Source organism: Mytilus edulis, chromosome 9 (assembly GCF_963676685.1).
Source record: "Mytilus edulis chromosome 9, xbMytEdul2.2, whole genome shotgun sequence".
NCBI lineage: Eukaryota > Metazoa > Mollusca > Bivalvia > Mytilida > Mytilidae > Mytilus > Mytilus edulis.
In genome coordinates, this window is record NC_092352.1 from 39313371 (window position 1) to 39371087 (window position 57717).

Genomic DNA, 57717 nt, shown 5'->3' on the forward strand with positions numbered 1-57717 from the left:
TGTTACTTGTTCTACATTTATGACTTTCATATTCATTGAGTTCACCAATGTACCAAGATCAAGTTTATTTAACCTTGTTTAGATATGACTTACATTTGTGAAAAAATCATCCACCGGCCACATTGGTCTCCGGGACAACATGGAAGGAGAAGAATTTGGTGGAGGATGTACAATGTTTGAAGTAGAACCAAAGGGGGTTGGACCATTTGTTGGTTGGAACGGCTTAACGATAGCATGTGTTGCATGTGCATATTGTAGTGGCGGATTCATAATTGATACATAAATAAATTGACCATGCATGTAGTCACAATGACCAGATGGGTAGTCATATATGCTGTTGACTACCTTTCTGCTAATATTTGACTAACTGAATAGTCATAGTGACTAATTTAAATTTTCAGTGTAAGAAACCCTGACCCAACGAGCAACTCATACACAAATGTTGATTCCTTGTTATTTCCAGTACTAATCTTCGTGATGCATTTTCTTTTAATGTTCATTAACACGGCATTAGGTGTTTTACATCTAGTTTGGATTGCAGGATAACACCTTTCATTTTAGGCTTTTGCGTCGACTTCAGAGGTACTGTGCTGTATATTGTTAAGCAGTACATTTCCAATTTATGAATGCACGTTTTAGGGGGAATCGATAAATAACAGATAGCAAAGTATTTTCGCATTTCCTTGATCAAAAGTTTAAGTTTCGAAATTTAATTAATGTGAAATGCGATGGCTTGACGAGCATTTTAAATCAGTAAATTCAACTACGCAGAATTGCTATTTTATAATTAATGTGAATATCTAATAATACATTGCTCGAGTATGATATTCCTAATACATTGGTGGAGGATCAATAGCGATAATCTGAGATAACTTATTATGGGTTACTTACTTAGTTGATTTCCAGTGCACGATCCACTTCACCCGACTTATAATTTAAATTGATTTGTATACTATTTTATCCGTGATTTGCCCCGATTTCTGCTCATTGTCATTGTCATAGAACTCTTCGGAAGAACCACAGACCGATATTTGTCTAGTCGATATCATAGTTTACCAGCATTTATGGATGGGATTTTGGAAATTGGCAATTTGTGTCAGGTTTTAGCCTTTCTAACAGAGAATGAGTGTTTTCGGATATTGAATTTAAAATCTTTGATGGACTACTTTGTTACTATTTGTCTTGCTACTGGTTCTTTGTTCTGTAATCTCTGCCAATTCTCAAAAAGGGAGCTTGCTTCCATTTCATAGTGTAAATACACCTAGAATTCGAGAAATCATCATACACACCAATGTCACGTTCATAATGGTTACAACTTTACTATAAGTAACTTGACCAAGGACAATATTGTTATCGGTTAATTTTCAAAGGTAAACGAGTATATTTAGAGTATGTAGTACTGACAATTAAGTGATATTTTTTATCATAATTACTTTAGCTTCGATCCTCCTCAGTGGCTCTTTATAAGTACTTTTGTAAATGAAGATCATGAAAGGAGATGTTGGATAAAAGTTAATGAAAATGAAACCCAACAGCACAACTTTGAAAAATTTAGCAATCTGGAGGTCTGCTTCATTTCAAGATCCCCAAAAGTAAAAGTGTGGCAATTTAGCAAATATTGTCAACTTTTCGTGTAATCCCCCTCTAAGTTTAACAGTACATACTTCTTCCGTGTACCAAGTAACTATGCAGATGGAATACTGTGTTCCAAATCAAAGAAAATGTATGTACTAGTAATTAATTTTCAGAATAATTTCTATATAACTAACTTATTAACTTATTTTATTTAGTATATAACCCAGTACAAAAGGATCATCACTGAAACACATAAACACATATAAAAAAAAACACAAAAAAACATAACAGCCAACAATTTTGACACTTATAACAAGCAAGAGACAAAACATATCCTGCTATAAAAATCCTTGTTCCGACATGAAACATTTTTTTTTAAAAGACAAGTTACTATCATCTAAATAAAGATTGAACACATATGGTTCTGAATACCTTGATCTGAGTAAATTGAAATCGTAATATTGTTACGGGTCCATCCAACATAAATGCAGTTATTTTGTACACAAAAAAGTATGTCCTATGAAACCTTGTGAAAGGAAATTCAGTGGCAAAATCAGTAGTTTTCTGTGTAATATTGGCTGTTGTTCGGACATCTTATGCGTTCAGGTATTTCACATTCAATCGTTATGGTAATATTCTTTATATTTTATTGCACAAAAATGTTGGCATTGATCTCAAAAGCAAGCCAAACATTTTAACAGACTTATTTAAAAGGGATTTTGTTACGATGCCGTTGTCAGGTCATTATAAATGGCATATCTCGATATTTATATTGATTCACTCATCCGGTCTTTGCATCGGAAATAAACACATTTATTTTAAAACTAGTTGGCATGATACGGTAAATGTTCTTCTCATATACATGTATGTACGATGATGATATGATACTAAATCCCTAACTGGAGAGGTGGTGCTTGAATTTCATTTGATGAAGGCATAATCTTTCAATCAATTTGATTGAGGTCTTCATGATAGAGAAGGCACGTTAGAAACTGTTAGTAGTCCTTTGTTGATATATGTATCTTCGTCATTATGTTTAGTTTCTTTTGTTACCTTTTCTGACATCGGACTCGGACTTCGCCTCGGTCACACCTTACCGGATAGCTCCAACGGACGCCTAACGGATAACTTTTTTTCAATCCGTTGATGTCCGTTAGACGTCCGTTCTTATCCGTTAGGCGTCCGTCCATATCCGTTGCGTGTCCGTTAAGCGTCCGTTTTATCCGTTGACGTCCGTTCTGTCCGTGGAAAATTTTGAGCATGTTCAAAACTTTGAACGGACGTCCAACGGATAAAATGTCCGTTGAACGTCCGTTAGGCGTCCGTTAGGCGTCCGTTTTGTACGGTACTCGTCCGTTTTGTATCCGTTATGCATCCGTTGGAGATCCGGTAGACCAATTCACCAACGAACGTCTACCGGACGCCTAACGGACGCCGAACGGATAAAACGGATGTGAAACAGACATTAACGGAAGGATAACGGTTAAAACGGATGCCTACTGATAGTTTATTCTCTTAAAACCATGCAAGTACAAAGGTTACAGAGAAGTTGAAAAATAATATACATAAAAAACAAAATATGCATTAGAAATGCATAAAATTAAAAAATACTAGATGTAAAACGGACAAATGTCAATTGAAATTTCGCGTCAGAAATGCCAATGTATGGTATGTTAGATTTTCTTGAGTGTCATGATTATTTATTATTCGTGATGGATCTTGGAGTAAGAGCACGTCTTCGCTACCAAGCAGCTCTTATTCAGGCCAGACTCAACTTAAATGTAGCAAATATAAACCTTATAGCTGTCGAAAGGAGAAGAAGGAGAAGACAAAGGAGATGGTGGACACGACCATGGCTCAGTCCTGAAAGACGACGCAGCTCATGACCGAACTTAGGCGGGAGGATCGGCATTCCTTTGTACACTTCCTTGAAATGCCCACAGAGATGTTCGACGAGATGGTGCAGCGGGTTAGGCCTCGCAAAGCCAAGCAGAATACCTTTTACAGAAATCCGCTGGAACCAGGACTCAAGTAAGCAATTACACTTAGACACCTTGCTTCTGGAGCAAAATATCGTACCATGCAGTACGGATGGAGAGTTCCGCATAACACCACATCCGTTTTCATACCAGAGGTACATAATATAAACAAATTCAGAAAATCAACTTAAACTCTATAAGACTGAAATACCACACTACTTCTACCTTGATTTTTTTTAATCAGAGGAGCTTTATATTTGCACACATATCATGCTAAACAAGACGTAATACAAAATAAAATCAACTAAACCAGTTAACTCAAAAAGTGACCCTCGTGTGAAGAAACGTAAAACAAAATCGGATAAATTGTTCAATTTGTTTGGTACGTGTGACCTTGATAACTGTCCTACTGACCAGATTTTTCCAGAAGCAAATATTATAACATATATACTAGATACCATGTCCATCTGACGCGCCTTAAATTTTCAGATGGTTTATTTCTTTTAATTTTCAGATGGTTTATTGCCTTTAATTTTTAGATGATTTATTGCCTTTAATTTTCAGATTATTTTGTTCATCCGTTTTATCCGTTACGCTTCCGTTAGGTGTCCGTTGTATCCGGTACTCGTCCGTTGGATGTACGTTCGACGTCCGTTCTGTCCGGTATGTATCCGTTTCACGTACGTTCAATGTCCGTTGTGTGTCCGTTAGGCATTCGTTACATGTCCGTTAGTACACCAACGGACTCCCAACGGATAACTTTTTTTTTAACCGTTAGTCGTCCGTTCGAGCTATCCGGTAAGGTGTGACCGATGCTTTAAACTGAGTTATCATGTCTGTAAATGCTGTGTGTGTTTTTGCTAGATGTATTGGGGGAAAGTTGAGATCTCACAAAACATGTTTAGGCAGCAACCATTTGATTTTCTAGGGAGGGGGGGAGCTATGGATTTTTTTTGGAAAAAAAAGTTTGTTTCCAGTTTTTGGAGAAAAAAAAAAATTGTTTTTGACCCTGCGAAAATAAACTGTTTGTTTTACCCTCAGCTGCCACTATATGTTATGCTAAAGTTGAAATAAAAAAAATGTTTTCGACTTGTTGCCAAAAAAATTTGTCCAGAAAAAAACAAAAAAAAACAACATAGCCCCCCCCCCCCCCCCCCCCCAGGAAATCAAATGGTTGCTGCCTTAACCCCGGCGTATTTTTGCACCCGTCTCAAGTCTCTGACCTTTCTTAGTTTGATTTTTACTTTTAGTTCATTTATATATTTAGGAGTTTATTTAGTATGATGTCCGTTATCACTGAAGTAGTGCCATATTTGTTTTTGGGTCAAGTTCACCGAGTGGTCAAGACCTAGACTTTTATTATCATTTTCAATGTCTAAACTGCCTCCATTTCATTGCCATATATATTGTTTACTCTTTGTCCTCTTTCCAGACTTATATATATATCAAATATCAACATTAAAGCACAACAAGCATTGCTGACGTTTTATAAAAAAAACCATCTCTACTATTATTTTTAACTTTTACTTTGCAGGATCTAAAGGCTCATCGAAATTCCTTGATGTAGATGATTTTTACATTGGCAGTTAATAACACATAAAGTTCCACTAAGTTGATAGATTGAAGTTTAAGATGGGCTGCAAAGTGAAGCCTACATTGTATGTGATGACACCAGTGTCAAGGAAGTAACTGTCGTACAGAAACTGTTGTTAAAAAACTACTACTTAATAAGACCGTTAGTTTGCTCGTTTGAATTGTTTTATATTGTCATATAGGGGCCTTTATAGCTGACTGTGCGATATGGACTTTGCTCATTGTTAAAGGTCGTACGGTGACCTGTAGTTGTTAATTGCTGCGTCTTTTAGGGTCTCTTGTGGAGAGTTGTCTCATTGGCAATCATACCACATCTTTCTTTTTTATATTAATATAGACAAACAATTAAATTAATATCATCTTTTATTAACCAATAATTTGAATTAAGGAAAAAATGTCCTGACAAATGAGTAATATGAACAATTTGAAGCTATAACATCCAATGTATTTATGTCAGTAGCCTATTCTACATGATCCCATGTATATAAATATATATAAACTGCACATTTAATTGTTCGAAATGTGCATATAAATATTCTATATATAGTATTATTTAATTACTGCATAATTTCTAATTGTATGGACCGTTGCCAATTACTGTAATTGAGTTTGTGCCAATAAAATGATTGCATTTGTATTTGTCATTTTCGTTTTTTTTTACAACTTTTGTTGAGACGAATAAACTGTCTACTTATCATATTGTCATATATTTTAGGGGTTATTCTATATAGTATACAGAGGATGTAGTAACTATCTAGTCATGTAGAAAAAAATCATTATTCGTGATATATTTAAGTCAGTTTTTAAATAAAAAATATGTATGTTATTTCACTGATGTATATACTGTAAACTTACTTAACTTGTGATTTCACATCGTGTCGGATGTATTTTCTATTCATATATGTTCATTTGATTACCTAAAGAATTACTTATTCATAGAGGTATTCATTGTTATTTTGCCTGAAATGAATAAAGATTTTGTTTGAACAGTTTGAGTTGAAACAGAATACTTATAGAAAATTATGTACGCTTGAAACAGAACATGTTCCTCTTTTTAACACCATCCGTTTGAACACTTCAACTGTTCTGGATCTGAACATCTTGTGTTTATATAAATCTTTATACTTTTTATTTTAATCACGTTCTATATGTTCAAAATGTGCATGTTACAGAGCTGTTGAACGCGTCGACGCGTTAAAATTTTGAACATTCGGACACGTTTAATCGTAAAACGCTTGAGTGTTAAAAGAACTCCAACATCAAAAATGAAACCAAATGGCTTAAAAACTAAACATCACACATTTGATTGATGAGCACTAGTGTAAACATTTGGAAAACCATAACACGTTCAAAAAGTGTTATAATTAAAAAGCGTTCAATTTGTGTTTTTTTTTTTTATTAAACACTTATATTTACAGTAAGTTTATTGACAAAACTTTGCATGAAAGTTTGTCCTTTTCTTTACATTAGTAAAAATAAAATCATGAAACAAAGTCATAAAATATTGTTTCTTCGGGAAACAATATTTCATAGAACACTATTTTGCTTTGTCTTTTTTCTTATACACTCGTGGCTTTCAAATATTTGGGTTTGAGCGTTCCTGATGAAGGCAAATTTAAAAGGACGTTTTTAAAAGAATAAAATGTTGTTTCCATTTTGTTCGAAGTCTGCAATGGAAAAACTTTTTACCCGTTTAAATGGAAATTGTCTATAATTGCCTTCTATTGAAAGATTCTAAAGTTTGATCTTTGCCAAACGAGCATCGTATTTCTGTCTTAGATATATGCCCTATGCTGTCTTATTTAAATCCAAACTGCAAAACTCCTCAGTAAAAAATATGTCACTTTTAAAAAAATGATAATATTATAAAACAGATGATGTTGTATTATTGTCAATGAGACAACTATCCACAAAAGACCAAAATGACACAAACATTAACAACTATAGGTCACCGTACGGCCTTCAACAATGAGAAAAGCCCATACCGAATAGTCAGCTATAAAAGGCCCCGATAGGACAATGTAAAACAATTCAAACGAGAAAACTAACGGCCTTATTTATGTAGAAAAATGAACGAAAAACAAATATGTAACACATCAGTAAACAAACGGCAACCACTGAATTACAGGCCCCTGACTTGGGACAGGCAGTTTAAAGAGGGAAAAGACAAGATGGTATGGATAGACCGGAAGAAATACAAGGTACATGGTGGAATTAAACAAACTGTTTTAGAAAGAAAAAAAACATATCCAATAAAATCAAAAGACAGATGGGAACAACAAATTTACATGTAGCTAATTTTAACAATTTCAAACCAGCTCTACAAGTGAAACGTGCATTTTCTTCGAAAAGAATCTCAAAGTCCCCTTTTCCATTAGATATAGTAGTAATCACTTGTTTAAAACTGTAATACCACAAAGAAAAACGAAACATGCTTTTAACTAAATATTAAAATGTAAAGATCCGTTGAATGAATGTAAATTATATATTTGGAAAACAACCACATATATATATTTAAAGAAAATTTCTCCGAATGTTCATGTATTTGCAAGACAAAGCAACAATCCTATATTCACTGATTGCCTGAGATGATGTTTAACCATTAGTTAGAGATTTTAGGAAATGAGTTTAATGCCTAACAGTTTCGGACAATAACGTAATGCCTAGGCATTATTTCACTTGTTGCCGCTAATATATATTTCCTTCGATCACGATGTGCCAGAATAACCTTTTTAGTGTGAAACATCATAAATGCACTCACATATTTTTTCACTCTTGCCCTTCCATGAATAAACATGCCGATATTATTCAGAAACGAACTTAATAATTAGTTCCAAACTTCAGCTATTGATAATAATGTATCTTGATCTTTATAAAAAAAATATTTAACATAAAAAGTAAACGTGCATCAAGCTATCACAAGAGTACCTATCACCTCTCGTACTCAGGATTGGACGAAAATTTTAATGGAAACAGCGTTATTATAGTTATTGGTAATTTAAAACAAATATCCACAACATACAAATCCCGGCTCTAATATTATAAATGACAACAAAAGAATTGAGAAATATCGAGACAAAAATGGAATAATCCCTGACTTAACTGAAGAGATAAGGCAGCCAATAAATAGATAGATAAACAATGAGATCACTATTACATCTTCATTCCCAAACCGACTTGTAAGGTCAACGCATGGGATAGCAAAGGTACTATACACTAATTTTAGATTTTCTTCATAAGAGGTAATATAATAATAATGTAACTGTTATAACAAGTCATAATTATTTCTTCTGCAGAATGCTAATGGATGTAGAGCAAAACAACCAAAGTTTTCCTTAAACAATGTTAAAGCACTAAAACAATTATTTATTAAATCCAATTTACCATATGCAGCTGATAAGACATGAAATAAAGATATTACTGACGAGATTCCTAATTTTTTGTTTAAATTTCCACCCTTTTTTAGTTGCGATCAGTGGCCAGTGGATATGCACACCTCATAACGTTCAATAAAAATCAGTACAGGAAAAGCTTCTACTTTATTGTTATAGCACAATTTCAACGCATTAAAACCCGATATTACAGCTTAAATGATGCATATCCCCCAAAAAATTAATCGTAACAGTACAATATAACAATTTTTAAAAAGTCTTAAGAGCAAAACATTATTTTATAGGACAGATCCTATCCTTGTTAGCTTTATGAATTACATTACCGATACGAATCGTAATTACCACATAAATGTCGATATTTGTGATAAGCTGAAGTAAAGTATTAATAAATTGATGATATCTATATTCTTGTTGTAAAAACTGTTTCAGCTTAGAAATATGACGTTCATTGAAATTCAACTTGACGTCACATTAACTCAAAATTTAAAGATGTACACACAGTATATCAAACTGAGCTTAGAAACATAAAGTGGAAGGTAGATTCATGGTATACCGCCATCTTGGATTGCACAATCGCAGTACAAAATCGGTCTAATTATTTGCCTAAATCTGCAAATTTGGAGACAGATTTGCAATTCAATGGTTGGACTGTTTTTTCTATTTGAAGACAAATTGTTAATTAATTGTATTATTCAAAATATTTTAACAAATATCAATTTTTTTGGTATAAAATGTTTTTTTCTTCAAATGAGCCATTTAAGGGGAAATAACTCTTTTGGTACAAAATTTATACTGGGCTAATAGGGAAATTTTTTATTTTTACTTGTAGCAAGAAAACAAGTTCGGTGACACCATGTTTTCTTTTTATTTTCTTAAAACATATTATGAAACCTTTCTTGTCACAATTTATTTCAAAATTCTATCTCATAGAATTTTTTTTATGCACACTAATGTGTTTTTTCATGAACAAACTGACCAAATTTTGGCAATTTTCAACGACCCATAGCTTGAAAAATAGCACGGTGACCCATACTTTTTATTAAATTTTTGAAAAGAGCATAATAAAATCTTCATTTTGGCAAATTATGAAAAAATTCTGTCTCAAAAAATATATACTTGTGATCTACCTTAAAACGTCCGATCTTTTAGACATGGCGCGAGAATACTAAATAAACAAACAGATTCTGAGAGCAATTGTATATTTCATATTTGAAGAGAGATGATCAAGTGTCAACAAGAGGAAATAGATGCTCGAAAAATAAAATCCCTGGTTTATTTTGGATTTATTTACGAGGTGCGGCCTTTTACAAGCCAGATACCGCATTCTTTGTAGAATATTTTTGAGGAATTATTAAAAATAGATAAAAAAATAAATATATATATATAATCTTGGGGAATCAGATCTGGAGTAAGCGAAGTTTGTAATTAGTATGTCAAATCTATTTATATGTCCATTGCTGTAAGAAAGTTTTAATGTCATCGGAGAAAACCAAAGAACAAATTAATGTGTATCAACTAAAAATTTTGAAAGTACTTAGGAATTTTTTAAGAATTTAAAAAAAAAGAAGATGTGGTATGATTTCCAATGAGACAACTGTCCACTCGAGACCAAAATGACACAGACATTAACAACTATAGATCACCGTTCGGCCTTCAACAATAAGCAAAGCCCATACCGCATGGTCAGCTACAAAAGGCCCTCAATAAGACAATGTAAAACAATTCAAGCGAGAAAACTAACGGCCTTATTTATATAAAAAAAAATGAACGAAAAACAAATATGTAACACATAAACATACGACAACCACTGAATTACAGGCTCCTGACTTGGAACAGACACAACCTTAAATAATATGGCGGGGTTAAATTTGGCTATATCAGTAGACAGCTAAAGAAGGGTATTGGTCAAGGAAAACTCTTATTCCTTAAAAAACAAAACCATTTCTATATAGACAATAGCTGTTTACCTATGTGTTGCAACAGGTCTTTTAGTGCAATATTTCAGTTTAGGAAACCTGGTTTAATTATTAGTTGAAATTTGACTTTGTACTAGTCTGAATCGGTTCTTTGTGTCTTTTATCTTTTTGTTAGTAGTGTTTGGGCATTATGTCAATTATTATTTTTTATCAATCTTATTTTTCTCTAAAGTATTGATGAAACTGAGGTTGACTTGACTTGGATATTGTCAACAATATAAAGGTAAAATATGTGGTATGATTGCCAAATACCCAAAGTTCAAATGTTGCGGATTTAAGCATTGGCAATTGTACAGTCTTCAACAATAACATAAACCAATACTGGATAATTGGCTAATAGGACCCAATATGAATAATATTAATCAATTCAATCGAGAAAACTAAAGACAGAATTTGAAGTAAAACAATTCACAAAAATAAAATATGACGTACATGTACAAACGACAACACCTACACTTCTAGCTCCAGCCTTAGGAAGGCAACACACAACATTTTTATTTATCTAATAACAGATGTGGAGTAATAATATGAGATAGTACAATGCCATAGATACAACACAAAATAAAACATGTTTTCATAGAAACCACATATTAGCTTGGCATGGTAATTTTGAGGGTGGACTCATGTAACACATTTAAAGTGACAAAGAAAATAATAAGTCATTTTTTTTTAAACATATGTACCCAAATGTTCTATATTTTCGGAACCTGTTGAGATATCATCATAAAATTTTGTATTCATGGTTAGCACATTAGTAGCATTGAAAAATTGCAAAAAAAAACTGAAAATAGAATGAAATTCAAAACAGTGTGGCTGTGGCTATTGAGTGACAGATTAAATTCATCCATTGACTGGGACAATTTAGGTGAACGTTTGTCTGTAACGACTACTGTTCACGACGTACCTACGATAGACATTTAAACTGTGGGGTCACCAAAGGTTTCTAAACGCCTTTGATTAAAAAATATAATTCGAAAAAATAATCAGGAATAATCTTTATGTTTTGATTTATATAATTGATATAAATCAAAACATCGTGTTATTTCTGATTAATTTTTCGAATTACTTTATTTAGGTTTTGAGAACCTTTGGTGATCCCATAGTTTAAGAGTCTTTTAAAAGTGCATAGGGAGCAGTGGTCGTTACATACAAACGTTCACCTAAATTGTCCTTTTCAATGGATGAATTTAATGTGTCAATCAATGGCCACAGCCACACTGAATTTCATTCTATGTATATATCTCATCTGGACCCATTTTCTCAGTCACGGTCACATATCAGCATCGGGACCTTTACTACTTACCCTACGTTTGAAGCCTAATATGATAGTCCCTAGTGTTGACAGTGGGTTACTTGCCATTAATTTTTATACCCCTTTCAAATTTATTTCTCCATGTTTAATGCTTCGAATTGCGAGTAGGGGGATGAAATTACACTGTAAAAAAATTTGGGTCCAGAATTTTAAAGGAAAGTAGTGATTTGGTCCAGCTGAAAAAGGTTTAAAATTAGCACTCTGGAAGCTGTCAAAAGATTTCAAGACGCCCTAAACATAAAATTGTTCATATTTTGTGTTAGAGGCGATGAGGTTTTCTATGATTTTGATATAATTTGTCCCAAAAGTAGTACAATTCACTGTAAAAGTTTCTTTGAGAAAGCGCAGATGGGATTTTTTTTTATTTTCATTTATGTTCTAAACTGAGAAATGCACTACGAAATAATTGTGGTCTCGGACCATGTGTTTTAATTTTTGTTTATCTGATGAGATAAAATAAATAATGTGATTGGTCTGAGTTTTTTTAGTAAAAATTAATATAAAATTGTGGACCGATTTCTGAAAACAAATGGGAAAAATGTTTGGGAGAAATGTAAGTTTATATGTTTCCATTACCTGTTCTTTTGCTCTTGAATACAAACCTTTTTATTGCAAAAGGTACAAAGATTTCAGATATATATATATAAATGACCGACTTGTTAATTTTTTTTTACCGTTATGGTTACAAGCTTTATACAAGATTTAATAATAGCGCAACATATCAATCTAGTAAAAGCAAATACAAAACAAACGATTTACGGGAATTGAAAATCGGTAAACTACGGTTGCCTTACATATACAAAGAGTGCTGAGCAGACGATAGCGAACAAGTTTTCTTGTGTTCTATTTATGTGTCTTGTATTTATCATTTTTGATGTTTTGATGTTTTGATGTTTTGATGTTATTGCATCTTAAAAATTACGTACTTCACTGGCCTACAGAAGGGGTCACAAACCTTAAGACTATCTAACCGATATCATAGTCTATGCATAATCGTAATTAAAGATAGTATCGCTTTAATCACATAACCTCCGAACTATCTTTTTTCCTTTACTTCTATAAATGCCACCAACTTTGCATTTGTTATCATAAAATTTTATGCATATATAGCTTAGTTAAATGTGAACAATTGAACGAATAGAACGATTTATAAATTTCAGATGAATTTCCTTCGAGTAACTCTGGTGGTTATTGCAGCTGTTAGCGTAGCTTCGGGTAAGTTACAATGGTTATATTTATTTTAGCGGGAAAATAAATAGATAGTAAAGAGATAATGGAGTACCTTCCCCAAATTAGTAATATAATATACACCCACTCCTTCAAATTTTGCTGAATTGTAACTCTGCTGAAGCCTCACTATAGAATATTGTGTGTGTTTTATATAGTTTTGTAGTTTTGTTGGTGTTGTTTTCTTTTTACTATTTTTGTGGGGGCGGGGAGGGTGGTAGTGAATACGTTGTATTTACTCTTGTTATGGATATAAGAAAGCATTTGACCAAAAAAATGAGCATGACCCGGGGGGCCTGTATTTTGTTTTTGTTTCGTCTGTAAAGCCGCGGAAAGCTACATATATATAGGGATTGCTTTCCCGGCGACCGCATTTTCTGATAAGTTAGTTTGATAGGAACGATTAGGGATAGAACATTGATATTTGATAAAAAGTTGCAGTACTATCAGTACATATAAGACTGACGACTATTTCGATAGGAGCTACTTGTGATATATATATATATATATATATATATATATATATATATATATATATATATATATATATATATATATATTAATGATATTTTGTATAAAGTCGCAAATACTAACAGTGGATATCGTATTTAGAATCTTCAATACAAAATAGCGTAAAAGCTCTGAGATCAAGGACCACTACAGTTACGTAGAAGTTATACCATAGAAAGAAATGTTAAATGAAATGATTTATGTCTCAGTTTATTTATTTTTTTAATTTCAAAATGGATATTTGTAACAATTGCAATCTCATGATAAATTTTGAATAATTTGGCGTGCCACATTTCTGCATATAACCATCAAAACAGAAACCTCTTTTTCAATATTAACTAAAAAAATGTTTCAATCATGTGGAATTATTTAGACATATTCGAAAAAATTGTAATTTGGTGGAACATTTTTCATATACGCCGAATATACAGAACATAGAACTGAATAATATGTATCTCACAATAATATCCAATAACATTCATTCATATGACACTTTTGAACTTTATAGCGTACCGAAGAGTGTGCTACTACACTAATTGGGCACAATACAGAAACGGAGCAGGAAAGTTTTTTCCTGAGAATGTAGACCCTACACTTTGCACACATATCATCTACTCATTCGCCAAAATGGTTGGAAATAAATTAACCGCTTATGAATGGAATGACGAAAGTACTCCTTGGAAGAAGGGGATGTAAGTTACTTTAACATGTTCAACTCCTAGAATTACAAAATATATCTATATTCTAGAATGGAATCTGTCCAAAAATTGAGTTTGTCCACTAACTCGACTTAATATATTCTATTGTAGGGATTATTTTTACATTTAGAATCACGGGTCTAACCCCTCTGTTTCAAAATATATGAATCCGCCCCAAAATATAAAACAGTAGCAGGTATATCTCAAAATACTTTACAATTCATTTGAATATTGATAAACACATTATTTGTCTATATAAATTGAGGAAGATACCGTCGAATTTTCTTTTTAGTCTCATATGTATATACTTACTTGACCATGTTGACGTATATATGCAGAATTAGTAGATTTTTTAAAATTATAGTCACAAAGGATGAACAGGGCCTATATATATTCACCTGAACTTCTCTTTTCCGTCAACTACACACATGTCCGCTTGGCTATGCTGGGTATATAAATATTCAGCCGCGGTACATGTGTTCAGAATGATGCACTTTTTTAATAAGCCAATAGATGGCTTATTGTCAGGCAATCATGTTTTTCCCTATCCATAATATCCTATCATCTAGTGTTTAGCCCTAACTACCCGAATTTATGAATGACCGTCTACATAATTATACTATTTGAAAGGTATGAGAGATTTACTGACTTAAAGAAAACTAACCCAGCCTTGAAACTATCACTTGCAGTTGGTGGATGGAACATGGGAACTGCACCCTTCACAAAAATGGTTGCCACTGCTGCAAGTCGTCAAGAATTTGCCACATCCACTGTGAAATTCTTAAGGGATCACGGATTTGATGGCCTCGATCTCGATTGGGAGTACCCAGGAAGCCGAGGAAGTCCTGCAGGAGATAAGCAAAAATTCGTCGAATTGTTAAAGGTGAGTCATACCCATTTTCACTCTTACAGTTAACTCGAGTGTGGCTAATGAGGTTAAATGTGTGTATATCTAAAGAGATTTTTTATGACACAGGAAGAATGACTTTGAAAATTTGAAATTCGCCCTTTATTTGAAAATTTGTTAATATTTACATTTATATTAAATTTAATTATTTATCTCTGTGAGCAGGATCTGCGTACTCTGCCAGAGCACCTAAGATCAACCGAAGTCACGTTTTGGTGGGGTTCGTGTTGCTTTGTCTTTTAGTCTGTAGTTTTGTATGTTGTTTTGTGTGTTGTCTTTTTTTTTGTCTTTACCTTTTTAGCCATGACATTTATTTTCGATCTATGAATTTGACTGTACCGTTGGAATCTTGAGTCCCTCCTTTATTGTCCATGTCATGAATATTTAATATAATCTTCCATTAAGAGTAGGTTTTTTGTATCACAGTCTTTGAGATAAACTCTCATTTACCTTTTCAGACTTTAAGAAGCGTGTTTGACGCCGAAGCCCAAACCAGTGGCAAACCAGCACTTCTAATATCAGCTGCTACATCTGCAGGCAAGAAAAACATTGATCCCGGATACAACTTTCCAGAGATGGTCAAGTATGTTAGATCTAAAAAAATAATCTATGTCATTTATATGTTAACTCATTTTGCAAAACAAAATTTCAAACTATGTCATTTGCACAATGAATTACAGATAATAGCATGCATATCTTATAAACCAAAAGACCACCATATGATATATATTTGTATTTGTAATAAAATCAAAACTCATCAATCTAACTGCAATTTCTCTGCATTTGTAATTCTATTTCTTTACAAATGGTTATATTCATATTATATGCTTGTCCTCTGTCCTAATATCTTCTTTGACACGACATCTATATTCTTTGCATTTAACTACCTTACAATGCAACTCCTAGAGATATATATTTTTTCCTCAGAATTTTAAAATAGATTTTGCATTTATACAATTTTCCACTATCATATAACTGAAATACTTTCATTGTTTTACAGGTACTTGGATATGATTAATTTGATGACATATGACATGCACGGAAGCTGGGAAGCTAAAACTGGACACAACGCTCCACTTTACAGTCACCCATCTGAAACAGGAGATGATGCAACCCTTAATATTGTAAGTCCATAGTACCTTTATATTGTAAGTACATTTAGTATCTTAATATAAGTCAGTATATAGTGCCTTAATATTGTTAGTACATTGAGTATCTTAATATAAGTCAGTACATTTTTACCTTAATATATTCAGTACATTAAGAACCTTAAAAAGTTAATGGCACCTTAAAAAGTTAGAATATACTGCCATGATATAGTTAATTCTCTAGTGCTAATTTCAAATAAGTGTGTGGATAGTACCTTAATATATTCAGTACAAAGTACCTTTATATAGTCAGTAATAGTACCTTAATGAAGTAGGTACTTATACACTGCATAAATATAGTTAGGACATCGTACTTTTATATACTGAGTACATAGTTCAATAATAGTTTGCATATAGTACATTTATATAGTTAGTAAATGTTGTAAAATAATATTATATAGTTAGTGCGAAGTACATTAATAAAGTTAGTACATTGCTTTAAAGCACTACAAGGCAAAACCTTTTTAATTAGACAGCAAGCATTTTGTTTACAAGGTCGAGATTTTTTTATTTTACTATTTCGAACAAACATAACAGATAACAAGCTTCGACATCTTGATCTATTTCTTATGCATTAAAACCTCCTTAATCAAAACGGTTTATGTTTTGATATAAGAAGGTCATGCTGCATAGTATTATAATGTTCGTCATACAAGTGTGGACACAGATCAGTGTGGATAGTATGTTTGGATATTTGACAGTGTTTTCTGATAAAAGGAGTTCATCGTTTTGCCAATAGGGTTCTATAGTATACTGTGTTGCATAATGACTAGTAATGACCTCAAACTAACCATTAGGAGTATTATTTATTCAATATTTAGTTTATTTTTAAGACTGTCATGGAGGAGACATTAATAGCATTTATTACATTATGAATAATTATGTTCCATATCTTTGATTTTGAATAGTTAGGGGAGGAAGACATAACGTTTATTTCTGCATGATATGATTTTAATATAGGAGATGGTATCTGTAAACATACATGCTTGTGCTATGTGTATAGTTTTACTTATTTCGTCATTTAATCTTACCGGTATGAGACAAAAAGAACAGTGTTTGCCTTTATTGAAAATTATCGGTGACTGGAATCAATAAATTAAAAACGAAAAAGAAAAGTTGAAGATCAATTAAGTTTACTTCTAGAACACACATTAGTTTATTCAATTAGTATTAGTTAAGTTTGATTCGTCATATTTGTAAAAAAATAAATATAGAAGAGTCTTGTTTTCTTTTCCAATTGATGATTTTTACCTTAATGTCAAGTATGGCTTTGTAGGACTGGGTCACTAAGTATTATGTAAGTAAAGGAGTACCTCCTTCAATGATGAATGTCGGACTAGGACTGTATGGTAGAAGTTTTACACTGGCAAATCCTAGCAATTCAGGTCTTGGTGCCCCTGCAAGGGGAGCTGGACCTGCTGGTTCCTTCACTGCGGAGAAAGGATTCAAAGCTTATTATGAGGTATATAGACCGTTTAAATCGATCTACAAGTATTGTGTACACACATATTGATCGAAAATGTTTATACTAATTCTTCATATTCATTTATGACATCACTGTGCTTATTTAAATTAACTTTATTCAACACAAATGTCATGTTACACATTTATTTTTTTAAATTAAAATTTAAAAAATCCAAAAAAAATCACATGTTTTAGACAGTCCTAAGTTAGGAACCTTCGTTCGTCTTGTACATTTCTTTAATTTTAGTTCAATTATGTTTTTCGGAGTTTATTGTGATGTCCATTTTCACTGAACTTGTACACATATGTATTAAGGGGGAAACTGAAGCACTCCTCCAGGTGCCGGAGTTTCTCTCGATGTTGACGACGGGTTTGAGGACTTGAGATGTTTTCTGCTCTTGTGTCGGATTGTTGTTAACTTTATTTGACATATTCCTTATTTCCATTCTCAATTTTCCCAAAAAATATTTTTTCTTGCAACAATTTCATTTTATGAAACATTTTTGGCGATATATTTTTTTACTTAAAACATATTTTACCCAAAATAACATCATTATAGAAGACCTCTAATTGCATTTTATTTTCATATGTAAGCTATCAAATTTAAAACACTTATTAATCATTGAATTCACGTCACTTTGAAAAAAAAAAACACAATTGAAATATAGTGTTTTTCTTATACTGATTGAATGTTATTCTAAAAAAAAATTGAAAACCTATATGATAGAAAACGAAATAAGAAGACTATTATCCTATACATTTGTTTTATTTTCTAAAAGGTAAAATATTTGAAGTAAATTGTAGAATGGTATCAAAACAAAAAAGGCACTGAATTTACTATAAATATCATGCACAAATCTAAATGAATAAACAACTTTTTTCTAACTTATGTATTATGCAGCTTGGTTACCTTACAGGCGTTATTAAATCATTTCAACCAACTAAATTTTGTTCTTTTATCATGCGTTGTTTAGTGTTTGCATTTTATTTGTTAGTTGCAGATAGCTGCACTTGAAAATATTTCTAATGCTGTTTTCGTCCTCATTTTTAGATTTGTCAAATGTTAAAATCTGGTGGCGTGAAGCATTACATTCCTGAACAAAAAAGTCCATACGCAGTAAAAGGAACAGAATGGATTGGATACGACGATCGTGATAGCTTAAAAGAAAAAGTAAGCATTGTTTTATAGGAAAAGAATTATGAAATACTTACGAAAGAGACATCACAGTTTAAGGTGATATCTACGAAATCACGAATTTAAATCTGTTATCACGAATTATATAAATCGTGTTGACGATTTAAATTCGTGATTTCGAATTCAAATTATAAATTTGAGTGGTCCTAGATGGGCTATCTATTCCGTAGATATCTCAAATTGAAATGCGTTTATAAACTTTTAAAATTACTGGTTATATGGCGTCATAAGATATTTGAGAAAATACAAATTTAAATATTCTTCAACATTATTTTGTTCCAAAATTATATTTAGACATGTTTAGTTTTATAGACAAAATAAACGTACGAAGTGGTAATTCCTACACTAATAAAAGTACTGTTTATTATTATTCGTTGAATACCATTTTTTGTTAATTTCGTGGGTATAGGTGAACCACGAAATTAAATGTTCAACAAATGACAAATTTCATATAAGTTTGTATACCAACTTCGGCTAAACCACGATATTAAATATCAATGAACTTGTTAGTTTTCCTTAATTAACCAAAAAAAATGATACCCACGAAAATAAGTGAACCCACAGTAACGGGTATAAGGTAGTGAGAACCATTAAGATCTAAAATGTAAAACACGACAAAAACTATACAAAAAAAAAATACGATGAATAAAGAGTCAGGAAATGTGTAAACAAAGTCTTCTGTTATCACTCTTCATCAAACTGACACCCATTTTTTCACAATTCACGACATTCAATTGAAATGTTTAATAATTGTGGATAAATATCATTACAATATATATATTTAAAATCGACCTGTAGAAATTGTGACATATATTTACTTTTTAGTTTAAACATATTTGTTCATAGTGGATTGGGAAACAAGTTTTGCAACTTATGTTAATTTCTTTCCACTTTGCGGGTGCGAGTGCTGCCTTGTAGCGGCATCAGCCTACTCTTTTTCGAAATCTACAAGGGTGTATTAAACGTGCAAGAGATATGGCTCTCTCTTAACACGGGTCAGCCATTTATCGTCTTCTTCCGACGGACAATCATCGTTTCCTTAAGACCATACTCGCCAATGGTGTCAAGGGTCAGCCGAAAATTGAGTTCCTGAAATTTTCATCCCTAACGGGAATCGAACCAGGAACCTTTGTGTAAGTAGTCCGATGCACTAACCACTACAACACGGCTCTCTTGTTTACTTTTTAGGTGAAGTACATCAAGGATCATCATTTTGGTGGTACAATGGTATGGGCATTAGATCTTGACGATTTCAGTGGTTCATGTGGAGAGGGGAAGTATCCGTTACTTCATGCCATCAATGAAGAATTGGCTGCAGGTGGGGGTGGAAATGTACCACAGTAAGTGATAGTGAGAAATAGATACAAAATTTAAAAAATATAAAAAAATACTGACATTTTATAACATTTCTTTCGTTTTATTTTATTTTATTTTTCTAACCTCTATCAAAGGAAATTAAGTGATAAAACTAAAAATAAAATTTGTCGCGTACACTATAATACGACATAGGTCGCTAATTCCGTTCGTCCGGTTTCAGGGTTACCAATGCTCCCGGCCAACCAACAACTCAGAATCCACAACCTACTAGGAACCCACCTCAACAAACAACACAACCACCACCACCAACACAACCACCACAGCCAACATGGAAAACATGGTGGACCCCAGGACCAACATGGACACCAGGACCAACCTGGACACCACAGCCAACATGGAAACCACAACCAACACAAGCCCAACAAGTGACCACAAAAGGTATTCTAATTTGCATATGTATTATTTGTGAAATTTTGTCAATATGAAACCAACAATATAAGAATGAATTGAACGTTGCCAAACAATGTATTTTTCTAAAGTTGTCCGTTTATTAATTTTGAAATTATAAAGAAACTAAGGATACAACTCCCTCAGGCAAAGTTGACCTTAGATGAATTTGTCTATTTGTTTCGGAACTTATACATCCTTCGGATTTCAAATTTTTGGCTTTGAGCGTTCCTGATGGAGATAAAATCAAGAAAAGCAATTCGGAAGCATCAAATTAAACGTTTTGATTTCATTTTTTGCAAACAAACACACAAATCTTTGATCTACAAGTGCGTAATTGTTCTTGTATTCAGAACATGATGCAAAAGTAAAAATAAACTTTTATAATTTTCAGCTCCACGTCCAACACACCAGTCACACCACATTGGCCTTACAACCAACTTTAACTGTAATGGCAGACCTAGTGGATTTTATGCAAGCCCTTCCTCTTGCGACGGTTATTATATTTGTGCTGCCACACTAGCTTTTGAAGTTAAATGTGCCAGCGGATTACTATTCAATTCTGCAACTGCGTTCTGTGATTGGCCATATAATGTAAAATGTTCGACCAACCAAAACCAACAAGGCCCTGTCGTGACAACAAGGAAACCTATGGCTACTCAAGCACCTGTAACACAAGCCCCTGTTACTCAGGCTCCAGTAACTCAAGCTCCTGTTGTGGTAACTCAGGCACCAGTAACACAAGCACCTGTTACTCAGGCTCCTTCCAATGGTAAGTTTAAAATAATTCCATGCAGTTTCGAGGTAATAAGCACGATAAATGGTACACACAACATAGAAAACTAAAGACTAAGCAACACGAACTACACCGAAAACTAGGGGTGATCTCAGGTGCTCATGAAGGGTAAATAACCAAATAAAAACAAAAAGCAAACTAAAAGAATGTCTTGTTATCAATAAATTTCTTTAAAAGTTATATTTACAGAAAAAAATTCAAAGAGTAAAAATTCTAAATCCCTTTTAGCTCACCTGACCCAAAGGCCAAGTGAGCTTTTCTTATCACTTGTTGTCCATCATCGTTAACTTTTACAAAAATCTTCACCTCTGAAACTACTGGGCCAAATTTAACCAAACTTGGCCACAATCATCATTGGAGTATTTAGTTTAAAAGTTGTGTCCGGTGACCGGTTCTAAAATAGAACATAGGGGTAAAATGTATATTTTGGCTTATAACTCTGAAACCAAAGCATTTAGAGCAAATCTGACAGGAGTGTAATTTTTTATCAAGTTTATTGTTTATCAAGTCAAAATCTATCTGCCCTGAAATTTCCAGATTAATCGGACAACGGGTTGTTGGGTTGCTGCCCCTGAAATGGTAATTTTAAGGAAATTGTGTCCGTTTATGATACTATTTTGAAAATTATTATAGATGGAAATAAACTGTAAACAGCAATAATGTTCAGCAAAGGTAGATCTACAAATAAGTCATATGATGAAAATGGTCAGTTGACCCCTTGAGCAGCTATTGCCCTTAATAGTCATTTTTTATCAATTTTTCGTAAATTTTTGTAATCTTTTACAAAAATCTTCTCTTCTGAAACTACTGGACTAAATTAAATCAAACTTAACCACAATCATTATTAGGTTATCTAATTTTTAAAAATGTGTGCGGTGACCCGGCCAAAATGGCTGTCATAGCTAAAAATAGAACATAGGGGTAAAATGTAGATTTTGGCTTAAAACTCTGAAACCAAAGCATTTAAAGCAAATCTTACAAGGAGTTAACTTCTTTATCTAGTAAATACCTATCTGCCCTGAAATTTTCAGATGAATTAGACAACTGGTTGTTGGGTTGCTGCCCCAAAAAATTTAGTCGTTTTTGATTATTATCTATTATAGATAGAGATAAACTGTAAACAGAAATAATGTTCAGCAAATTAATATCTACCAATAAGTCAACATGGCCAATTCATTAATTTGGTAAATTTTGGTAAGTTTTTACAAAATATTTTCCTCTGTAACAAAAGGGCTAAGTTCATTACAGATAGAGAAAGTTGTAAATAGCAAGAACGATCAGTAAAGTATGGTCTACAAACGCATCACCATCACCTAAACACAATTTTGTCATGAATCCATCTGTTTCCTTTGTTTAATATGCACATAGATCAAGATGAGCGACACAGGCTCTTAAGAGCCTCTTGTTTGATTCTCTTGTGATTAAAATATGTGTCAATTTTCTAATTACTGATATGCATATACTTTTGTTCAGGAAATAATAAACAAGAATTCTGTAAAAACAAGTCCGATGGTCACCACAGAGACCCAACTGACTGTGGACATTTCTACCAATGTTCTTTTGGTCTCACTTTCCATGAGGTCTGTGGTCCAGGAACCGCATTTAATGAACAAACAGTAGGCTGTGATTATCCAAGAAATGTTCCAGGTTGTGAAAACTACGGTGGATGAGAAAAATGAAAAAACTGAGACAGAACAGTATATTTTGTGTTTTAATTAAATGTTATTTTATAAATAAAATTAATTTCACAATCGAATTTGAAATATTTAACTATATAAATAGCCGCCATATCTTACACGTATTGGTTATAAATTTTGCTGTGTTTGTATCAAAAGTATTATTGAAAAAAATCATATTCTGATTTTACCATAGATGAAAAAGAGGAACAGTTTAAGTCATAAATCGAAAATAAACTGAAACCGCCAGGGTTAAAACTGAAAAAGACTAACAAACAAATAATAGTACACAAGAAACAACATAGAAAACTAAAGACTCTGAGCAAGACTAACCCATCCAAAAACTGGAGGTGATTGCAGGTCCTCCGGAAGGGTAAGCATATCCTGCTCTACATGTGAAAAGTTACACCAATTGACATGTCAAACATATTGATTGTCTGAAATAGCTTACGTTGATTTAGTGATATGAAAAAAAATTGGAAAACATATGAATGGTTATTTGAAGTTCGAAAGCTGGAGAAAAAAAACCGATACCATGGGACGTTGATTTAGTTATATGAAAAAAGGTAAACATTGAATGGTTATTCGAATGTCCAAAAGCTGAATAAAAAAAACGATACCATGGTCAAAAGATAAACGTTGATTTTGTAATATGAAAAAAGGAAAACATTGAATGGTTATTCGAAAGTCCAAAAGCTGAAAAAAATAAGATACCATGGTTAAAAGACAAACGTTGATTTAGTAAAATGAAAAAAGGAAAACATTAAATGGTAATTCGAAAGTTCAAAAGCTGAACAAAAATACGATACCATGTACAAAAGACTAACGTTGATTTAGTAATATGAAAAAAAGGAAAACATTGAATGGTTATTACAAAGTTCAACAGCTGATTAAAACATACGATATCATGGTCAAAAGACAAACGTAAATCGAATTGAGCTACAAAGTCCCAGTGGAAAATTCGGAAACGTGGCACACCAGTACCGTACGATATTCCGTATATAATACACCAGCTGTGACTGCTATCCGTGACAATTAAAATGAGGGATAGAAAAGCAAACGTAAAGTTTGATATGAATTTTCATTTCATAGAAAGAGTTCAATGCCTCTTTTCATAATTTCATATGGTTATTAAAGCCTTTGATCGTTGGCACATTTATGTTCATGGCCTGAGGCGTACGCGAAATGTTCTTTGTATTACGCCTTTACACCGTAATATAATTGTAAAGAGTAGTCTTATAATTGTGCTTGATACTCGATTCAGAAGAACGAATTTTTAAATATCCGTCTACATTCCAGAACAATTAGATTATCTTCTTTCCGTTTCTCTTGATATGGTACTTTATATCGACGTAATATACAACTTGTACCATTGAAATGTCGAAGATCGGTTGAAAATTACATCCACCAATCTTACTAGAAAAAATTAAGCATCTTGATGGTGTCACTATCACTTTTTGGAATTTTAGATTCTCAATGATCTTCAACTTTGTACTTTTTTGGGCATTATAATATTTTGATATGGGCTTCACTGATGAGTCTTATGTAGACGAAACGCGCGTCTGGCGTTTTCCAACCACTCGCTCAACATTGAAATGGAAGTGACGACGCCCCTAAACGCACAAACGACGTTCACTAAAAGTTTTTGACGGAAATGCATCGAACTCGAAAATTGTCTATTGGTTTGACAATTCAATTACGAAATTAGAGAGTGTCAACAACCAAACATGTTTGAATGTTATTTCAAAACGGCATTATATTTATTTATTTTAACGGCTTAGTTATATATGTCTGGAGTTAAAAACTTTTTTGTTTTTAATAATTTATTTATATTATCAGTAAATTTACTGAGAGAGGTATCTCATTTCAACACAAAAAGAGCCGACTACTAGGCTGATGTATTATCCAAGAAGCAGAACAATACTCAAGGAAAAAATGCTTATGATTTGGACCGCTAGACGTGCGTTCTTCAACATAAATTAAGTTGACAGTAGTTTATATTTTAGAGCCAAAGTAAGGAAAAACATACGTTTATATCTTTTAGACGACCTACGTACGACAAAAAGACTAATTAAACAAAATAATACACAGCAAAGTAAAGAATGAGCAATAAAACTCACCAACAAACTTTGTGATCCACTTATAATGATGTCATCATGCATTCGGATGTCTTGATTTGGATAAATGCTGCTTTCACAGCTGTCTGTTTATTTTCATCTCAATTTGCATATAATTTGTATATACTATGCATATCTAAAAACAACTCTACAAAATACTACGTAAACATTGATCATTTGGGTAACATATTAAAACTTATCAGAAAAAAATACGGACAAAGATGAAACGAAAAATATCATTTTAGAAATATCATGATGTGTAATGTACTTGACCGGGAAAATTCGTTAAGTCTTCATGGAAACAAGCGATATTTTAAATTCGTTAAGTCTTCATGGAAACAAGCGATATTTAAAATTCGTTAAGTCTTCATGGAAACAAGCGATATTTTATAATATTAAATTGGTAATAATGAGTTTTTCTTTTTATGATTTAAGATAAATCTAAATTGTATATATTAATAATACTATTTTTGCGTTAATATAGATTCATTTATAGGGTCTTTGCATCGGAAGTAAACACATTTATTAAAAACCAGTTGTTGACATGACACGGGTTATGTTCTTATCATATATGTTATGATGGTATGATACTAAACCCCTAACGGGAAGGATTGTGCCTGATGTTCATTAAAGTAATTAAAGTCTGGAGCTGGCATGTCAGTTAACAGCTAGTAGTTTGTTGTTATTTATGTATTATAGTCATTTTGTTCATTGTCTTTGTTTACATCTTCTGACATCAGAATCAGACTTATCTTGAACTGAATTTTATTGTGCGTATTGTTATGCGTTCACTTTTCTACATTGGCTAGAGTTATAGGGGAGGGTGGAGATCTCACAAACATGTTTAACCCCGCCGCATTTTTGCGCCTGTCCCAAGTCAGGAGCCTCTGGCCTTTGTTAGTCTTGTATTATTTTAATTTTAGTTTCCTGTGTACAATTTGGATATATGTATGGCGTTCATTATAACTGAACTAGTATGTCTTTGTTTAGGGGTCAGCTGAAGGACGCCTCCTGGTGCAGGAATTTCTCGCTACATTGAAGACCTGTTGGTGACCTTCTGCTGTTGTTTTTTGCTATAGTCCGGTTGTTGTCTCTTTGACACATTCCCCATTTCCACTCTCAATTTTATGTATTGATATATCATCTTATAGGGGAGATTTTTTCGTTCATTTATGATCATTGTGGAAGAATATGCTTCGCATTATATCTCTTTATTACAATTGTCCAAAATCATATGAAAACTTAAATGAAATAAAACAAAATAAAGCAGTAACAGAGAATGTTTGAGTTAAGTTTTTTGTCCTTGTTTCCGTAACTGTTTGTTTTTTTGCGAGACGAGGTCTTGAGCTCAACTCCCAACCTGGAGGTCCAATAGATTTTCTTTCAATGTTCTCTTCCTTTATGTCAGTTGTCGTCCTTGACTATGACTCATGATCTACCCATGTTTCAATTTCAATTCTCCTAGATAGATAGTCAGCCCCGACTACGACCTCTATCTGACCGTTTATTTTCCCATAACTGGGGCAAGGTTGATGAGTGCTAGAGCGTTTCCACACACCGATGGGCCTACACACTGCATCTCTAGTGTCATTGCTACTCCGAGATCTCCAACAGATTAGCCTGACTAACTAAGCAATCAGTATCCATGTGCTACCGCGAGGGGGATTCTGCTGGAGTCTTGATAATACTGAGGCTATGTACTGGCAGGAAAGGCTTACACACTCGGCTATCTTTCACAATAAATTGCTAGCCAGCGGCATAATATATCCACAAGGGACAGTCTCATACACTAGACGCATGATATTACCCTGTGGTATACACCACCAACAGACTTGAGGAGTGACGGCAACTTGTCCTTGCCCTATGTGCCAACAGTCATAACAAGGACTAAGTTAGTAAGTAATCTTCAACTATTTACTTGTGTGGCTTTATAAATATTTTGATATGAGCGTCACTGATGAGTCTTATGAAGACGTAACGCGCGTCTGGCGTACTAAATCATAATCCTGGTAACTTTGATAACAAGAATTCTAAATTGGTCTGCAATAGCACCCGGTCCTGATTAGTTGAAACAAATGTTCCTCCATGAGTAATATCAATACAAACAAGCCATTTATACAATTTGATAAGTTAATTACATTCATTATAGTAAAATCTGAACAAAAGGAAGAGAGCTACTGTAACAACATGTTGTATGAAAGAACGATTCATCATATGGAAACAACTCACGTATACGATTCTACGTATGAGGTGAAAACTCACCAAAACAAATCTTTGTTTGAGGTAAAAATTTTAAAGTTATTTAGTAATGGCAATGTCAAGGTTTAATTTCAACTTTAACGATTTAAAAAAAACGACAAATGCACTAATTTAGCAATAAAGAACTGTTTTCGTTTATAGTATGGTAACAATAGTAGCATAGTTATTTATTTCTCCGTGAATTCATTAAAGACATCATAGGTTACCCTAATAATATAAAAAAATAAGATAATGTACGATTGCCTATGAAAGAACTCTCCACAAGAGACCAAATGAAATATAAATTAAAAACTATAGCACCCTGTACGGCATTCAACAATGAGCAAAGCCCATACCGCATAGTCAGCTATAAAAGACCTCGAACTGATGAATGTAAAATAATTCAAACGAGAAAACTGACAGCCTTATCTATGTACAAAAAATGAACGAAAAACAAATATGTAACACCTCAACTAAAATTACAACCACTAAATTAAAGGCTTTTGAAGGCACAAACATACGTAATGTGGCGGGCTTAAACATGTTAGCGGGATCTCATGGGACCCTCCCCTAAACTGGGACAGTGTTGTAACAGTACAACATAAGACTGTTCAGACTAAACAACCCCAGGTACTGTTAAGTATGAACAAGAATTATATAATATGCCAGTTTAGCAATCAAGATGGACGCATTTAAAAGAAAAGAGTAAAATCACAAAAATACTGAACTCTGAGAAAATTTCAAAATGGAAAGTCCCTAATTAAATGGCAAAATCAAAAGCTCAAACACATCAAACGAACGGTTAACAACTGCCATATTCCTGACTTGGTACAGGCATTTTCGTATGCAGAAAATGGTGGATTGAACCTGGTTTTATAGCTAGCTAAACCTCTCACGGATATGAAAATCCCATCAAATTCCATTACTATGACAACGTTGCGCCAAAAAAACCAAACAACCATAAAAGGTGAAAAATGTCAAAAATAGGAGTACAGCAGTCAACATTTTGTTATAATCTTAATCATTTTAAAACAAACAAATATGTTACAAGGAAGCACAAATGGCATAAATCAAATTTAACTCAATCATTGAATTTTATTGTGTGATTTTAAGTACTGCGACCGAATACTTACCCTGACATGGTTATGTTAACATTCACTGTGACGTAGAATTTCCCGTTTTTTGATAATTTATATGGATCTTGTCTATATACCAGCTTTGATAATTTAGAATATCTTCTAATTTTCATTTCGTCTTACTACATTTGTATATACTTCAAGATTTACATGTATTATTAAAACCGTTTTTTTTTCTAAAGTGAATATTTTCGAAGTGTTAAATATTTTTCAGTGGTGTCTTGCCATGGCTTTGTTTGGATTTGATTGTTTGCTTTTTGGCCTTGAATGTTTGTCCCTAATAAATTATTAACTGTGCATTTGCATTTTAGATATCGGAGATTAAATTTATTCGTGCCAATGGATATTTTATCGTATAGTTTTCTTTAAGTCAGTAAATCTCTCATAGCTTTCAAATAGTATAATTATGCAGACGGTCTTTCATAAATTCGGGTAGTTAAGGCTAAATACTAGATGAAAGGATATTATGGATAGGGAAAACATGATTACCTGACAATAAGCCATATATTGTCTCCTTAAAAAAGTGCATCATTCTGAACACATGTACCGCGGCTGCATAATTATATACCTACCATAGCCAAGCGGCATGTGTGTAGTTGACGGAAGCTCAGGTGAATATATATAGGCCTGTTCATCCTTTGTGAATATGATTTTAAAAAATCTATGATTTCTGTAATAGTATATATACGTTAAGTAAGGTAAGTATATACATATATTTACAAACCTGTTCATGGCAATTTCTTTGTTATTCAAAGAAGAATTATATTTTAAGATACCTGGACGATCCTATTTATCAAAGGATGACTATTGTTTACGTATTGTCCTTTTAACTTAAAGACTCGGTACAGGTACAGATGACATCGAGTCGATTGAGGAATTGCTGACTCTATTAAATTCGAAATTTCTTCAGGGGTCACGGGTAGTTTATGTCTATACCCTGCACCATTTGCATCACTACGATTTGAGGTTGAATCAGTTTCTAAAATAAAAAAAAATACAATTTTATAGGTTCGTAAAAAAATGTTGTATATCATATGTCATGAAAAACCGCATTTTAACTAGTTTTTAGTTCAAAGTTCATTGTAACAGTTGAATTAGGTTTACAGAGAACCATCTAATATTAATTTTGAAATTTATTTTATTCTTGAAATACCGAATCTAACCGTGCTTTAAGATTTTTAATTTCGGGGTCTTCAAATTGGTCAACATTAAGATTACAAGTGTCTAAAGTTTGACTAATTCGAAAAAAATGAATCTAAGGAGTTCTTTAATGGCTGAATGCAACCGTATATTAAGGTGTTATTTTACTTTAGGACTAGTACTGTTTTTTACGTTAACGTCCAAAGGGTCCAAAGCTAAACTTCATGGGGTTCATTGGTATGGCAAATCCAGCGATGTATTTAGAGTTTTGTTTTTGGGTCAAGCTCTCAAGTTCGTTCAAATTTGGGTCTTAAATAAAGCTTTGTTTAATTTAAGCACAACTTGTTATCAAATTGGACCACATAGAGGTACAAAGGATCCAAGATTGAATATATTCGTTATTGTTAAAATTTTATAAAAATATCTATCGTTTTCTCCCTACCCAGGCCAGTTAACCCCTATTACTTTTCATAATGAGGACCAGTCATTGTTATTGAATCTTACGCAGCTTGATTTATTATAAGTTAACCTTTAAACTGTTTATTATTTTTTCATGCATTTGTATTGATTAAAAAAATCAAAGTACTGAAGTACTGAACATCGGATGGCCGCAAGTTCTTGTGGATGGTCAAAAGCACTTGTCATAACAAAAAAAATAAAATCTCTATACCTGAAACTGAGGTTAATTAACAGAATTTTTTTTCTGGTACAAGTTCGTGTGTGGATGATGAATAAATGATAGGCTGGTTTGTTTTATAGTAATATACCAGTTATATGTACATTGTATATATAATTTTCATCCATTTGTATATATCATTCTATTCTACTATTGTGATAAAATTGCAGTGCATGTGCATGGTGGACATTCTTCTGTAAAAAAATATTTTCTTAAAAGATTGGCTATGAGTAGGCGTCCTATTTTCCCGCAAAAACAATTACAGAGTTACCGGTCCTTGCCGGGATTGTCGCAAAACGTTCTTGAGATATTCTTCTGCATGCATTAACACATTTTTTCGGTACGTGTGCATAGATATTATCAATGATTTTTTGAATTATGTTATAGGGTTATTGCATGAATATTGGGGATCATTGTCCCGAGTAGAACTTTATATTGCACGAACTTGCGAGTGCAATATATGTTCTACGAGGGACAATATTCCCCAATATTCATGCAATAACCCTTTTATTGTATAGCAATATAATATTTGAAAGTAAAACTCCGTTTAAACTAAGATTTTGTCGTTGATGACGTCATGAATTTTGAAGATTTATTGCACTAGTGCAATTATATTAGAATTTATCATATACTTAGCATTGATATGATAGCTTTTGCATATATGTGTAATGAGCGGAAGTACACAAGCCATAATTTCCCACCCGGGCTGATAACCCATATCAGGTGCATCTCGTGCACAAAACCCATAATAGTGCATCTCGTACAAGTTACTTCCGGTGTTTCCGATATCGGTTGTTTACTTTTCCATTGTGACGTCAGATATTTTTTATGACGACGTCAAAATTTACGGGAACTTTTGTGGGGATAGTTTAGTACTTGTTAACAAATGCCATTGACAATTATGAATCATTTTATAGTACAACAAACATGGAGTAATAATGATCATAAAACTCTTTCAAATTTTCAATGTTTCAAAATGCCTCTATAGGAAATGTTACCATAAATATATATGAAGGTAGTGATGCTGTTGTTGGAAAATTATAGTATACAGAGGCGGATTTAGGGGGGGTCAGGGGCCCGCCCCCCCCCTTTTCGGGGAAAAAATTGGTTACTTACATAGGGAATCACTGAAGCGCGACTGGAAAGGGGCCCCCTCTTAGGCAGTCAGTGGGTCCCTACTTTTGAAAATTTCTGGATCCGCAACTGGTATATTTGATTCATAATTTAACTTCTTTATAAAGTTTTTGACTGTTTTAGTTATTGCATTTGTTTATTTGCCTTACATAAAACTATTATCGGAAGTATATGATAAAGCGATTAATACATGGCTCCGTCTCGGGCTGATATGGGAGTCTCGGGATGATACCCAGGCTGATATGGAAAAGGCCATGTATTAATCTCTATATATTTAATTTATATCTAAGTATATCAACCAATATATATATAAATATGTAAACAATTATAACTTTAACGGCTATTTACTATTTCGATGTATATTTTCTTATTCAGATCTATTATAAAGGTATAGATGGAGTATATACACTCAAAAATGAGTCCACTCCTTGACGGGAAGATAGATAGATAGATTTATCATATGTTTAGCAGTAAATACAGTAGTTTTGCATATGTGATAAATAGCCTGCTGTTTAATCCATATCGCGCAACTTTGATGCGCACCCTTTATCGCATACGCATACCCTTTATCACACCCCTACCCTTTATCGCATACCCTTTATCACACCCTACCCTTTATCACACCCCTACTTTTTTTTTTTTTTTTTTTTTTTTAATAACAGTCAGTTTTGGTTTTTTTTTGCTTAAGAAAATTTTTCCTCAAAATAGGTAAATTTTTTCAATGACGTCATTGTTTGGTATGTGACGTCACGAACGTCAAGTTTTCATATTTTTTGGCACACTAAATGCAACTATGAAAAATACAAAACACACAAATTAATACAATAATAAACAAAATATTTTTAAAACAACAGCTCACAAATTGTAAGGTAACCCAGGTGCTTCGGATAAGTAATTGAGCAGTTCTTTTAAGGCCTTTGAAACAAGACAAAAGTAGAACTGAAGGTAACCCAGTGCTATGGATCAGAAAACAGTTCATATAATATAATACTCTTCTGTTGAAATATATGATAAAGTGTATAATACATGGCAAAATCCGTATCACATGCCGTATCACCCTCGACCAATATCATCCCTCGGGCCTAAAGGCCCTTGGGCTGATATTGATGTCTCAGGATGATACGACATATGATACGGATTTTGCCATGTATTATTCTCTATTTATTGCACGCTAACTTTTGGTTACTTTCTGTGGGGAATATGATATTGCATATACAATAAATGTATATCTCGAACGACAAAACATTTTCAAATTATCAATTTATGTTCTAAACCAAAATATTTTTATCAGTATTCATTGAAAATATGTATTTATAACAAACGATACGAATTGTTAGTTTGAACAAATTACTATTAGCGTATTTATCATATTTATAGATAGGTTACAATCCTAAACCAAAGTTACAGGCGCGGATCCAGAGAGGGGTTCCGGGAGTTGGAACCCCTCCTTTTTTTCGACGATCAATGCATTTCAATTGGGACATATAGTTGACCCCCCTTTTTCCTGGGTTAGAAACCCCCCTTTTTAAAATGTCTAGATCCGCCCCTGAGTTACGTGAGCAAATTTATGCGATACATGTAGTAAACAAAAATACATTGGAATGACCTTAAGGTCATCTCAATGTAAAAATGCATGAATGTGTACAGTTTCTTTAATACCATTGAAACTGGCCACTGGACTAGTCCGTGTCACTTTTTTTTATCAATTAAACTAAAGGTATGAAATTGTTATAAACTTCCTCTTAATTTATTGTCACAAAATGCTCCACGTGTAGAGTAGATAAAAAATATATATTGCCTATTCCGGAGAACAAATAGAAAGTTTACAAAGAGGGGCATGAAGTTTTACCTCAAGCTCGTCCGTTCGTCCGTCCGTCCGTATAAATATGCTATGAAATTTATACAAAATTCTTATTACCACGAAGCAATGATCAATTTGCATTTTGGTTGCTTCACTTATACACTGGTTCCGAGTTTTGTCCCTTTACGAAAGGACAGTAAGCAAATTGACTGGGTTTCTATATCTATTCTGGAATTTTTAAAATCTCATGATGTGTTCTCGATCCCGTATTTTGAACGGAAGGAAAAATAATAAACCAATCAAACAATCCTATATTCGCCAAAAGAAATCTACCACGGTTATTGAGAACAGAACTTTTACCAATATACTAGTAGTAAATTGATTGAATGGAAGTCTATATATTGAACAACCGTGCATATCAAAGAATGTGCATCAACTTAATTTGTGATTATCTTAGAAACGTCGCACGCTACTGGTGTTACTTTGGTAAAATCACGGACAAGACACATTCATCTTATTAATTTTTAAACATAAAAATTGATATTATAAAGTGTTGTATATCATTTTAAAGCTATTAAACTCTTCTTTCAGATTATTGCAATTTTGTATATGTAACAGGCTATTTTCATTAATTAAAACTCAATAAAACCTTTATTTTGCAATATGATTTCCTTGTCCCGCGTTACACTTTTAGTTTTGTGAAATTCTGAATACCGTAAAAAACATATAAATTTTATTACCAAACGATATAAAAGTTTGTCTAGAACAAGCAATTCATAATTGGGCGATGACGTAATGTCGATTTTTTTCTCTCGAAAAGACGGAAATATGAAAAAAGGGACCAAGATGATACAAATTATGTGTCCCATGCACGAAAGGTTGCCGTAAATTTTGTTAAATTGTCCCAAAAAAGGGAATTCCAGAGCAAGCCCCATGTCGAAGGTAAATAATTCTTATACTAGTATTTTGTACAAAGATCACACTTTCGCCTCATGCAATAATCAGGATTTTTTAAAATAAATTCTTATTATTCGAGTTGAATAGCAATGTCCGACATTTTGTCCCCTTCAAACAAAATTAAACGTAGGGTTACGTTTTCTGTTTTTCAAGATGTTTATTTAATACAATGCCATTCGCTACATAAAAAAAAGTATGATGGACAAAAGTACAAAAAATTATCTCTATTTTGATATTAAATTCCCATAAATTAAATCTAATATACGAGATATCAGATAAAACTAAAATGTCCGATACAATGTCCCCACATACGATTTTGACGTTATTTAATAAAATTATATACTTCTAACGTTCCGTCTAATTGTCATTATTGCGGTTTTCACAGACGATTTGGAATACGGCTATTTTATTTTGTTGCTGAATAAGAAAACTTTAGAATTAATGTTTTATGTTGAAGCTCTACCGATTCATGGAGAAGGGGTTGGGAGAGATTTTCTCGCGGGACTGAAGTGTTTTCCGGACTATAATAGTCGGATCCGCCTTAATACAAAATTAATAGGAAAAAAACAGCAATAATAATTGTTCCCGCTAATTCCCTTGCATATATTTGTGCAGAACTGACATGCTAGATATGCCGTAGTCCTTTCGCCTTGACATTCTGGAGTGCAAAGATGAGTGCATTTGCAGTGCATAGTTTATCCATAAAAAAGCAATCAATTGCCTTTATAATTTAAATGTATATAAAACAAATGGTTTCAATTCAAGTTATTTTTTTTATTTTTAATTTGTTAATAAAAATAAAGCTCAACATCTTTTTTATCTAAGAAAAAAAAATGATCCTTTCTTAGGAAAAAAAATCAATCCTTTAAAATTTATTGTAAAAAGCCATCTGAACAACATTCATTCCAACGTTTTTATTTTTGGCTTACGTCTTTGAGTGTGTAACGTTAGGTGACACCAGTATCGTGCGACGTTTCTAAATATTGAAGATTTACGAGGATATGGTTGGTTGGTGGTTGCTGAACGTCCAGTGGCAAATATTTCATGCATATTCAGGACGATACGAGGATATGAGAATTCGAAGCCACTGTTCCGATTATATATATTAATACTAAAATGCAAGACTTCAGATTCAAATAAATGTACCTGTTATTGATGAATTGTTGGAAGCATCTGTATCTGTCTTTTCTACGGTAGTTTCCTCCTCAGACAAATTAAGAAAGTCAAGACCTTCATGGTGCGAAAAAAGTCCATAATCAACCAATTCCTCGTTTTCAAAGGCCTGAGAGAATTTATTTTGTGTAAGAAAAACATCCTCATCGCCGAGATCCATAATTACAAATGCCAAAAATGCATTTTCTAGCACGGTATAAATTCACACGCTAAATCACGTGAATTTTCAAAGACTTAGTATGGATTGAGGTCTGATATAGGTTTTTATATTAGGTGCAAATAAAAAAAAGTACCTTCAATAGTATATTCACATCTTAAGGACGTAGCTTTTTTTCAAAATAAAAAGGTTAAACCATGTATTTTCATTATTTCTTTAATAAACATAAAACAACATTATTTTCTTAAGGAAGAAGCTTAAAATATTATAATTTCTGTACGTTGGTGTCCGTTTTTATCTATTCTTTATTTCATAATCACATATGTATTGTATTGTGAACACTTTTAATTGCCATATATAGAAAGCACTGACAAATGAATTATTTTTAAATGGTTTGACGTTACGCACGGTATTGGTGCCACTCAGCGTTACACGACGTTCCTAATAAAACGATGATTTTGACGTTGTTCCACGGAAAGTTTCAAACGTTGACCTTATATTCTCCTCATGTGAAAATGCCGCTTAAGGTAAAGAGATGTTCGAAGATGCTTCTTTATATGGTTTTATTTTTTCAAGCCGGTGCAAATGCAAAATTACATTGAATTGAACAAAATTTTAGATACTGATACATGAACAATTTTTAATTTGCGAAGAATTGCCTGCAACAATAGCACAAAATGACAATATTTTAAATATATAAAAAGACGATGTGGTATGATTGTCAATGAGACAATTCTCCACAAGAGATCAAAATTACACAGAAATTAACAACTATAGGTCACTGTGCGGCCTTCAACAATCAGTTTCTTCTATTTTTTAAAATTAAACAATGCTCTCTCTCTGCCAGAAGACGTCCCCTATCTTTGCTAGTGAAATTGTAAATATTTCGTTTCTTGTTTCTGTCTCTTTCCCCCAATTACACGTTTATATATGTTTGTTGTAATTTGGTAATTTCGCTCCCTCAATTAATATTTAAATGCTTCTTGATTTGTCTTTGATGATGTGAAAGATGTAGGTAGTATATCGCAAGCTATTTTTTCATAATCTTATTTTATCAATACTTTAATCCTGGGACTATTATACTGTATACTAACGTTAATATAAAAGTCCAAAAATTTGGTTTTATTTAATTTTTCTTAAACAGTGACTGATAATTACATCATAATTCATATTATTTATTTTAACGTATAAGTAAGTCCACAATCTTAACATCAATCCCGATTTTATGGAAAATGTTAACTATATCATTATTTAAAAAATCTCTAACAAAAAACTTTATAAATGTGCATCATGTTTAAAAAAAAATACGTGCTCTTATGCTGCCGTTGCCAACTTTCAATAATTTAAAGTTGGTCGGGGTCTAAATTATTTTTTTTAAAAAGAAAACGTTTTCATTGATTAAATTTTTTAAATCAGGATTGTTTTACCAGGGAAATAATTAAGAAAACTCATGTTATGTAGGAATTTACACATTTTGCACATAAATCAGGCCGTTAGTTTTCTCGTTTGAATTGTTTTACATTTTGTAATTTCGGGGCTTTTCATAGTTGACTTTAAGGTAAGGGTTTTGCTCATTGTTGTTTGCATATAGAAATTATTAATTGGTTTTATACGGCCACATCTTCTACTTTATGTGAAAATGAGAACCGTGATTCTGTATTGTATTGTTTTTGCTTTTGGAAACATATTTCGCAAGCTATCCTTTCATCTGATAATTTTTCACAAACTCAAGCTTCAAAAAAGGGTCGGCAATCAATATTTTTTTTTTTTGAATATTAGAATTTGGCAAAGTATGGAAAACTTTTACACAGACCAATACTACATCACAGATTACCAGCAGTTCGAAATCCGATTTTGAATAATACAACTTTTTTTTTTACTAGATGTGATTTTTTAAAGTAACTGCTATACGTGCATGTTTGTATAGTTCAGTTTTTTTTCTCAAGCGAACAACTACGGACCGTCAGGAATGCATTTCATGCATTTTTTATACTATACAATATTTTTGGTTCCGCGCTTCCATTTTCAACATATAACTGAGTATCGGTTTACACAAAATCTTCTTTGACATTCATCTGATTATTTTTATGTTTTCGGTTTCAATCTTTTTGGTTTCGTATTTACATTGTTTTAAAAGTATAATCAAAGTACTGAAGTACTGAACCTCGGATGACCGCAAGTTCTTGTGGATGGTCACAAGCACTTGTCTCAGAAAAAAAAATCACATTTCTAAACCGTAAAACTGAGGTTTATGTACAGAGATATATTTTTTCTGAGACAAGTTCGTGCGTGGATGATGAATAAATGACAAGGAATTGAACTTCACTGCTTTAATATCTATTATATTGTGGTGATACAAATGCGTATACTCTTGTTTGTTGTTATATATTTATATTTATAATTGTATATAGCATTTACATGTATGTATAATTTTCATCCAATTGTATATCATTCTATTCTACGATTCTAATACAAGTGTAGTACAAGTACATGGTGGACACTCTTCTATAACAATTCGATTTTTCCAATAGATTGGTTTGAGAAGACATTCATATTTTCCCAAAAAAACTTTCTTGTGATATTCTTCCGCATGCGTTAACACAATTTTTCTGTACGTGTGCATTTTTTTAATGCATATCAATATTTGTAACGACATAATATTTGCGTATTATAAATTTCTGTTCTTATGAGTATTCATTGAAGAAGTGAATTTATAACAAGCGATAAGAAATGTTATTTTGCACTCGATGATATCCGCGTATTTATACGATCGGTTACCAGTCAAAAACGAAAGTCAAATCTCTATGGCAATAATACATCGGAATGCCCTCACGGTCATCGCGATGTAAAAATTAAAATTCAAGCTATGTGGCGTTCTTCGAAGATAAAAAAAAATCTACTTTACACCGCAGATTGATTGGTTGATTTGTTTCTAGAATGAGTTGGGAGTGTCTGTAAATAATACCTTGGAGCTAGCTGCTACATGTTTGTGTGCTATCCATCATATATGTCGGACAACTACTCTCTCACTCTCTCTCTTTCGTTCTTTCTCAATTATGGTAAAAGAAAAGTTTCAATTTCAATATACTATTTTCATCACATGCCTATGTACCAGGCAATTCTGTTGGAGATTCGAGAAAATAATCTTCATTCTGCCACACTACTTCTAAATGTAATAACTACGATGGCCGAAGTAAGCCGACAAAAATACTATTTAAACTTTATATAGTACTGTACAGAAAGTTTGTACATAGTACTTTCTTGTTGTTTTACTTCCTGGTTAAAAGATAGTACTCTGTACAGAAAGTTGGTACATAGTACTATCTTGTCGTTTTACTTCCTGGTTAAAAGATAGTACTCTGTACAGAAAGTTTGTACATAGTACTATCTTGTTGTTTTACTTCCGGGTAAAAAGATAGTACTCTGTACAGAAAGTTGGTACAGTGTACTATCTCGTGTTTTACTTCCGGGTAAAAAGATAGTACTCTGTACAGACAAGTTTGTACAGTGTACTATCTTTTTATGGACTCAGGAAGTACATAACCACCATTTTCACATTAGTTGAACTTCCTTTTAAAAATGTCTTGAACTGTACAGAATGTTTGTGTTCCTAGTTATCATTGTTTTTTTTATGAATGAAACCAAAAGCATTTGATTTATTATTAAAAACAAAAAGAAATGATATGTGTAATTGGACAAAATATGTATAAATTGAAAAAAGTCAATGTTTTTTCTCCGAAAAGTGACAAATAACATTTATACATATGCTATTTGTTTCTGGATAAGCTGCATAAAACAGAAAAACCTCTGATAAAAAGTGTTATACATTTTGTAAACACCACAATTAAAAAAGGTCACCAGCGTACGCGATCGGTCAAGTTAGTTTACAGACACAAAACAGGAATTGAAATGACAAGTTTATGGATCTGCCACCAAAGTAGTTAAAAATGTTGTCATAGATTCCGTGTTCTATATAGAAGCGCCGAGCCAATGTTGATAACATTATGCATCCAGAATTTAAAGCAGCTAGACGAACATGTAAGTACTATGTTTTATTTAAATGTCATCCTGATTTTTTTACGATTAAACTAATGGTATGAAAAATAACTAATTGGGAATAAGATCTCACTCGTTCAATTTAAAGATTTGTTATATAAATGGTTAAAAAAGGGATATTTGGTATATATCCGTGACTCAAAATGAACGGTGAACAAAAATTCCAAAAGCAATACAATGTATTCTGTTCTTCATTTTCAAATTACAGGGAGGTCTTCGTTGCGGATCAAAGTTCTCTCTCTCAACAATACAAATGACTGCATTTACCATTTTCAACGTAACCTGTGTTGAAATCGATGAAAGGCTCTGCTATTTTATTATTTAAATCTTTCATTTTGCATTGACCACACAATCTTTACCTAATCGTGATAAAATGTAAAAGAAGTTTGAAGGACAGTTTATCTGCATAGTATATTATTAAATGTCTGCTACATTTCAAATTGCACTTAATGATACATGTTCATGTATGTTTATCCATAGTTTTGGTATTTGCGAAGATTTGACTTCTAAGGGTCACTGAAACATTTTGATTTTGATTGATTTTTAGAAAAATAATCAATTATCCAGTAAAATGTTTATAACTGGATAGACATTCTGAATCGAAACTAACATTGTATTAACAGCAATTATTTAAAATAAAAGCTTTCCAAATAAAATCTTGTCTGACTTATGAATCTAATTATGAAGCAATCTAAAAGTGTGTTATTTGATGATAAAAGCGTATAAATGCAAAAATTGAAAATTTCGCGTCTGAAAAGCCTTATCTGTGTGTCAGATTTCTTGAGTGTCCTGAATGTTTATTCGGTTCTACTGGAGGGCATGGACATCCCTGTTGATGGATGCCTCCTTAGTGTGGGTTTTTTAGTGGTATCAGATTATGTATTTAGTTTAACTTTTATTTAAATAGCCCATCCGAGCTCACCCATGAGCATGAATGTTAGGCCCGGTGTTTCTGCCGTGTTTGGGGAAAAGATCCCTGAGTCCGGCTTCATCCGAGTGGTCGACTCAATAAGTTGTATATTGGCGTATTATTTATGTTTTTTGTTTTATTTCGTATATTATATTGGACCATACACCGGTTGTCTTTGAATAACATATTAGTTAATTATGATTTATTTTTTGTGAGATCAGTATCATATTGTGTTGTGAAAGGTTAAGCAAACTATACCCACTAATGCTTTGATAATAGTTCTTGTAAATTTGTATGTCTTTTATAAGCTATAATAGGCTGGCGATTAAACATGTTCAAACAATTAGGGTTTAATGAAATATGGGTCCAGTGTTTTGTAATTATATTTTTCAGTTTCTGTATAGATGGGTTGAATTTTGTAAACAGATAACTAGTGGTTGTTCCCGTTTCGTTTGGCGTTGTATAAGCAGGTTTTTCCTTTCTATATTTTGTGTTTGATTAAAAATTTCGTTGATTTCAGATATTTTATATCCTCGTTTGAGGAGACGTGTTTTAAAAGCTTCTAACTGTTTTTTAAGTTCCGTTTTGCTACTGGTGTTTCTGATGTATCTCAATACTTCACCCTTGATAAATCCTTTGAAAACACTTTTCGGGTGTGAGCTGTATCTGTGTAGATATTGAAATGTTTCAGTTGGTTTGAAATAGGTTTTAATGTCTAGTATGCCTTCGTTAAAGAATCTGTCTCCTTTATATATGACAGTGTCCAAGAATATTGTTTCATTACGGGAAAATTCGTAGGTGAACTTCAAGTGCGGGTGTGCAGTATTAGCTATTGTAAATAGTTCGTGTATTTCTTCTATAGGTCCGGAATATATAATCCAGCCATCATCCCTAAATCTGGAAGTCATTATCATTTTGTTTCTGTGCTGAAAGCGTTGTAAAACGTTTTCAAGAATGACGAACATTGTAAGATCTGCCAATTCAGCAGACGCCGATCCGCCCATCGGCACGCCCCAAGGTTTCACGGTAAAGTTTATTGTTAAAAATAAATTCATTGTTTTCTAGAATAAGCCTTAATAGGCGAAGTATACTGTCCTTTGGTGGAACTTTGATTTCATACTCACTTGGATCAATATTGGTCAGTGCCGCGTTAGTGGCTTCTAGTATTTCATTAAATGTAAAGCAAGTGTACATGTTTTTTGCATCGAATGTTACTAGATAGCAGTCTCTTTGGGGTTTTATATTTTCAATCGAATTAATAAAACTTTACGTATCTTTTATATATGTATATTGTTTTTTAACGAGTGGAACAAGAAAATAATCGATATAGTGCCCAATATTGTGTAGGGGCGTACCACACAGTGATACAATTGGTCTGCCTGGGATTAAATTTTCTCGTCTAGCTGTTTCATTTCTCTCCATTTCTGATAGTATATTTTGGGATAGTTTATGTATTTTAGGCAACAGATAGAATTTTTCTACTTTAGTTGTATTGATGTTTTCTTTCAAATATTTGAATGTTATATTATCAATATAATTATCATTATGTAGGTCTCTGATTATACTAAATGCCGTTTCAGCTACCTCCTTTACGTTGGATTCAACAATTTCTTCGTAATGTATATTATGTAATTGTCTTAACCCTTCACGTAAATAGTTGTCTTTGTCAAGAATACATAGTGTTGAGTTTTTGTCTGCTTAACGTATTATAATGTTATTATTTTTCTTTAGATTCCGGATAGCTGACAATTCCTCGGCGGATATATTTCTGGTGTGTTTGTTTATTTTCATTCTACTAAGTTCTATTTTTGTTGAGAATATGTAATTTTCAATTGCTGGACAAGAATCCAGCGGTTTATATCCCGAATTTATGTAAAAAGGGTGTCTCTTGTAAATTCTACCATCATTATAGAGATATCGACATCTAAGTTTTCTTGAGAATTCGTCGAAGTCCTCCATAACGTTTCGTATGGCATTTTTGTTCGAAGGGTTAATTATGAACTTTACACCTTTTGCAAGTAATAAGGTTTCATGATCCGTCAAATTATGTCCCGACAAATTTTTTACAAATAATTTGGCATTTTTTACTAACTTGGTATGTAATTTACTCCTTTTATTGTTGTTATTTTCTACAAGTTTATGTCGTACTTTTTTGTTTTTAATAGTTCGTTTAAAGCGTCTGGCCATGTTGATTGTAAAGTAGTGAACTGATTCTGTGCACGTGCTATGTTAACCTCATTTCTCGTGTTACATAGTGATCACCTGCAGATAATGTTTGGGTCAGATTTGTGATAAAAATAAAATGACTTGCAGAAGGTTAATTAGCTGAATAGTTATGAATGGAATATATGACCTCCTAAGATCTTCCCATAGCGTAAATAATTGTAGTTTGTGGTTTTGTTCAATGTTATTTTTTTTATGAATTTTACATTTTTCTGCACATCCCTGAATATTAGATTATAATACAATTGATATCGTTGATTTTGTTACATTGTATAGTGTATAGATATTTGATTGTTTTAATCGATACTGTTTATCTGTCTTAACTGGTATACTCTGCATTTAATTTAATGTGTGCCGGGTTGAGAGATATTATATCCTTATCGTTTCGTTTTAGGGGTAATAAATACGGTTTAATTATAATATGTACAGTGGTAGTTGATATGGCCAATATTAATATAATTTTCATCATAAGTTTATAACTAACCAGTCGTAGAAAATTTAAAATAGAATTGATCGTTCTTGAGGCATCCATCGCACAGGATTATGTTGTTTATCAGCGTTGTCTTACCACAGTCCGACTTCCCAATGATAAACCTTCTGATTGCGGCAGGAGGTAGCGATCGCTCCTGTTGGGGGCGTTGGCACTGTAGGAAATGTCTTTGACGTTCATTTATTTGAATAAAATAGCGATGAACTTTTGCTTGCAATGTCATTGGAAGACGGACATAGTTAACCCCAGCGAGGTAATGACCAGGAATCGAACAGGCGACGGATTAAAGTTGGAAATTGTAAGGTATGCGGTGCCATGCAGTCTCAGTTTGTTGCTGCAACTGGTGCTGGGTTCATGGACAAACTACTAGTAATCAACCGATCACCCATGGAAATGCGTCTACCCGGATACAACTTTACCGGGCCAGAGATTAAACTTAGCAAGCGCCTGCACCAAAAGGTTGGTCAAACCACATTAATCGAGTTTATAATTACCAGGCTGCATATCACCACGATCTTTGTTATGCCCAGCATAAGGATAAAACCGCCCGTTATCCCATCTGTGGCAAAGCTATGTTAGCCTCGCTTAACACCATTGCCAACACTTCCACACGCGAACGCATGGACCACAGCATCATCGGACCAATCATCGATACCAAAACTCGATTTGGTCTGAGTATTTAGAAAATAAAAGTTCGCTGGACCGATGATTTAGCGGATGAGTTGCACAAACCAGTTCGAGGCACGTTTCAAAAACGCGGTGTAATAGTGTGGTGTGGATGAGACCTAGGCGGCCGACCTTGTTGATATGAATGTCAAAACACCTACCGCATCGAACATATCTTGCGTAGAAGAACATCGGGAGGGATGAAAGAGCTTAACGTCAAGTGGAGGGGTACCCCACGGAGTTCAACTATTGGGTCAAAGCTGCGGATGTGCAATAGACTAGTTCATATGACTGGAAAAAAACTGCTGTGTTATCATATGGTTGCGCAGGTCCTCTTCAGATATGAGATTCGATTCGCGCCGTCTCCTGTCCGCCGTGTGATAAGACTTCACCTTCAATTCGATGGTATTGATTTTCTCTAGAACCGTCATGCTTAGATCCACATAGTTCTTTGCATATACAATCCTTTGGTCACTAGTTTTTGTGCCGAAAGGTAGACACTTTCCCACTATTTTTCACGATACCGACAAGGTGTTTTTTCATGTCCTCGAGAGCTATTTCACGATCGCTTCTAGCGCAGCCTCTAGCTTATTGTTGTCTTTTATACCATCTTTCAACTGATAGGTCACCTACCGTTTTGTCACAGCATCCGAGCTTTCATTGGGATATCATAGGCTAGTAATGCGATTATCGTTCATATCGAAATGATGCACGATCCACCAGACGGATATGCACTGTCTTGCATGGGATCCAAACTTATCCATTTATTTATAGAGCGAAAAGATTGCATTTTTCACGATTTTCCCATTGTCAGCATCTTCAACACGGACAGACAAAAGTGACCACACACCACATCCCCTCGCGTCTCAAGTTCATCAGTTTTGAAAAGGATCTCAGGCTACAAATAGTCTACCATCTCGTCGGGCGTTGGCAAACCATAAGAGTCAAAGTAATACTTTGTCGGTCTGCGCTTTTACCAACACGTCAAGTTCGTTAAAAGATCCTTCCAGCTGTCGTGGTTAAGGTTCCACATTTGGTGTGTCAGACCTTTGGTAGTAGTGTATCAGGCATGACCGCACCCCAACAGTATTGAATCTTCGTGGTGGTTACAGCCTGTTTGAGCTGAGTGTTTAAAAGGGGTTTGTAGGGGAGAACTAAATTATGCACCCATATGCCGCTCATTTATTTACGGTTGACGATTTAGTAGTGGCCACGGGCAAGGGTGCTAATTCCATCATGCATGATATGACGGTTGTCATCGTTGGCTGATAGGGCTCTCTTGTGACACTCAAGTGTATATATCTTATGCCTATGACTTTTGATTGTGTGTTAATAGTCCGGTAGCTCACTGTGTGCTTATCAAGGCATCTCTTGTAATTTTCAAAGGTAATTTTTGACGATGCACTTCTTCAGCCCTTAAGCCCTCTTTGCTTCGCGCTTGCCAACCTTGAGCGGGTATATCTTGGACCACAATCAGTCATGGGGATTCCGGCTCATTCATCATTGAACATTCTAAGAATTTTCCTGTTCAGACCTCATTTGATACCATTTGCCGCCAGTGTTCGTTAATGTCTTATAGACATCTGGAGGTTCGACATTGTAAACGATACTGTCGGTGTAACAGATGGTTGTCTTTTCACGGTAGGTTGGCTTTAGGTACTTGTAAACATAGTCCGCCATTAAGGTCTTAGATATGTCTAGGTAAATTGGCTTGTCAAATGTTTATTTGGTCTTACGCATGTGCATGGCTGCAAGAGACTCACTGAAGTTAACCCGGCGATCAAAATTGAGCTTGGTGACGAGCTTCATTACTTTTTTCTCATTGGTAACCATTCGGACGTCAACCCTCTTGCGGATATTTTCTATTGTCTTTCCGACACCGCATTGTTCATGAGCTTGAAAAAGTCTTTTTCAAAGTTAGCGGTGGCAGCGGCTCTGAGCGCGGTGGTTAGATCTATATAAATCTTCAGCCATATGATCTGGTTTAACTTATAACCGTGTGGTTTTCTGATCTTGAGTCTGAGCGCAAGTACTGTTTTAGGTTGACGTAGTATACAACATACCTCAGTTTGTCTCCGAGGTTTCTTTACTTTGTTCAGCTGTACAGTTTCCGGGGCAAGCGAGTAGCCATTGTGGTAGTCATGAAGTTCCTTGAGATATTCGAAGTCTACCTCCAATATAAATTATTAGTCGTCTTCACTGCAAGGGTCTCAAAGGTTGGTTACGTCGGTGTTAATCCATTCAAAGCCACCGATCGGTGGATAGCTACTCATATCCCATCCATACAGGTTATCAGCATCCGCATACATCAAGTAGTTGGTGGCCTTGTCGGCATTGAATCCTTCGACATAAGGGTTGTTGACTTTGGCAAACCGCTGTGCTAGACTGTTATCCCACCTCTAATCCCTTTTCCATCTGTGAAGTTCTCAAACACATCGCACAGCAAGAGTACATCCGTTTTCAGATACAAGTCATGATACTTTCTTATGCTGGCGATATCCATCTCTTTTCACACACTTGCTGCGCGTATTAGTTCATAGTCTGCATGGCTTACTCCCTTACCGGTGATGGTATTGTATAATGCTTCACTGGGTGGCAACTCGGTCTCCTGGAGTTTTTCAAACCCATCCACATAGTCATAAGGGTATACACCCTTTCGCAAGAGTAAACCTTCATCAAGAGACTTCCCCGGCGCGTCAGCAGGTTTATCATTACCTTCATCCATGACTTCCTTGACTCTCTGTGAGCACCCGGCGTGCGCATTGTCCTTTTTGATCGTGCTGCCATTGACCTCCAGCGATCCAAATTGTCTTGTCAGCGAATCAAACGCTGCCATCAATGCTTTTTCGTCTTGCTCGGTTTACTGAAGTTGCTTGAACCCATCCATATAACTAACAGGGTACACACTCTGTCGCAAGAGTAAACTTTCGTCCATGGCCGGCACTTCAACTGGTATATCATAGCCTTCATCCATGTCTGGTGAAGGTGATTTTACATCACTTGACCTCCTTGACTCTCTATGAACAGACGGCGAGCACCAAGGAAATTCGTTCTGGTGGCAAATTGTCCATGTAAAGCACAATATCGTTAATTACAAGTGATTCAACTTCAATGTCCTGTTCTGTCAAGTAATCAAACGACACCATAAGTGCCTTGTTCTTCAAACTACAAATTACATAGTTCACCGTACTTCCATCGATGTTGTAGTCGGTGCCCCTACATTACTTTGAATTTTTCTCCTGCTCATAAAGGTACGGCTGCAATTTAACAATAAAGTCTGTGAAATGTCTCAGTCCTGATACCATTTCGGATCCTTCAATGTAAAAGAGGGACGAAAGATACCAAAGGGACAGTCAAACTCATAAATCTAAAACAAACTGACAACGCCATGGCTAAAAATGAAAAAGACAAACAGAAAAACAATAGTACACATGACACAACATAGAAAACTAAAGAATAAACAACACGAACCCCACCAAAAACTAGGGGTGATCTCAGGTGCTCCGGAAGGGTAAGCAGATCCTGCTCCACATGTGGCAATCTTGGCCTGCCCTCCACTCAGTCCCACTAATGATGGCCAAAAGATGTGCCTTGGCTTAGTCCCAGACATTTCCCGTGTATACAATCTTGTCTGTCATGTACTCGTCGCAATGCAGGCGTCGAGCGCGGCGCAGTTGATACCATTGTCGTGACAGTACCAGGAAAGCTATGTAGGTTGGGCACTCCTGCGCAAGGTAGTCCTGTATGAATGCGTTCTTGTCCAGCTTCTTCCCTTTTATAAGCCTGCTTCCCAGCTCAAAATATTCGCGGTGTGACACAATGTATTCTAGCTTACGTCTGTCTATGACCTCGTGCAGTGTGATTTTCAGACCGTTTTCGGACTCCGCGGGTATCACCCGGTACAATTCGGGATCAAACGCTCCTCTACCAAATACATTCTTGAAGGCTGCTGTTGGACTTGAGTTTACCAAGCTATTCAGGCTCGCAATCATAAATTTGAGACTGTTCAAACCTCAAACTCTGGTGAAGGGGTTTCATTTCCCCGTCATTCATCTTGTACTCGCTCACCTGGAATGTCTTTCTAATCGAGATTTACTTTTCCTCCGAATTGGGAATGCATGTGAGCTGCCCCGGTGTCGACCCGAAGTTCTTAGTGTACAGATGACTATCATACCCGGCCAGATTGTGAAAAATACAGGTATCAACTTTGACATTTTGTACTCTTGGTAACACTGGTTATGTGCTGCGCCCCTGTATTTTCGGTAAAGTGGCAGTAATCCCTCATCTTGTCCTCACCAAGCGAACAATCACACAACCAGCTATGCGTGGCCTCCTGGTGGTTTTCTTGTCCTCTTTCGTCAAGACCATATGGTTCATACGATAGTTTCAGGTGTAAAAAAAAAAAGTAAAATCACAAAAATACTGAACTCAGGGGAAAATCGATTCGGAAAGTCCATAATCACATGGCAAAATCGATTCGGAAAGTCCATAATCACATGGCAAAATCAAATAACAAAACGCATCAAAAACGAATGGACAAGAACTGTCATATTCCTGACTTGGTACAGTATGGTCTTGATTTTTTTTCTCAAGGCATTCAACAAAGATCTGTGCCACATCTTCGTTCGGCTTTTGCATGATATACAGAACTGGTGCCTTGGTATACACCTTGTCGTCAAAGCACTTGATGGGGTAGCAGAAACACGAAGGCATGTGCTTTTGGTAGGCTTTCGTATGTGGTTTATCGATCCTGGTTTCAACCTTCTCGGTTAAACACTAAAATTCCGCGAACACCACGAAAGGGACTCCTATCGAGTGAGTGTTGTCAAAGGTCTGGTAGGTCCCTTCCTTAATAAGCTTGGGCAGCTCGATCTTAACCGCCTTGTGGTTGACGCAACACTCATTGTGGGTCTCCAGGACTTCTTTAATGTGAACTGGTTCACGCACCTGTAGCACAGGAGGGTCTCACAATTGTGGTCCGAAGTCTGGCTCAACACCAGCCAAGACTTTTTTTATCAGCACCAAGTTGGTGTCTCTCTCCCGCTGTTAGCTAACGTCTAATATGCGCAGCGGGTATACTTCATTGTCGTTAATTTATAATACATTGACTGTCAGGGTTGAATTGACCTACTCGAACTTACCAATACCCTTAAGGCTGACCGAGAACTACATCTTTTTTCAGATTGAGCTCTTCCTGCCACGGTGGTACTGTGTTATCATGTCTGTATGTTTTGGGTATACCTCGTCATGGTGCAAGGCCGAAAGTATGGCCCACTTAAAACAATCCTCATCAGTTTTTTCATATTGTTTACAGCCTTCTTTCAAAGTACTGTGACCCTCCCAGCGGCCGGTGTTTGTTAATATTGACTTGAAGTTTTACAATTGCTTTCAATGTTCAGCCACATTTTTCAGAGGTTCACTGGGCAATCTTTACTCCGATCTTTTTGTCCATCTAATCAAGGGTTTTAGCTAAGATCGTGGCCTCGGTGAAAATCTCGAGTGAAAGTATCCCTCGTTCTCATCATCTGCATTACCTGATGGATTAATATTCACAAAGGTACAGTGTAGCACCACATTGATTTTTACTCCTTTCAATGTCCAAATTGTTATAAGTTCCTCCAGTGACATCTGAGAGACGTCAAGGAAAGTCTGCACATCCATAGCAATAAAAAAAATTAGTGGGGGTCATCTTCCAGGTAGTAAATGCCTCTTTCAAGGCTTTCGTTGGCGGATGCAATATCGACAGCCTACTAATACCTTTCAACCCAAGTTTTTTTGCCTGGGTGATAATCGTCTTCCTCGTCTGGGGTTTCGGACGCACTGATATTTAAGGTTGGTTTCCTCTGTTACAATAAACTCAACCAACTGATCTTTCCCAAATCGGGAGTACCATCAAAGGTGGTTCATTTTGTTAATACCTCTCAGGGATTTGACATTTTCAATAACTTACTTCATGTCCGCGATTGGATCCATGTCTTCATCCCAACAATAAAAAAGATCAATTTAGTTTATCCCAACCACAATCCCCAATTCAATTTATTAGACACAACTTTTTCGGTTCTAAAAATCATATCTTGACACTGTCAATCCTACCGTCCGTAAAAGTCTTGGTAATCATACCCAGTGCGCCTGGATTTTTTCATACCATAGCTTTCAATTTGCAAAGTTCCATTGGCCTACCCCTAATCTTTTAAAAGCTGTCAAAATTCCCTACGGCAATACCTTTTTTACTCACTAGGTGCAAATGATAGGTAAGAGTCTAAGGTCTAATGGGCCAAAAAGGCCCAAGTGGGACAACTCATGGTCTGTACTCACCATGGGTCCAAAGTTAGATTTAAAAAAAATGCCTTATCCCAATTTTTAAAGAAGTGTAAAAAATTCCCTACGGCAATACTTTTTTTAGCCACTAGGTGGAAATGTTAGGTAATGGGCTAGGGTCCAATGGTCCAAAAGGTCCAGGTGGGACAACTCATAGTTTGTCTTCACCATAGGTCCGAACTTAGGTCTTAAGGGTCAAACATGCCTACCCCAAATTTTCAAAAGTCTGTCAAAAATTCCCTACGGCAATACTTTTTTCCCCACTAGGTGCAAATGATAGGTAAGGGTCTAAGGTCTAATGGGTCAAAAGGTCTAGGTGGGACAACTCATGGTTTGTCCTCACCATGGGTCCAAAATTAGATTTAAAAAAAAATGCCTTACCCCAATTTTTAAAGGAGTGTAAAAAATTCCCTACGGGAATACTTTTTTAGCCACTAGGTGGAAATGTTAGGTAATGGGCTAGGGTCCAATGGTCCAAAAGTTCCAGGTGGGACAACTCATAGTTTGTCTTCACCATAGGTCCGAACTTAGGTCTTAAGGGTCAAACATGCCTACCCCAAATTTTCAAAAGTCTGTCAAAAATTTCCTACGGCAATACTTTCTTCCCCACTAGGTGCAAATGATAGGTAAGGGTCTAAGGTCTAATGGTTCAAAAGGTCTAGGTGGGACAACTCATGGTTTGTCCTCACCATGGGTCTAAAGTTAGATTTAAAAAAAAATGCCTTACCCCAATTTTTAAAGGAGTGTAAAAAATTCCCTACGGGAATACTTTTTTAGCCACTAGGTGGAAATGTTAGGTAATGGGCTAGGGTCCAATGGTCCAAAAGGTCCAGGTGGGACAACTCATAGTTTGTCTTCACCATAGGTCCGAACTTAGGTCTTAAGGGTCAAACATGCCTACCCCAAATTTTCAAAAGTCTGTCAAAAATTCCCTACGGCAATACTTTTTTCCCCACTAGGTGCAAATGATAGGTAAGGGTCTAAGGTCTAATGGGTCAAAAGGTCTAGGTGGGACAACTCATGGTTTGTCCTCACCATGGGTCCAAAGTTAGATTTAAAAATAAATGCCTTACCCCAATTTTTTAAGGAGTGTAAAAAATTCCCTACGGCAATACTTTTTTAGCCACTATGTGGAAATGTTAGGTAATGGGCTAGGGTCCAATGGTCCAAAAGGTCAAGGTGGGACAACTCGTAGTTTGTCTTCACCATAGGTCCGAACTTAGGTCTTAAGGGTCAAACATGCCTACCCCAAATTTTCAAAAGTCTGTCAAAAATTCCCTACGGCAATACTTTTTTCCCCACTAGGTGCAAATGATAGGTAAGGGTCTAAGGTCTAGTGGGTCAAAAGGTCTAGGTGGGACAACTCATGGTTTGTCCTCACCATGGGTCCAAAGTTAGATTTAAAAATAAATGCCTTACCCCAATTTTTAAAGGAGTGTAAAAAATTCCCTACGGCAATACTTTTTTAGCCACTATGTGGAAATGTTAGGTAATGGGCTAGGGTCCAATGGTCCAAAAGGTCCAGGTGGGACAACTCATAGTTTGTCTTCACCATAGGTCCGAACTTAGGTCTTAAGGGTCAAACATGCCTACCCCAAATTTTCAAAAGTCTGTCAAAAATTCCCTACGGCAATACTTTTTTCCCCACTAGGTGCAAATGATAGGTAAGGGTCTAAGGTCTAGTGGGTCAAAAGGTCTAGGTGGGACAACTCATGGTTTGTCCTCACCATGGGTCCAAAGTTAGATTTAAAAATAAATGCCTTACCCCAATTTTTAAAGTAGTGTAAAAAATTCCCTACGGCAATACTTTTTTAGCCACTATGTGGAAATGTTAGGTAATGGGCTGGGGTCCAATGGTCCAAAAGGTCCAGGTGGGACAACTCATAGTTTGTCTTCACCATAGGTCCGAACTTAGGTCTTAAGGGTCAAACATGCCTACCCCAAATTTTCAAAAGTCTGTCAAAAATTCCCTACGGCAATACTTTTTTCCCCACTAGGTGCAAATGATAGGTAAGGGTCTGAGGTCCAATGGCCCAAATGGCCCAGGTGGGAAAATTTCACCATAGGTCCAAAGGTAGTAGCTAGTTTCTTTTATAAATTGCTAATTTATATTTTCCGTGTACACCATACATTAAGTACAACAAATAAACCTTTCGTATAATCAAATGTGAGCGCATTCCGCTCGTTCTGAAGTAGAATCTTTTGTCAAAACAAATTTGTCTGACCAAAAAATAGCAAAGCACGAGTGCAATTTTCTATTCTTGTAATGCAAAACTATTGATACTATTTAGGAACTACTTGACAGGATGCCGAGACTATGGAAAGCTATTTCTTACAATATCACAAAATTGATTTCTTATGGAAAGGTCGATGTCATGTAACAACAATTTTGCCAGCATATAAATAAGTGCATAGCTATTTACTATTCTGCATACACTATTTAAAATTGCGCACAGCACGCTGTTTGGTATATGAAAAGAGAATAAAGTAATGAACAGGAAATTACATGTTAATTTGAAAAAAAAACCATTAAATAGTGTCTTCGGCTGGTCACTCATATGTAAAAACAGATTATTTTGTGATTATATGATTGATAAAAACATTTAAAGTACGTTTGAATCTTATGCAACTTTTGGGTTTATAGACATATCTGAAAACTGGCTGCTAGCGAAGTGGCTGCTAGCGAGTGGCTGCTAGCTTGAGCCTGGTCTCAGATCTGAGTAAAATGAAATCGTAATATTGTCACGGGTCATCCAACATAGATGCAGTTATTTTGTACACAAAAAAGCATGTCCTATGAAACCTTGTACTGAAAGGAAATTCAAATACATGTAATTTATTTGTACGAGAAATTGTAATAAATATACTTGTGGGGAAATAATGTCGCATAAAACGATTATGACGATGATGGCGATCACGTTGTTAAACGTTCTTAAGGCATTTGGTCCATTTCATCATGAAACTGATAATATCTGAATGGAATGTACCATCTATGTATCTGTCCTGACAAAGTTTTAGTTTCACTTTGAAACAAAAATGTAAAGATACAACTTCGAGTTTCAAAAAAACCAATACAGAACAATTCTTTTGTAATGTTTCGAGGTGTCAATTCTGTCTTCTTTTCCGACTTTCAACGAAAGACTATGTTTTACTTGTCACGAGCAGCAGCACAAGAATTACAACAAGAGGAACCGGACATTATTGCCCTCAGTTCCGGGTAAACCAAGACGTTTGTGTTGCGCGTAAAAGGACTGTAGTCTGTTTCCTACTTTTTCACAAGTTTTTTTTCAAATAAAGGGATATAGTTATGATACCGTTGTCAGGTCAAAGATGGCATATCTTCAGGGGCGGGTCCAGGTGATAGGTAATAGGCGGTCAAAAAAAAAAGGCCAAGAGGCTGTCTATGTTGTTTGTATCCTACCAGTTTTCCCTTCCTGAGTTCACCTTATATCCTAAGAGATGGAGAATGATATTTATGATTAATACAAAACTGATATGCCTTCACCCAAAACATTCAGGCAAGAGACGAGAATCTGAATGTCGTTTTGGGAAAACCACACCTTAACCGATGTAAGGACATGCTCGACTTTATTTCCAAACATCATGAAAGTTCTCTTCTTACTTACTTTGACGAGCGTCACGTCAAGCTCCACCTAAAGATCTTACTCATCACTTAAGTTGATCAAGAACGATTTGAGAAGGAAGATAGTCTGAATGCCCGAGATCTGCTTCTTGTTTATGTTCACCGAGACATTTAAAAACTCGATTATGATAAAAATAATTGACGATTCCGCCATGAGAAATCCGTGTAAAATGGTTCTAATGAATCTACTTTAGTCTAACCATTCATTGAAAATGAGAATCCGTCAGTATTTCTGTTCATTTTGGGTTTTGCGTTAATGTACATTTATACTTGTAACTATGTATATTTGGAATAGCACTTCACATCTGAATAACCTTTGGTATTATCATTTTGTTTCAATATCCTTTAGTGAGTACCTACATGTAAGTGACATTGGCCTACATTTTGTCATAAAGTTCAAGCACTATATTTATTTACTAGTATGTACCATATACCACCTATCGGAAATAGACAGTGACATGATTGCTTTAATTTAGTACTGTAGTAAAATAACGTCCATTTTACACATTCAATCATATATTCCACATTAAAACCTACAATATTTAGAAAGAACTTTATACTTCAGTATTTGTTCGTCTTGTATCAGGTGTGTCGTTCAACGAAACCAGACAATTTATCAGTCTTGCTACTTCATACTTTGATGCTAAATTGTTGATTTCCAGGAGCTTCTGATCTTCTCCATGGACCCTCTACCACGCCTCCCGTTCATAAGATCCTGGCCTAGGACCATTGAAATGTTAAGTAACGCCTTATACTCTTGAATTTGGAATTTCTCGTTATTGGTCTACTGCTGTTCAGATCCATCTAATCATTTTATTATACCACAGACAATTAATGGAGAGAAATCGGCTTATAAAATGTCAAACCCTACCACTTTAACTATAAAATATACATGTTCCAAGTCAGGAACCTTTATATTAGTTCATTTCGCAATTATTATTTAGCAAAAAAAAATGGTCTAAAAAATTTCCAGTTCTTTGCATCTGAAATAAACATATTTATTCTAAAACCAGTTGTTGACATGATACTGTTTATGTTCCTCTCATATATTCATGATGACGGGATGGATTGTGTTGATGGTGCTTGGTTTTCATATGATGAAGACATAACCTTTCAATCAGTTTGATTGAAGTCTGACGCTGGCATGCCAGTAGCTGCTAAAAGTCCTTTGTTAATATATATATATATATCATTATCATTATGTTAATTTTCTTTTCTAACCTATTCTGACACTGAGTTTTAATGTATGTATTTTTTCTACATTGGCTAGATGTATAGGGGGAAGGTTGAGATCTCACAAAAGATGTTTAACCCCGCCGCATTTTTGTACCTGTCCCAAGTCATGAGCCTCTGACCTTTGTTAGTCTTGTATTATTTTTACTTTTAGTTCATTTATATATTTCAGAGTTTATTTAGTATGAGGTCCGTTATCACTGAACTATAGTTGCACGTGTTTAGGGTCAAGTTCACCGTGGGTCAAGGAATGGACATTTGTCATTTTCAATGTCTAAACTGTCTGCATTTCTTTGCCATAGAATATTTACTCTATTTTCCTCTGTTTTCTTTTCAGACTCTAATACATTTGTACTTGTTTGGCTTTATAAATATTTTGATGTGAGCGTCACTGATGAGTCTTGTGTAGACGAAACGCGCGTCTGGCGTACTAAATTATAATCCTGGTACCTTTGATAACTACTAATAGCAACATTAAAGCATGGCTGACGTAATATAAAAAAAACTCTACTATTTATTTTAACTTATACTTTGTAGAATATATAGTCTCATCGACATTCCTTGATGAAGACGATTTTGACATTGGTACCGCGTAGTTGTCTTGATAATAACAGATACAGTTCCGCATAGTTGATAGATTGAAGGTTGAGATGCGCTGAAAAGTGAAGCCTACATTATGATGACACCAGTGTCAAGGAAGTAACTGACGTACAGGAAACTGTTGTAAAAAAAATACTACTTAATGGCAAGTGTAGAAAAACACTAAAATTAATATCATCTTTTATTAGTCAAGCATTTGAATTAAAGAAAAATGTCCAGACAAATCAGTAATATGAACAATTTGAAGCTATAACAAACAATGTATGTATGTCAGTAGCCTATTCTACATGAAGCTAAATATATAAATTTATCTTCGCTCTCACCCCATATGGAATTTACTGACCCCATATATACCGTATGAGGTCACTAGCACACTATGTAACTAATAATATATAACTTCACATTTCATTGTTCGAAATGTGCATATAAAATATGCTATGAAGTATTGTTTAATTGCTGCATCATAACTATCTGTATGGGCCGTTGCCAAATATTGTAATTGAGTTTGTGCCAATAAAATATTTGCATTTGTAATTTGCATTTTTTTTTTAAACTTTTGTAATGACAAATAAACTGTCTTTTTATCATATTGGCCTACATTTTTAGGGGTGATCATATATAGGATACAGAGGATGTGGTAACTATCTATTCATGTAGAAAAAAAAATATATTATTCGTGATATATATAAGTCAGTTTAAAAAAAAAATAAGTATGTGATTTCACTGATGTAATATATACTATAAAATTACTTGTTATTTCACAAGCTGTCGGATGTATTTTCTATTCATATATATACTCATTTGATTACATAAAGAATTACTCGTTCAAAGATGTATTTATTGTTATTTTGCCTGAATTGAATATAGGTTTTGTTTTCACAGTTTGACTTGAATACTTATGGAAAATTATGTACGCTTGAAAAGAACATGTTCTTCATTTTAACACCATCCATTTGAACACTTCAACTGTTCTGGAAGTGAATATCATGTGTTCTTATAAATCTTAACACTTTTATATTAATCATGTGTTCAAAATGTGCTTGTTACAGGGAGCGTCGACGCGTTAACATTTTGAACATTCGGACCCGTTTAATCGTTAAAAAATTTAACGCTAAAGTGTTCAGAACTCCAACATAAAAAATGAAACCCAAAAGCATTAAAAACTAAACATCACCCAATTAATTGATTAACACTAGTGTAAACATTTGGAAAACCATAACACGCTCAAAAAATGTTATAAAAAAAGCGTTCAATCTGTGTTCTTTTTATTAAACACTTATATTTACAGTGTGTTTATTGACAAAACTTTACATGAATATTTGTACTTTTCTTTACATTATTAAAAATAAAATCCTGAAACAAAGTCATAAAATATTGTTTCTTGGGAGACAATATTTCATATAGAACACTATTTTGCTTTGCCTCGGTTCTTATACACCCGTGGCTTCCAAATAATTGGTTTTGAGCTCCTGATGAAGATAAATTCAAAAGGATTTTTAAAAGGAATAAAAGGTATAAAATGTTGTTTCCATTTAGTTCTAAGCCTGCAATGGAAAAACTGTCTTACCCTTTTGAATTGAAATTGTCAATAATTGCCTTCTATTTGAAGATTCTAAAGTTTGTTCTTGTGCCAAACGAGCATCGCATTTCTGTCTTAGATATATGTCCCTGTTTTGTCTTATTCAAATTCAGACTGCAAAGATCCTCAGTCAAAAAATGTCACTTTTGAAAAAAAAATGATTATAATGCAGTTTCAAGAGGGAAAAGACAAGATGGATAGAGGCGAAAGAATGCAAGGGACATGGAGGTATTAAACAAACTGTTAAAGAAAGAAAAA

At 34.3% G+C, this 57717-nt stretch overlaps 1 protein-coding gene across 1 annotated transcript; it reads left to right on the top strand.

Annotated features, from left to right (window-relative positions):
- The first annotated feature begins 8288 nt into the window (after positions 1–8288).
- On the top strand, positions 8289–23292 carry LOC139488375 (chitotriosidase-1-like). The gene is made up of 12 exons (XM_071273923.1): positions 8289–8353; positions 12988–13042; positions 14073–14256; positions 14893–15145; positions 15628–15752; positions 16170–16293; positions 17594–17779; positions 18833–18952; positions 20165–20316; positions 20514–20731; positions 21135–21512; positions 23010–23292. Exons 2-12 carry the CDS (start codon positions 12988–12990, stop codon positions 23204–23206), a joined length of 1992 nt encoding a protein of 663 aa, XP_071130024.1. The 5' UTR covers positions 8289–8353; the 3' UTR covers positions 23207–23292.
- The last annotated feature ends 34425 nt before the right edge of the window (positions 23293–57717 follow it).

Excerpts from the sequence above, each read along its gene's own strand:
- LOC139488375 (XM_071273923.1), top strand. The coding sequence starts at position 12,988 with ATGAATTTCCTTCGAGTAACTCTGGTGGTTATTGCAGCTGTTAGCGTA. Across the intron at positions 13,043-14,072 it reads AGCTGTTAGCGTAGCTTCGG|CGTACCGAAGAGTGTGCTAC; the intron begins GTAAGTTACAAT and ends TGAACTTTATAG. Across the intron at positions 18,953-20,164 it reads GTGATAGCTTAAAAGAAAAA|GTGAAGTACATCAAGGATCA; the intron begins GTAAGCATTGTT and ends TTTACTTTTTAG.